The following is a 61,202-nucleotide window of genomic DNA, read 5'->3' on the forward strand; positions in this document are numbered from 1 at the left end:
AGGTACAGGAAGGATAATAGGTAGTCCAAACTGGGGCAAGGCATTCTCATGCACGCTTACAATGCCCTGTGACCATTATGTGGTGAATGCTTTGGGACTGATTTGAAAAAAGGAGCTCGACTATTATATGGCGGTGACCATTAGGCAGTGAAATATGTAGCACACATTTTGAATATCTGCTGCCAGAGTTTCCGTTGGATCCCTCTCTTCATTCCAGTATTGGGTTATTATGCCAACTCACAGATCCTGAAATCTAGCACCAGCAGCTACTGCGATATACAGAGGAGAGAGTGTGTGGGTTTCTTATCATAACCAGCTATGAAGCAGAGGGCCGGTCCACCCACGAGGCAGGCTGTGAGAGCTGCCTTGGGCAGTGGAATGCCAACAGGAGGCATCTCTGGGGATGTGCTGCCTAGCCAGCTGCTAGTGGAGAAGCAAAGGGGGCAGCTTCTGTCAAGATTTCACCAAAATCTTTCAAGATCTCACCTAGTCCCCAGTTGCTGTTGCCACTTTGTGGGCACTGCTGTGCAATCTAGGTAAGGCAGGTGGCAGCGACAGTACAGCGATGGTGGCAACATCTTCTCATTTCACCTCAGGCAGTGTAAGAGGACACCCCACCCCTCATGAAGCATGTGTGGATGGTATGGTAATAAGTGGGGGAAGGAAGATAAAGTGCTGAAGGACAGAATGTAATGCATGTAAATGACATGTCACTTCCCCCATTTTCAACACCAGAGCAAGAATGACCCAGAGTCCACCTATAATGAAGAAAACTTGGCCCAGTGCATTTTTGACCTCTTTGTAGCAGGGACAGAGACAACCACCGGTTCTCTGAAATGGGCACTTCTCCTCCTGGCAAGTCATCCAGATGTCCAAGGTGAGAGAGGAGAGCCAGGACTTCTCTTGATCACTAGGGTGGAGCATAATTCTTTAAAGCTTTCATATTGGAAAGAGTTAAAAGTGAAAATAAAAAAATTCCTTCCAGTAGCACCTTAAAGACCAACTAAGTTAGTTCTTGGTATGAGCTTGGTATGAGCTTTCGTGTGCATGCACACTTCACTTCTTCTTGAAGAAGTGTGCATGCACACGAAAGCTCATACCAAGAACTAACTTAGTTGGTCTTTAAGGTGCTACTGGAAGGAATTTTTTTATTTTGACTATGGCAGACCAACACGGCTACCTATCTACTACAGTTAAAAGTGAGTTTATGATGTAAGTTTTGGAAGCCAAATATTATTGAAATAAGCTAAAAGTTTTTGACTTACATATCTGGAAAGATCATTCTCCCCCACCACTTTTATGGAACCTATAATTGTAGGGTTGGAAAGGACCCCAAGGGTCTCCTGCCTCTCTGTGCTCCATTACATGAGGGACACAGGTGGCGCTGTGGTCTAAAGCAGTGAGCCCCTTGTGCTTGCTGATTACAAGGTTGGCAGTTCAAATCCGTGTGACAGGATGAGCTTCTGTTGCTCTGTCCAAGCTTCTGCCAACCTAGCAGTTCGAAAGCACGTCAAAGTGCAAGTAGATAAATAGGTATTGCTGCAGTGGGAAGGTAAACACCGTTTCCATGCACTCTGGCACTCATCATGGTGTCCAGTTGCACCAGAAGTTTATACACACACACACACACACACACACACATATATAATTTTTATTTAATTCATAGAATTCATAGAAAGGGAACCCAAGAGTCAACTAGTCCTACCCTTTGCAATGTAGGAATAATATATGCACACATATAGACACACTGGGACGCGGGTGGCGCTGTGGTCTAAACCACAGAGCCTAGGCCTTGCCGATCAGAAGGTTGGCAGATCAAATCCCTGCGATGGGGTGAGCTCCCGTTGCTCGGTCCCTGCTCCTGCCAACCTAGCAGTTCGAAAGCACGTCAAAGTGCAAGTAGATAAATAGGTATTGCTGCAGTGGGAAGGTAAACACTGTTTCCATGCACTCTGGCACTCATCATGGTGTCCAGTTGCACCAGAAGTTTATATATATATATATATATATATATATATATATATATATATATGTTTTTGGTGTCTTCGGGTGTCTTCCCGTGTAAGAGTTGGGGTGTCTAGGCGACGTTTCGACGAGGTCTCACTCGTCATCTTCAGGCTGGTGCTTTCGGCTTCTTGTTACTGTTCTAGTAACAAGAAGCCGAAAGCACCAGCCTGAAGATGACGAGTGAGACCTCGTCGAAACGTCGCCTAGACACCCCAACTCTTACACGGGAAGACACCCGAAGACACCAAAACCTACATTCCTGTACCCGTGAAAATCTACGAAAGCATATATATATATATATACACACACACACACACACACACACACACATTATATATATATATATATATATATATATATATATATATATATATATATATATATATTTTATTTATACCCCTCCCCTCCCCAGCCAAGACCGGGCTCAGGGCGGCTAACAACCAATAATAAAAACAAGTTGATTAAAATACAATTTAAAAGATTAAGATACAACATTAAAACAATTAGGGAGCAATCTCTTCATAGGAGGAGAAAGGAAAAAGAAAGAGGGGGAAGGAATCAAATTGATTCTGAGCCAAAGGCCAGGTGGAACAACTCTGTCTTACAGGCCCTGCGAAAAGAGATCAGATCCTGCATGACCCTGGTCTCAAGAGACAGAGCATCCCACCAGGCTGGAGCCAGTGTTGAGAAGGCCCTGGCTCTGGTTGAGGCTAATCTAGCTTCCTTAGGGCCTGGGACCTCCAGGGTGTTGCTATATATGGACCTTAAGGTCCTCCGTGGGGCATACCAGGAGAGGCGGTCCCGTAGGTACAAGGGTTCTAGGCAGTGAAGGGCTTTAAAAGTCAAAACCAGCACCTTAAATCTGATCCTGTACTCCGCTGGGAGCCAATGCAGCTGCAATATATATATATATTATCCAGTAGCACCTTATTGGCCAACTACATTTGTTCTTGGTATGAGCTTTTGTGTGCATGCACACTTCTTCAGATACACACAAAAGCTCATACCAAGAACAAACTTAGTTGGTCTCTAAGGTGCTACTGGACACATAACCCAGAAAACTATCTGTGGACAAAGACTGGCTCCTTCATCTCCTTCCTTTGGCTGAACTTAACCGTCCAGAGGTCCTTTACTTTTACGTTTACATGCATAACATTAGCCAAAGATCAGGTGAGGAAATGAGTATTAATGAAACTAAGTAGGAAATATTGAGAGCCAGGGATGGAGAATATACACACACACAGGCACATGCGTGCGCGCGCACACACACACACATTACAGACAGCCTTTGATCCCAGCCCTTCAGCAAATCCAGGCCCCAGAAACATCTGAGATAAGCTTCACTTTCAAAGAATTCACACCTGGGATCTAGAGTGGGGAAGAACCACGTACACAGACTTGAGCTCTTTGGAGGACCAGGTGAGCTGAAAATGCAAGACACTGGGACTCATTCACAGAGATTTATGGAATATGTTCAAGGGAATTAAATGTCCATCTGAAATAAAATGCAGTATTCAAAATAAACCTTCTGTTTCCATCATTTTCTTCAGATAAAATGCACAAGGAAATAGAAGATGTCATAGGTTCTGCTCACTCAATCTGCTATCAAGATAAGAAGAAACTGCCCTACACCAATGCTGTGATTCATGAAATGCAGCGCTTTAAATATGTCCTTTTCTTTGGGTTACCTAGGCAATGTACAAAGGATTTGAAGCTGCGTGGTTTTCTCATTCCCAAGGTATAACAGTGTGATACAGCTGCACTCCTGTAGCTCAAGAGCAAAGAGCAGCAGAAGGTTGCATATTGAGAGATGCTGCCAGGCATACAGGAACTTCCTGTCTAGTCAAAAATCTGAAGGGCAAGAGCAGGAGCTCCATCTGCAGACATGTTTCACCATCAGCAAGTGCCATTCCATCGGGCAATTGTGGCAGGGGAGGAGCCTGAAGTATCCAGAGGTCTCACCTGGGTTGTGAGCTTTCATTTTAAAAGAGGTGGGGGAAAGTCCTCTTGTGTTCCTGCCTATTCAGAAAGTTTTTCAAGGTGAAGAATACACCCCCCAATACACACACACACACACACACACACACACACACACACACAAATATATATCACATGTATCTGCAATGATTAGTCTTGGAATAGTGTGGGACAATCCAGAAATGTTTTGATCTGAATGCATTCCAAGTCACTTGTTTCTTATTTGCAGGGGACTATTATTGTTCCTGATCTACGCTCTGTTCTTCTTGATCCAACACGATGGGAGACACCTGCAGAGTTCAACCCAAATCATTTCTTGGACAAGGATGGACAATATGTGGCTCGAGAAGAATATCTCCCATTTGGTGCAGGTAAACGCAGAAGACCAAGCTACGTTGTGATCTGTAGATGTGCTTACTGGTCTGCTTCCAGGAAATGACATCAGCAGCAGCACATGAGGGAGTGGGCCGGAGCAGTAGCAGCGTCCTTCTGGCTGGAGGGGCAGCGCTGGTCAGCAGAATGGGGCAGGGCAGTGACAAGTTAAGGGCATCTCTGGATTGGTGGCTTGGGAACCACACATGCACATACACTTATGTGGCCTCCGTCTGGACCTCCCAACATTTGCCACCCCTGCCCTGTCCCTGAGAGAGGCAACACTGCCAGCACCAGGATACTGCTGTTCCCCATCTCACATCACACTGCAAGCCATCCAACTTCTTTTCAGGCAGCAAGGCTAAGGCTATCTTTTCATGGGGTACTATTTAGCCTGGTTTGAAAGCACACTCAGAACTGAGGAAAGCATGCCACTTCCTTACTTCTCCTACTCTGAAATCAAAAGAATATTATTCCTGCAGAAATTCAGCAGACATCATCACTGCTAACTTACAAATTCTCCAAAGGTCAGATTCATGTGCTTTTCCCTACAGCATTCAGAAATCGAGTTCCTACCAATGTGAGGTAAGTCTGACAGGAAAATTACTTTATGCTCTTAACCCCTTTCTGCATTGCTGATTTGGACAGTTGACAAAAGTTTTCCTTTCATTTTTTTAAGTCAAGTTTTATTGAAAGTTTTGTATATGAGACACAATAAACATCATGCCAATCTAAAAAGGGAAATAGAAAAAGATGAGGAAAGGAAGAAAAGAAAGAAAAGAAGAAAAGCAAATTACCTCTATCAAAATTAAATATTCACCCTTATTCTACATACAGAAAAGTGAGCCCTCCCGGCTCCCACTTGGGACCTAGACCCTCTTTCCCCAGTTTCTAGCCCTTCATTTTCAATCCATCCCCTTCCTCAGTGTATCTTCCTTGGTATGAGATAGGGAACTTCGAACAAAACATAAGTATAACAAGAAGAAAGAAAGGTTAGCACGGACCAGGCTTGGAAAATTGACAGCAGCCTTGATGATTTCGCTATCCTATCTATGTCTAGTTTTCCAAAGTATTAAGGAGAATGTTTATAACTACAAAGCAATGAACATGGGAAAGTAAATTCTTGCTCACTTGTTGTCTTTCACTTTTCCCATCCTCAGGGTCTCGCATATGTTTGGGAATGCAGCTGGCAAAGATCGAAATCTTCATCTTCCTGACCAGCCTGCTGAGGGCATTCAGCTTCCAGCTACCAGAAGGAGTCAAAGAACTCAGTAAAGAGGCTACAATAGGGACTACAGCACATCCCCATCCTTATAAACTCTGTGCTGTTCCCCGTTGCAACACATAAGAAGATAGGAAAATATTAGGGGCTGCACCCCTGCTTCCTGCACTTGGTGACCCCTTGGCCACTCCTGACACATGAACCCCCTAGCATTTCCCCTTCCCTTCCCATCTCATCCCATGCAACTACTGAGGTCTCTTTTCACCTTCGCAGCTCCATTTCTGAAGCCACTTCTCTCTTATCTTCTGCAGCTCTGCTTTGCATCCATTTCCCCCTTCACCCCATTTCCTCCTTTTCTTCAGTCCCTTTCATTCCCCTGTTTTCATCTTCATCCCTATCCCCATGCCTCCTTACTCCCTCCTTTTTGAAAACTTTCCTTTGAATCCCCATTCTTACTCTCACACCCTTCCCCCCTCTACTTCAAATCTCCCTTACACACACATTCACACACGTCCTTCTCTCTCCTGCTTCTGTAGCCCCCTTTCAACACACACTCCATGCTATGTTATTGTATCTTTAAGATGAGTAGACCAGTGTTTCCCAACCTTTTTTGGGCAAAGCACACTTGTTTGATGAAAAAAATCTCGAGGCACACCACCATTACAGCCCCGTGACGTCAGCGCGCAGCGTCACGCCGGGAGGGATGCACGAAAGTGTAAGTTTCAATTTTTTCCCCTCCCCCTTGCCGGGGAACCTCCAAGCTTTGGGGGTGGGGGGGGGGGAGGAGGCAGCAAAGCGAGGGACTGAGGGACTCCTCCAACGACAAGGGTTGGGGAAGAAGAGAAAGGGCTATTCCGCTCCAGTCCTTTCTGAAGAAGCTGAGGGTGGGGGTCCTCCGGCGCCTTCGGCGAAACGGCGCCGGCCCAGAGCGCTTCTAGGAGGCTGCCTTTGTGCGCGACGTAAAGCCCTCTTTCCCTCCCTCCAGCCCCGTGTCACCTGTGGAAAAGGGGGCTGGATCCAGTGACGCAACTCGGAAAACTGTTAGGGAAGCCAGAGCAGGAAAGTGAGTGGGGGGCGGCGTCGCCGCTTTAACCCACATTTCCTTTTTGAAAGAGAAACTTAAGACTAGATGACCCTTGGGACCCCTGCCAACTCTACAGTTCTATGGCCCTTTGTGGAGGGGGGGCAGCAGACGGGCTAGGGGATAATTGGGGCGGCCGCCTTAGGCACACCAGAAGCGAAGCACGTCCTGAGCTACAAAAACAAACCCAATTCCTGCCTCGTTTTTTGCAGTTTCTGCAAAGCGAGGGAGTCTCCCCCGCCTCCATTCCTCGGTGCCTCCTCCTCCCCCTGCTCCCCACTACGGGTCTCCCCTGCACTTGGCCAGGCCGCCTCGCCCTCCTTCCTTTCCCAGAGCAGTGGCTCAGAGCGCCTCCTTGCACCGCAGGTACACTCCGTGGGGAGGGGAGGGAGCGGAAGCCCAGACCAGCCCCCAACCCGCTTAGTCCGACCCCTCAAACCTTCCCAAAATAAGAACTCTGCGTTCTACAATGTCACCCCCCAGCGGGGCCCCCTTTATTCCCGGTGAGAGGGGGGCGGCGGAGGGAAAAAGCTGCTTCCCACACTTACCCGCCGCCATCTTGACTTCCCGCAATGAGCCGGATGCGGCGCCTAAGCTCCCTGCCGTCGCTTCTCTGCCTCCTCTACTTTGCACAAGGCTTCAGGGTCGCCGGCCGATTCATCCATCGGCCGCTCTTTCAAGCCCACTCGGAGGAGGAATGAGTCGAAAGAGCCAGAGACGCAGCCGCAGTGGAAGCCCCGCCCCTCCCTTCCAGTCTCGGGGCGGGGCAGAGGCCACCAGGCTGGCAAGCAGAGCGCCGAGAGCGAGGAAGCTGATGCAACGCAGACCCCGGCTGGCGTGTGTTAGAGCAGTGTTTCCCAACCTTTTTTGGACTCGCCCGCCTCCCTCTCGCGGCACACCAGGCAACATCTCACGGCACACTAGTGTGCCGCGGAACACCGGTTGGGAAACACTGGAGTAGACTACTAAGAGCAGGACTGTCAGTTTGTCCAGTTGAAGAAGGTTAAGTTCCTTTGATGGATACTGTACGTGTATGCTTGTTAATAAAATATCTCTTCTAAATCAGTACATTGAACCCAGAACTTCATGTTGAGGACAAGACATGGTATCAGGAGTGAAATAGGTTGTGTGGAGGCACTATAGAATATTTGAAGGCTTCACATCCTTTATCACAGCTAAGAAATGAAAGAGGGAGAAGCTTAAAATAGACGTTCCCCTGACTTTCACTATCCTTTTTTCTTTTTCTTTTAAAATAATTTTATGTGGTTTTACCAATATAAAATTATAGTACCGTATTTTTCGCCCCATAAGACGCACCGGCCCATAAGACGCACCTAGTTTTTTTGGGGGGAAATAAAGGAAAATTTTTTTATTTCCCCCCCCAGGTGTGCTGCGCTACACCAGGAGCTTGGGGCGTGCGGAGCTCAGCGCGCCCCAAGCTTCTGCGTGCAGGCAAGGTCTCCGCTAGCTTGGGAGAGCTGGGCGCCTCTCCCAGGGCTAGCGGACCCCTGCGCTAATCCAGAAGCTTGGGACGAGCTGAGGTCAGCGCGCCCCAAGCTTCTGCGTGCGCGCAAGCAGTCCGCTATCCTTGGGATAGCCGCGGGGCTCTCCCAGGGCTAGCGGATCGCTGCGCTACACCAGGAGCTTGGGGCGTGCTGAGCTCAGCGCGCCCCAAGCTTCTAGGTGCGCGCAAGCAGTCCGCTGCCGCCCCAAGCCTCGCGCACCCGGTGGGACCTCCTGCCGGGTGCGCGAGGCTTGCAGACACTCGCCCGAAGCAGGGAGAGCCCTCCCCAGGGCTCCCCGTGCTTCGGGCGACAGGCTGCCTCCCCAAGCCTCGCGCACCGGGCGGGACCTCCTGCCGGGTGCGCGAGGCTTGCAGACACTCGCCCGAAGCAGGGAGAGCCCTCCGGAGGGCTCCCCGTGCTTCGGGCGACGGGCTGCCGCCCCAAGCCTCGCGCACCGGGCGGGACCTCCTGCCGGGCGCGCGAGGCTTGCAGGCATTCGCCCGAAGCAGGGAGAGCCCTCCCCAGGGCTCCCCGTGCTTCGGGCGACAGGCTGCCTCCCCAAGCCTCGCGCACCGGGCGGGACCTCCTGCCGGGTGCGCGAGGCTTGCAGACACTCGCCCGAAGCAGGGAGAGCCCTCCGGAGGGCTCCCCGTGCTTCGGGCGACGGGCTGCCGCCCCAAGCCTCGCGCACCGGGCGGGACCTCCTGCCGGGTGCGCGAGGCTTGCAGACACTCACCCGAAGCAGGGAGAGCCCTCCCCAGGGCTCCCCGTGCTTCGGGCGACAGGCTGCCGCCCCAAGCCTCGCGCACCGGGCGGGACCTCCTGCCGGGTGCGCGAGGCTTGCAGACACTCGCCCGAAGCAGGGAGAGCCCTCCGGAGGGCTCCCCGTGCTTCGGGCGACAGGCTGCCGCCCCAAGCCTCGCGCACCGGGCGGGACCTCCTGCCGGGCGCGCGAGGCTTGCAGGCATTCGCCCGAAGCAGGGAGAGCCCTCCCCAGGGCTCCCCGTGCTTCGGGCGACAGGCTGCCGCCCCAAGCCTCGCGCACCGGGCGGGACCTCCTGCCGGGCGCGCGAGGCTTGCAGGCATTCGCCCGAAGCAGGGAGAGCCCTCCGGAGGGCTCCCCGTGCTTCGGGCGACGGGCTGCCGCCCCAAGCCTCGCGCACCGGGCGGGACCTCCTGCCGGGTGCGCGAGGCTTGCAGGCATTCGCCCTAAGCAGGGAGAGCCCTCCGGAGGGCTCCCCGTGCTTCGGGCGACAGGCTGCCGCCCCAAGCCTCGCGCACCGGGCGGGACCTCCTGCCGGGCGCGCGAGGCTTGCAGGCATTCGCCCGAAGCAGGGAGAGCCCTCCGGAGGGCTCCCCGTGCTTCGGGCGACGGGCTGCCGCCCCAAGCCTCGCGCACCGGGCGGGACCTCCTGCCGGGTGCGCGAGGCTTGCAGGCATTCGCTCGAAGCAGGGAGAGCCCTCCGGAGGGCTCCCCGTGCTTCGGGCGACAGGCTGCCGCCCCAAGCCTTGCGCACCCGGTGGGACCTCCTGCCGGGCGCGCGAGGATTGCAGGCATTCGCCCCATAAGACGCACCCCGATTTCCCCTTCATTTTTGGAGGGGAAAAAGTGCGTCTTATGGGGCGAAAAATACGGTAATACCGCAACACACATCCACAATTAAGATTCCTCCTAATCTCTGAACTTTCCACCTTCCCCTCCATGGGTTCTGTTATTAAACCTTTTCTACTGCATCTTTATCTGTAATCCATGTTTTTTATAACTCCATTGTCTCCATAGTTCTCGTTACTACATTACAAGTGTTATTGCAATCCTGCTAATGTTTTCGACTGCTTACAGTAGTCTCCAAGATAAATTATACATTCTTCCAATTCCTTATTGAAGTTTTGATCTTCTTGGTTGCTGAGCTTTGCAGTCAATTTTCCCATTTCAGCATAGTCCAACAGTTTAATTTGCCATTCTTCTCTATTAGGAACTTTATCTTCTTTCTAACTCTGGGCTAACAGCATTTGTGCAGCTGTTGTTGCATACATAAAAAAAGTTTTAAATAACTTTTATTTAAAAAAACCAGAGGCTTTTCTATAAAAATCGAGTGTAAAAACAGCTGCATGAGTTTTTTTGGAAGTGGCCAGCTTTTGGGGAGACCGTTCCAAGGGAGACTGTTACATTGTCAAACAGCTCTTGCTGTCAGAAAGTTTTTCTGTGCGTTTATTTCAGAATATTCTTTCTTGTAACATGAAGCCACTGGATTGAGTCCTACCCTGCAAAGCAGGGTTGGGTCAATACACATCAAATAAGTGTTTCAGTTAAACGCGTTGTAAACTTCATACAGGGAAGTTCCATTGGCAAAACAGCTGTGTAAGTTTTTTTTTAGAAGTAGCCAGCATTTTGCCACACCGTTAGCTTTCTCTCCATGAGAAGCATCAAAGATTTGGAGGGAGGGGAGGGAGGTTTCTGAGCCCAGAATTGTGTTTAGGAAAGCTCACAAGATGCCCTAAGCAAGCAGTCAGAACTCCCCCTCCCCTGAAGACATTTGAACTGTAACTATGTACAGTGGTACCTCGGGAACTTAATTCATTCTGGAGGGCCACTCTTAACCTGACACTGTTCTCAACCTGAAGAACCACTTTAGCTAATGGGGTCTCCTGCTGCCGCCGTGCTGCCAGAGCATGATTTCTGTTCTCATCCTGAAGCAAAGTTCTTAACCCGAGGTACTATTTCTGGGTTAGCGGAGTCTGTAACCTGAAGTGTCTGTAACCCAAGATACCACTGCATGTGCATACAGGAGGAGGGGGAAGCCAGAGTTCTGGAGTACTGATCCAGAAACTGAATAGTTAGAGGAGGCCAACAACCTACTCTTGAAAGACTGAATCCTGTGACTAAAGGATAAAAAAGCAGCAGTTACTGCTCTCCGTGCAAAAAGCACTGAGACACCACTTAGTGTGCTTTGGCATGATGTTTTTCCACTTCCCTGTCTTCTGTTATAAGAAGAAAACTGCTCCTTTTCCCTTATGGGGTACCTAAGAGCTTGTTAGTTTCTGTTTCTCACTGAGCTGCTGCTTAGAGTCACAGGACTCTGTTTACATTCCAGGGCTTCCAGACTGTTGGCAGTCTCATGGGAAAGGAGACAGGATGTGACGTTAGTGGTTTCCTGTTTCCTTTGTTCCTTTGTTTGGTTGCTCTCTGCTTTCATAGAGAGAGGATGTGTTTTTTGTCTGCGTAGCTTAGAAATAAAACTCTTTGCAATGTAGCCATAAATCTCATCACTTCCGCATGCTGCTGGAAACTCTGCTTAATGAATGGAATGTGCCTTGGAGCCTCATCAAAGGCTCAAGTTCGTTAATTATTCGCCGGAGGTGATTTCGAAGGCTCAGCCAGAAAATTGAGCTTTATCAGCTTGGCCAAGCGGAGATTCCGACATTTTTGGTCCTGGGCCCAGAGGAATGGAATCCAGACGAATGGCAGAAGAACAGAATGCAGCTTATCTTCTCTGCATGTCAAGAAGATTGATGAGAGGTATGTGCTCGAGCCCCGGGAAGCCTGCCAGTCCCTAATTAATGGCAATAAGCGGTGGACTTTGAACTTCTAGCCAAAGCACTTACCGGCAGCGGCAGGAGGAAGGCCTCAAGAAGTGTGCTTTTGGAATGCAGCTGGCAAAAAGACGCAGCTTGCTTTAAAAGACAAAGACATGGCCAGTCCAAGAGTAACAGAGGCTCTTGAAAATGCGATGAGATTTCCAAAGCTAAAAAAATAAATTATCAAAACTCTGTGCAGTATGCAGAGGCATTGCTAAGAAAAGAGGGTCTGTTTAATGTGATATCAGATGCCGCCCCCCCCCCAGCTCTAGTAACCGAAGAATGGAAGGCTAAGGATTCCAAAGCAAGGGGAACTCTGATGCTTATAGTGTCTCCTGAAGAGTTATGTCTTTTGCATGACAAGGCCTCAGCCAGGCAGATGTGGGACAGTCTGCAAGAGTCACCTTTGAGAACAGAAGCGGGTGCTTCTTCTTTTATGCCAAGTTGCATGATATAGGACTTGTTGAAGGAGCAGACGTACGTGCTCACCTCATGGAAATGCAGAATCTCAGGCATGAGTTGCAACAGCGTGGAATCACCTTCCCAGAGGCTGTGTTTTCCTTCATGATTCTACATTCTTCGGGTTCAAGTTGGGAAGCGATTGCCAGCCAGCTTGCTGTTTGCCTACTGCTCAGCTAACGGTAGCGTATGTTACTGCTGTGGTGTTGAATGAAGCGTATCAGCGCAGTGCTAGCTGCATCACCAAGGGGGAGCCCTCACAGATGTCATCCTAGAATGCCGTGGAACCACTAGATGGCACCAAAGCTTTGAAGGCAGTGAAATGCTACGCGTGTGGCCGTCTAGGCCATGTGAAAAGGGAATGCAAACATCCCACGGCCAAGACAACAGAGCAGCGCAGCCAAAGTTCAATGCATGGAAAAGGCAAAGGCAAAGGTCAGAAGTCCAAGATGACGCAACACAAGGCAACGGTCTCATGCTTCACTCCAAAGGTCCAGAAGATGTCTAGATCTTTCTTCATTGTCGACTCAGGAGCTACCAGGCACATTTGTCGGGACAAACACCTGTTCATGTCCTTTACTCTGCAGGAAGGTGTGATTCACCAAGCAGATGTCCACATGATCTCCAGTCAAGGCTATGCAATGGTTGTTCTTCACAGCTTGGATGCATCGATACGCAACTTTTTTTTGTTCCAGATGCTGCACACAACCTGTTGAGTGTCTCGCAGCTGACTGAACAGGACATAGACGTTTCCTTCAAGAAAAGGAAGTGTACCATCACCAAGAAAGATGACTATGTATTGCATGCTGATTATGTTGATCATTTGTTTGTTTGTATTGCATTATGATGATTCTGTTGATGTTGTGCAGGATGAGACTTGCTGTACTGCAGATACTAACAAGGTTTTGCATGCAGGATGTATTCATGATTATCACAGGAAATTTAGTCATTTAAACTTTGAGGCAATTTCCAAAATGCCTGCCTTAGTTGAAGGTATGACTATTAAACCCTGCAGGTACCACATGAAGTGTAAGGCATGCGCAGCGAACAAGGTCAAAGTGGCTGCAAAAGGTAAGGTATCTAGTAGGCAAGCCACAGAACCATACCAGGTAGTGCATGCTGATCTTGTTGGTCCACTAACACCCTCTTTGGGTGGAGCCAGGTACTTCATGGTCCTCATTGATTCATTTTACAGGTATATTCATGTGTTCAATCTCAAGCAGAAATCAGAAGCGTTTCCTAGGTTCAAGGAATTCTGTGCATGGTTGAAAAATATGCATGGTAAACAGGTGAAATGTTTATTTATTTATTTAGATTGAGGGGGAAAATTCACTTCTCAGCAGTTTGAAGCTTTTCTGACTGAGAAAGGAATTCAACATGACCTGTCAAGTCCACAGTCTCCTTGGATGAATGGACTTTGTGAAAGGGTAATTCAAACATTGCTTCAAGGCTTGAAAACCTTGCTGCATGATGCTAATCTTCCAGAGAGTTATTGGGCAGAATCGCTCAGCTGTTTTGTTTACACTTATAATCGCAGATTATCATCACTGATTGGTTGTACCCCCTATGAAAAGATGTTTGGCAAGAAAGCATACATCAAGCACATGAGAAATTTTGGTTCTGACATGTGGGTTCGCACACCACAAAGCTCCACGTTAGGCAAATGTGGTTTGCATGGTATCTTTCTAGGATATCAGAAAGGTTCTTACAGAGTAATGATGACTGACCCTAAGACAATTAGGCTCAACAGAAGTGTTAAGTACAATGCCAAGTGGGGGGAAAATGTGGGAATTTTCCAATGTTATCCTGATGACAGTGAAGAGACTGAGGATAAACAGCAGCAAAACCCCACAGCCACTGATGAAGGTTCTGATTCTGAATCTGAAACTGAATCAGATGGTTCAGAGGATTACAAGAGTGCTAAGGCCTCTATGCAACCCTCTGAAGGCTCTGATCGAGAATTGGAGGAACCACTGTTCACTATAGGCCACTTTTCTCCTAAGAAAGAAGAGGAGAGTGTTGAAGACTTACGTTTGATTCTCAGGTCTGAAAGAGCCACAAAAGGTAGACCTCCAAAGAGATTTGCTGATGAATTTGCTAAAGCAGCAAAAGCTGTAACTGCTGTTAATAGCTCCAAGAAGGTATTTGAACCTTCAAGCTTCCAAGAGATCCAGGCTTTGGACTCGAAGGATGCTGAGCCATGGTTAACAGCCATGAAGGCTGAGCTTGATTCCTTAGAGAGGAACAAAACATGGGTGCTAGTTCCAGTTGTTCGAGGGATAAAACTGCTTGACAGCAAATGGGTCTTCAAAGCAAAGACAGACCAAAATGGCAAGATAGTCACTACCATTTGGGTCAAAAGAGAGGAGAGGAATGATGGATTCAAAAAACACAGTTGGATATTTCAACTTAATACGAGAGCTTCAGTCCCCCTCACCTCTGCAGCTTCTCACTATGTGCAGTTCTCTTCCTATCATCTCTCCCCTCCTCCCCCTCCCTCCCTCCATTTCAACCCTCACAGAACTCTAGCCCAATGGTTGCCATTAATTAGATTTTGAATTGATTTTAGAATGAATTGATTTTAGAATACTTTTATTGTTGTTAGCCGCTCTGAGCCTGGCTTCAGCTGGGTAGGGCGGGACATAAATACAATTCTATTTATTATGTATTTATTTATTTATTTTACTCTCTGCCGTCTATGTTGCCTTGGCCTAGGATCAGAGCAGCAGAGGCACTTCACAGTGATTAGCCCTCCTGTACCAGAATAGGACCTTGTCACAATTATTTTGTGTGCAGGGATGTGGAAACTGTAGCGCACCAGATGCTTTTGAAGTGCGACTCATCATTGTTGACTGTTGGCCATGGTCGTTGGGGCAGATGGGCATCATAGTCAAAAACATCTGGTGGGTAACAGGTTGCCATAGGCTGGGCTAGAGCACTGGGTCAGGTTTCAGGCAAAATGTCAGGTAGCACCCAGATGTATAGCAACACAATGGAAAAAGTTCCACAATTTTTGTGGTTTCCTAAAATATGGAAACCCTAGTTTACTGCAGAGATCCATTAAGAACGTGGTATTTAAATTGTTTTTTTAAAAGTGCTTCTAGTTGGAGTAAACATGATGAAAATGTCCCCAGGCTTCAGAAATTGAATAGCAAATGCAGGTTAGTACCTGTTGAGAGGCTGTCATGAATGAATGCTGAGGACATATGTGGTCAGTCTTTTTTTTGTAATAATATTTTATTCTTTTTTTCCATATAGAAAGTTACATTTGTTACTCAACAATTATATTCCAATTCAACAAAACAGGTGACTTCCCACTCACTCAATATCAATGTTTATAACTTGAATTACATACAATTGCATTTTAAAGTTCCATCTTATCTAATTTCATCCTCTCTAACATGTTTCTTAATATATTCTGCTGTTTTCTTACACTTCAAACCCCGCTGTGGTCTTTGCATATGGGAAATAACTTTTTATATAGACCGTTAAGGTTTTCCAATCTTCTTTAAAAGATTCTAAATTTGTATCTTTTATCAATTTTTGCCATCTCTGCATATTCCAAGATTTTCATAAAGCATTCTTCCTTTGAGGGTGTTCTCTCCTCCTTTCAACTTTTATCATTTTAACCCATTCTATTATTTAAGTTTAAATATCACAATTGTTGAGGGAAATAGATAATTGCTGACATCAGACTGAGTTATTACTAAACAATAAGTACCTGAACGAGAGTATTTTCATCAATCTTGAATCCAAACCTCCATATGGCTCCAATGAGAGGAAGCTGAATCAGAAGAGCCACCAGCAGAGCAATCAAAAGTGTCCGTATCTCCATCCTTCTCTTGCTGTCTCTTTCTCCTTAATTCTTTCTAGGTTGCCTGGTCAGGTTCAACTCTCTTTCTCTAAGAAGTTTTTGCTTTCTTCAAAGACATCAGCAGTACTCTCTGTTTTTATGTGCTCAGTTTTTGAAAACAAATAAGCAAAAAGGGGTGTGACACCATTTGCAAGTAGCCTTGGAACGTGACTACAAGTCATGTAATACAACTGAACACTATAATCAGTCTTATATGAGTCACGTAAATGAGAGGGTGTTTGATCAATATAAATTGTAATTAGAATCCAAGCTATCTTAAGACTGATTTTGTGACACAAATATTTGGGAAAGAATTTTAAACCAAATGTTCATTAAATAAAAAATGAATATGAAACCCAGACCCTTAGGAAAAGCAAAGTGTGCATGTGGACATTCTCTCTTTCTGATTCCTTTTTGCTTCTCTCCCTCTCCCTCAGAGGGGGCTCATCTGGGAGAGTGGGGACCAACTCAAATGCATGGTTCCCACCACACTCAATTCCCACCACACTAAATTAACTAATTCATATATTCCCTCCCTATTCAAAATTCCAAATGTGCTCATTGGCTTTAAAAAGTTGGTGATTCACTGCTTGAAGTGGAAGAGTAACACCCCTGAATAATTTCACTCCTTATACATATTCGTTCTCCCTTTATTCCTGATTTACACAAAGATTCTGAATCTTCTTTATTTGTCAAGGTTTCTATCTCTAAACAGGGAAGAAAATGCTTAGAGATAGAAGCCTAGAGAAGCAATGGGTAAGAGCATAAGTGCCAACTTCTATTCGATCCCCCTTCTCTACCCATGTTGACAACAATTGGGTGTGTAGAAGGCTGAGAGGCTCTTCCTCCTCCTGCAGTGGAGGGGAAGGGTAGAGGAAGCCATCTTGATTACCTAGAAAGTCAAGGAGTGGTCAAGGAGAATTAACAGAGACACATTTCTGTGATTCTTAGATACTGACTTAGAGCAGAAATATTCGTACTGTAATCACTCTGTGAAAACAATGTATCATCCGAACTGCCTACATGCTGTGCTGACCCCAGTGGGTCTCTACTTTTGGTTCTAGGCATTCAACTGGGTCCCAGTGAATTGTACAATTGTAGAACTGGAGGGGACCCTGAGGGCCACCACGTCCCACCCCATGCAATGCAGAAATCTCAGCTAAAGCATCCATGACACATGGCCATCCAACTTCTGCTTAAATACCTCCAAGGAAGGAGAGTCCACAATCTTCCAAGGGAGACCATTCCACTGTCAAACAGCTCTTACTGTCAGAAAGTTTTTCATATGTTTATTTCTGAATCTTCTTTTTTGCAACATGAAACCGCTGATTTGAGTCCTACCCTCCAAAGCAGTGCTGGATCTAAACACATCAAAGACGCAATTCAGATAATAATAATAATAATAATAATAATAATAATAATAATAATAATAATAATAATAATAATAATAATAATAATAATAATATCTTTATTGTCATTGCCCCCTCTCGGGGACAACGAAATTACTTGGCTGCTCCATCCACCCAGGTAGGGCACTCCACACAAAATCAAAACAACTATAAAAACACTAATTAAAACAATACAGTCTAACACAGCAAGGAAGATTAGATGACTTTCAAAGTCCAGGCTTCCCATTCAGGGCCGAGATCGCTCTGGAGAAGAAGCTGTTCTTAAGACGACTCGTTCTTGTCTTCATCGTCCTGTATCTCCGTCCCGACGGCAAGAGCTCGAAGAGACAGTGACCAGGATGCGATGGATCTTTTACTATGTCCAGTGCCTTCCTATGGCACCTTGTGGCATAAATCTGCTCTAAGGTGGAGAGTGGGCAGCCAACAATGCTCTCTGCTGCCTTAACAACTCTGCACAACCCCAACCTGTCCTGGGTAGTACAGCTTCCGTACCACACACATAAGCCATAAGTGAGCACACTCTCAATGGCACAGTGATAGAAGGCAAGCAGCAGTTTCTGCGGAAGATGGTTTTTCCTTAGAATTCTCAAAAAGTACAGTCTCTGCTGCGCCTTCTTCACAAGCCCCCTTGTGTTGACACTCCAGGACAGATCCTCTCGTAATTCAATGCCCAAAAATCTGAACGTTGTTACCCTCTCCACACAGACCCCATCAATCAAAAGTGGCTGGACATTGCTCTTCTGTCTCCTGAAGTCCACCACAAGCTCCTTAGTCTTCCTTGTATTTATGAGCAAGTTGTTAGCTCTGCACCACTCTGTCAGCCGCTCCACCTCATCTCTATAGTCCGTTTCACCCTCCCTTTCAGAGATTAGCCCAATCATGGTTGTGTCATCTGCAAATTTGACAACCCTATTACTAGGGTGAGCAGCGACACAATCGTACGTGTAGAGAATATAAAGGAGCGGACTGAGTACGCATCCCTGTGGTGTTCCTATGTTAGTCTTAAGCATACTGGAGGTATAAGGGCCCAACCGAACCCTCTGGGGGCGGTCTGACAAAAAGTCCAATATCCACCCACAAAGTGATAACGAAAGCCCCAGATCTTCCAGTTTAGACATCAGACGTTGTGGTAGAATGGTATTGAATGCCGAGCTGAAAACAGTCTTGTAGTTGTTGGGATGCTTCAGCTGGCCATATTGTAATATCCCTCTTTATAGCTGGAGTCCGTTTCCTCAATGGAATATATTCAGGAGTCAGGAGCAGGGACACATGATCAGATTGGCCTAGATGTGCCAGTGGTTCGGCCTTATAGGCCTGTTTGACATTTGTATACAGCCTGTCCAGAGTCCTTTCTCCCCTGGTTGCACACTTTATGTGTTGATAGAATTTAGGTAGAACCACTTTCAAATCTGCCTGGTTGAAATCCCCGCATACAAGAAATGCAGCCTCGGGATACTTGCCTTGTTGTCTGCTGATGGCATCATGCAGAAGACCCATTGCCTCATTGATGTTCGCATCAGGTGCAATGTATACTATAGTTATCAGTACTGCTGTAAATTCTCGGGGGATATATATATCAGTACTGCTGTAAATTCTCGGGGGATATATACACATTTTTATTATCATTCAATTTTACAATTAACATTTACATTCAAATAAAAGTCATAATCATAAACATATAGGATTCTCTGAATCCTTGGACTTCCCTCCACCTGTAATGATTGGGTCTCTCCCACTGAAGCGAGACAACTCCGGCAGCAATTAACTCAGGTTTATTGCTCAAAACACACAAATCACTCTGGAGCTCAGTCATTCAGTGTCTGCTTCCAAATTAGCTGTTGCTGAGTCTGAGTTCTGCCCCTTCCTCTTCCTCCATTTACAAAGATTTGTTGGTTTCTTCTCGCTATTTACAAGAGTCAGTCTCCATAATGGTGAGTCACTTGCCTCGACTGAAGGAGCTTTCTGTTCCCCCCAGCATATCCACTTCCTGAGCCCAACCCCCTTCCTTCCTCTGTTATGAGAGTGGCTGGGCCCCGGAGGTGGCTCCCCCCCTCTCAGATTCATTAACATTCTGCACTTGCTCCTCAGGCTTCCTGCCATGCCTCCTTGCACTTTGAAGTTACACAGAATGATTGGTGCTGATATTAAAGCAGAAACATCTGCTTTGGATCCATTCCAGTCCGGCTTCCGCGCTGGTCATGGGACCGAGACGGCTCTGGTTGCCCTAACAGATGATCTCCACAGGCAGCTGGATCGAAGTGGGTCGGGGCTGCTGATTCTTCTAGATCTGTCAACAGCCTTTGACATGGTTGATCACGAACTCCTGGACCACCGCCTTGCCGACGTGGGGATCCAGGGCACAGTCCTTCAATGGCTGCGCTCGTTTCTCTCTGGTCGGGGACAGAGGGTGGCGCTTGGGGGGGAATTGTCATCGCACCACTCCTTGGTGTGTGGAGTGCCTCAGGGTGCGATTCTCTCCTCGATGCTTTTTAACATCTTTATGCGCCCCCTCACCCAGCTTGTCCGGAGTTTTGGTCTGGGTTGCCATCAGTATGCTGATGACACCCAACTCTATCTGTTGATGGATGGCCATCCTGACTCGGCCCCAGACACAATGACCAGATGTCTGGAAGCTGTGGCTGGATGGTTACGTGGGAGCCGGTTGAAGTTAAATCCTTCGAAGACAGAGGTCCTCTGGCTGGGGCAGGATGATATGGGATTGAGGGGGCAACTCCCATCTCTTGCGGGGGTGTAATTAGTGCCAGCACCGTCCGTTAAGAGTTTGGGTGTAATCTTTGATACCTCTCTCTCTATGGAGGCGCAGATTACAGCTATAACAAAGGCGGCATTTTTTCATCTCCGCCAAGCTAAGCAGTTGGCCCCTTATCTCTCTTGCCCTGACCTAGCCACTGTGATCCATGCGACGGTCACCTCCAGACTGGATTATTGTAACTCGCTCTACGTGGGGCTGCCCTTGAGACTGACCCAGAAACTCCAGCAGGTGCAGAATGCCGCGGCGAGACTCCTTATGGGGTCTTCGCTGCGAGATCACATTCATCCGTTACTATACCAGCTGCGCTGGCTCACGGTGGAGTACAGGATCAGGTTTAAGGTGCTGGTTTTAACCTTTAAAGCCCTATACGGCCTAGGACCCTCGTACCTACGGGACCGCCTCTCCTGGTATGCCCCACAGAGAAACCTACGGTCTGCAAATAATAACATCCTCAAGGTCCCAGGCCTCAGAGAGGTTAGGCTGACCTCAACTAGAGCCAGGGCCTTCTCGGCTGCGGCTCCAATCTGGTGGAATGCTCTGTCACAAGAGACTAGGGCCCTGCGGGACCTGACATCTTTCCGCAGGGCCTGCAAGACAGAGTTGACTCCCTCCTCTGGCAACCTGCACAGAATTTTGCTTAATTGATTGCCATCAATTTGATTTAATTAATTTTTATAATGAAATATTTTTAGATTGTGTGACTATTTGACTGTTTGATTATTTGATTGTTGTTAGCCGCCCTGAGCCCGGCTTCGGCTGGGGAGGGCGGGATATAAATAAATTTTATTTTTATTATTATTATTATTATTATTATTATTATTATTATTATTATTATTATTATTTTAATTCCTGGCAATTGAGTTGTAACATATGTCTATGATTAAATCATAATTTCAAAATGGTTTCTACACGCTTCTGCTGATGAGGAATAGACATCCTGATCCACTTGGGGGATTCTGAACCTATTGTGATTCATTCACACGAGTGACAGAAGCAGCAAGTCCTGCAACAAAATTTGGGATCTTTGGGGCTTATTTATGTAAGATCATGCTCACAGTACACTCATTGGAATTAATGAAACTAAATTAGTCATGTCAGGCAATTTCATCATGTCTGTTCTTAAGCAGGATTATGCTGTCTATAATCCTCCCACATGTACTTTCTACATGATGCAATATGGTTAGCTGTTACTATGCTGTACACAAACACATACGTGCCTCGTTTCTACTCCTCTCAGTTTACTTGTTCTGGCCTTCCATTAGTTTACAAATTCTGCTCCCCTGTTGATTTCAACCAGTGAGAGTTACTCTTGAAACCCATCATCACAATAAATGTAATTACCAATTACTGTATATTGTCCTGTATAGTGTCTCCCTGCTTATATAATTTATATGCAGAATTCATCATGCGAAACGCTGGGCTGGATGAATCCCAAGCCGGAATTAAGATTGCCAGAAGAAATATCAACAACCTCAGATAGGCAGATGACACAACCTTGATGGCAAAAAGTGAAGCTCAACATCAAAAAAATGAAGATCATGGCCACTGCACCCATCACCTCCTCGCAAATATGTTAGTATTTTGGCTCACAGGCAGAGGTACCTGGCCTCCCCCGAGGCAATTGAGCGAGATACTGTGTTTACCTTCCGTCTGCGACCCCCGGCAGGCTAGGTAAACAAACCCGGCGATTCTTCTCATCAGACGTGAAATAGAACACACCCTCTGCTTCTCTGCTTCTCTCTCCCTCCCTGCATTCTCCCAGGGAGGAGAAATGAGACAGACAGGAGTCCTTTTTCATGTTTTATTCCTGTCACTCAACAGTACATAGAAATGTGACTGTTCCCTTCAGACTCCATCAGAAGAGACACTACTCCTCCCCTGTACTTCCAGCACAGGTCACATGACACTCTGAGCTAACATCCGGTGCTCAGTACAGAGAATAGGCTCCACCTCTTCTCCAACAGTACATCTGCAAAACACAACATCCTGTTTTGCATTCCAGCCATCTGGAGCTGGCTTTTGCCTTGGTGCTTTTTCCCAACATCCTCCCCCAAAAGCATCAATTTTCAAAACATGATCCAGAGAAGAAAACAAACAGTTGTTATACATATAACAGTCCCCTGTTGTTTCAGTTCCACCCTTGGAACTCCCCACCACTGGTTTCACCAGTGTACCTCTTTGGTTGTCTGGCTTCCAAGGAATGAGTGCTTCTGCATTACCTTGGCTTGCTACTCTCTGTTGTGTCTTTGTCTCTGACTCAGACACTACTTGAACCTGCTTTGAGTTGTTAACAATAGCAACACATGCAACAGCTAAGTTAGCAAACTCTTTTGAGTACCTCTTTGGTGGTACACCCTTTGTAACTCTCTCAGATCTGCGTATGAGGTTCTGATCCTCTGTGCTCACTGGTTCAACCTCTGGACTTTGTTGAGAACCAGTAGCAATCAGTGGTTCTTCCTTCATCTGTGAAGGTCTTTTCATTGTGTGAGATTTTCTCTCAATGACTGTTACAACTGAACTCTCTGAGCTATCACTGTCATCTTCATCAGTACCACTGTAATCTGTGACATCAGAAAAATCATCATCATCATCATCTGAATCGCCACCTGTGGGAAATGTTTGTTCTACAACCCGCTCTTGCTCTGGAGCACTCTCTAAGAACTTTGTGAGAATCACCTGACCAGATTCAGACAAAATTACTCTGTAGAGACCCTTTTCATAACCCACAAAAATGCCTTTGGCATTCTTTACTCCACCTGGAGCTTCTGTTCTCACATGAGACCCGAAAACCTTGAAGTAGGCAACAGAAGGTTTTCTATTGAACAGCTTCTCAAAAGGAGAACATCCCAACTCTGTTGAGACTTTTCTCAGCCACACATGAAGATAGGACGCTAGAGATTCGGCCCAATAATCATGTGGCAAATGTGAACTCAGCAATTGCGCATTCATCCCCTTTTGCAATTCTTTGTTCACTCTAACACAGACCCCCCTGTTCCACGCTTCGGTCGAAACAGCAACTTTGTGGTCTATCCCTCTTCCATCCAGGAACTTCTGAAACTTCTGTAACAGAAAAATTTGCTTCTCATCTGTGAAAAGACAATCAATGTTAGCATCATGCATATTTTTAACCTTGTCACAAAACTCCTGAAACTTTTCTAAAGTTTCTTGCGGTTTCTCCATCATATAAACCCAAGAATAATTAGTGAAACAATCCACACACAAAAGGTAATATTTTGCACCGCCTCTAGATGGTTCTAGAGGACCAATCACATCAGCATACACCCGCTGAAACGCTCTGTCGACCTTCGGCACCTTCCGGGCGCTCTTGGTCACACCTGCAAGAGAGATTACGTTAGAATCAGAAGAATTACATTTCATGTAATCACTTTGATCAAAAGTCAACAAATACAGTCCATCTTTCTCTCTGGCAGTAAGAAACAGTTCTCCATCTTTGTAGATCTTGCAGCTTTTAGCATCATAGGACAGTTTCAGTCCTTTCTTTGCAATTTGCGACACACTCAGCAGATTAAATTTCAGTTCTGGAACCAGGTAAACATCGCTTATAGTCAAGTTCAGACTTTCAAGATACACAGTCCCAATTCCGGTTGCTTCCAGCTCTTGACTGTTGGCCTGTTTCACAGTGAAGCTTTGCTTCCTCAACGTCGAAAACAGTCCTCGGTGCGGGCACAAATGTTTTGTACATCCAGTGTCGATTACGAAAGCGTTCCCAACATCTGGCGTGGTTCCTTTCGCCATCATAGCCTTTGCAGGTTTCACCTGGCACTTGGTACGGCTTTTGCCTGATGCCTCAGGCTTCGTAGAGCTGTTCTTTGCTCCTTTTGACTGGCGTGGCTTCCTACAGTTTCGCTGTAGATGCCCAGTCTGTCCACAATTGTAGCATCGGACAGCACTCAATGCTACTCCATGCTCTCCAGTTGATTCAGCAGTGGGAAGATTCGAACTCTGTTCTACCCTCCCCCTGTCCTTCACTTCCAGTGCAGCAAGTCTGTCGTGTTCGTTCAGGACCACAGCACACACTCTCTCCGCGGTTAGCTGCGCGGCAGGTAGGGAACCAAGCTGACTGGCAACAACCTTGTAGGTGCAATTAAGGCTGTTTATCATCATGAAGCAAAACACTTCCTCCTGAAGACGGAAACTGCGTTCCACCATCTGTTGACACAGAAACTTCATCTCTGTCAGGTGTGCTTGAACATCTCCATCAGGCGCAAGTCTCAGATTGGTCAACTTCTCAAAATACAGCAACGCTGAAGAACCAGCATCTCTCTGATGCGTTGTACGCAGCGTGTCCCAAACCTCTTTCGCATTTTCTAAATGCTGGATATGCACCAATTGCACATCTGAGACACACAGAATTATAGCAGTCCTGGCCCTCACGTTCTGTGATTCCCAACCTCCAGTTGGTGCTGCAGGGATGGGGTTTTCAATTACATCAAAAAGCCTCTGATTCTGCAGCAGGGCCTTCATCTTTACAGACCAAGATGAATAATTGTCATTGGTTAAGGGAGGTGGGTAAGGCAAACCTCCCCCTTTCTTGGCATCCATCTTGAAGCCAAGCCTCTAGCTCACACTCTCAATCAAGCTGTAAAATCCAACAGTCGTTTCCTGCCTTCTCTAGCAGGCAAACTGCAAGTTGTTTACGCTCTTTGCACCTGGCAGCTAAACACTGGCTGCTATGGAAAGTCCCTCCAAGAGCTCTTAAACGTATAGCCAAAACATTCTATGGCTTTGTTTCGCTTTCCCAGGCTCACAATCCAGCCTTCTATGCCAGTAACTTTCCACTATCGTTACTTAGCAAGAGTGCATTCAGGACTTCTTATCTTAAACCACAGGAATTTGTGGAATGCAGGCTTCAGCCTCTGAGCTGCAGGCCTTTCCGTCCGGAGCTTTTGTTTTTCAAACGCAGAGCTCCCGTGAACCAGGGAATTAATCAACCTGCGTTCACACTTTTAGCCCGAAAATGCAGCATACCTTGATCTCCGTTGCTTGGAAAACACCTTCCTCTGGGTCTCTCCATCTGTTCAGCCTCTGGCTTCTCTCAGACGCTTGCCTTCTCCCTTGGAGCAGAGGAGGACTTTCCACCAGCCTCTAATGCAGATGTCCGATGTATCGAAACTATCCGAAGGCTGCCATATGTTAGTATCTTGGCTCACAGGCAGAGGTACCTGGCCTCCCCCGAGGCAATTGAGCGAGATACTGTGTTTAACTTCCGTCTGCGACCCCCGGCAGGCTACGTAAACAAACCCGGCGATTCTTCTCATCAGACGTGAAATAGAACACACCCTCTGCTTCTCTGCTTCTCTCTCCCTCCCTGCATTCTCCCAGGGAGGAGAAATGAGACAGACAGGAGTCCTTTTTCATGTTTTATTCCTGTCACTCAACAGTACATAGAAATGTGACTGTTCCCTTCAGACTCCATCAGAAGAGACACTACTCCTCCCCTGTACTTCCAGCACAGGTCACATGACACTCTGAGCTAACATCCGGTGCTCAGTACACAGAATAGGCTCCACCTCTTCTCCAACAGTACATCTGCAAAACACAACATCCTGTTTTGCATTCCAGCCATCTGGAGCTGGCTTTTGCCTTGGTGCTTTTTCCCAACCTCAAATAGTAGTAGGGGAAGAAATGGAGGCAGTGAGAGATTTTACATTCTTGGGCCCCATGATCACTGCAGATGGTGACAGCAGTCACGAAATTAAAAGACGCCTGCTTCTTGGGAGAAAATCAATGACAAACCTAGACAGCATCTTAAACAGCAAAGACATCACCTTGCCAACAAAGGCAGTATACCTAAAGCTATGGTTTTCCCAGTAGTGATGTATGGAAGTGAGAGCTGGACCATCAAGAAAGCTGATCGCTGAAGAATTGATGCTTTTGAGTTATGGTGCTGGAGGAGGCTCTTGAGAGTCCCATAGACTGCAAGAAGATCGAATCAATCCATTCTTAAGGAAACCAGCCCTGAGTGCTCACTGGAAGGACAGAGCCTGAAGCTGAGGCTCCAATACTTTGGACACCTCCTGAGAAGAGAAGACTCCCTGGAAAAGACCATGATGTTGGGAAAGATGGAGGGCACAAGGAGAGGGGGCTGACAGAGGGCGAGATGGTTGGACAGTGTTCTCAAAGCTACCAGCATGAGTTTGACCAAACTGTGGGAGGCAGTGGAAGACAGGAGTGCCTGGCGTGCTCTGGTCCATGAGGTCATGAAGAGTTGGACACAACTAAATGACTAAACAACAACAAGAAGAAGATAACTCTTATTAGAATAATTAGAGTATTAGAAGAAGCAAGGCCTGCTCACAGGTGCCAGGCCACAACAACTCTTTTCAGTAGATCTTGCCCCCATGAGGCAGTTGTGGAGGGTGAACATCCCCTCCTTCCCACAGCTGTTTAGCTCTCCTCCTTCCCCAGGTCCTTTCCATGCTATCTAAGACTCCACTGATGCACCCTTCTCTGCTCCTCCCTTTTCATCCTTCTTCTGGTCCTGGGAAACACCGGGAGAGGGGAGCTTGTTGTTGCAGCAGGAGGGGGGACACCCTGGCTCCTTCACTAGCCTGACTCATCTCTGCCTCTTGGCCTCTCCTATCTCCTACTTCTGCCTCTGCTTCTGCTTCTGGACTTTTCTCTGCCACACACTGTCCCTGTCTGATCACCAATCCCTGGGCTCACATTCTTCATCCCTTGGAAATTCCCCAGGTCATACCTCCCACCATTCCTTGGTGTTCAGCCAGTGCATGCCATCATGCCTCAAAACCCTCAATGATCCCTGGCATATGGACTTGTGGCCATAACATATGTGCTTGACTCATGGTTCATTATGTTCCAATGAGAAACAGAGATTGTACTAATTATGGCTATGTTTACTACTTCATTGTGGGGCGGTACATCCGCGTTTGAAAGATATTTTGATTATTATTATTGCACCTCCTCCATTTTGGCCTTGCATCTTATAGATCAGATTCTATGTAATTTGCCATGTTGATTTGGTAGTGTGGGCCAGCTACAGGCTTTCTTGAATGGCACAGGTCTTCTTAATCCTTGTAAATCTGGTTTCTGGGATGGGTTGTGGGTGGAAAGTGAGGATGTTTCACCCCTCCCATTGCAAGAATCTGCTGACAATGTTTCAGGAAGGAGGGGGCGGATTTTGCTCATCGCTTCTTCCGATCCAGCCTATGGGAGTCTGAGTGTTATCTGTATATAGATAAGGTGACTGTTTAAGCAGCTGTAACACTCATGCAGTCCAGCGTCTCCGATTAGTCTTTAGTTAGTTTATGCAGTAGCTGTAGAGAATAAAAGAAGTTATACTTCAGAGCTGTCATTCATGTGGTTCATACTCTGCTGTGCTCCGCTGACTTTTGAAACTGAGTTTGGTGCTCACAGCTCTAAGTTGTGAGTCCATTGCACTTAGACCTGCTCCCTGCAGTGGAAGATCTCTGGGAGTGCTTTTCCAGCTTGCCTGGCCCAGTCGGGGCTGAAGAGGATGAGCCCAGTCGTTGGCACTGGCTCAAAGGCGAAGCTGACATCTACACCCTCAATTGTCAACATCATCATCATCATCATCATCATCATCATCATCATCATTATTATTATTATTATTATTATTATTATTATTATTATTATTATTATTATTATATTTCTATACCACCCTATACCCAAAGGTCTCAGGGCAGTTCACATAAAATATTAAATACATTAAATGAAAACAAAACCAACAACCCAATAACCCCCCCCCAAAAAAAAGATACAGCATTTTTCAAAAGGGTATAAGATGTAGATCAAGTCAGGCAAAGGCCAGGTTGAAAAGGAACATTTTTACCTGGCGCCTAAAGGTGTATACTGAACATGGGTGGGGAAGGTCCCCCAAAATATTTTATTGGGGGTCCAAAAGAAGTTGGCACCTACACTTCTTACCTATTGTTTCCCTAAACTATTTTAATACTAGCAAACATTTTCTTCTATTTTGAGACAGAAGCCTTGACAGATAATGAATATTCAGAATCTTGGTGTAGATCATGAATTTTTATAAGGAGTTAAATTATTCAGGGGTGTTACTCTTTCACTTACAAGCAGTCCTCACTCTCCCAGATAAGCCCCCTGAGAGGGGGGAATGGAGGGAGGGAGGGAGAGAGAGAATGTACACATGCACACTTGGCTTTTTCCTAAGAGTCTGGGTAAAAGTTGGATCCAGTACATATAGATCATAAAGAGGAAGCAGGAAAGACTATCACTCTTTCAAATTCCTCCTCCAGCTCTATGCACTCTTCAAGGGAGAAAAGAGGTTATCCCTCTATTTGCACAAGAGAGGATTTCGGTGTGATCCAGTGGGGCTTTTCTCATATTCATTTTTTATTTTATGAATATTTGGTACAAAATTCTTTCCAAAATATCTGTGTCACAAAATCAGTCTTAAGATAGCTGGGATTCTAAATACAATTCATCAAACACACTCTCATTTGTGTGAGCCATATAAGAATGATTACAGTGTTCAATTGTATTACATGACTTGCAATCACATTCCAAGGCTATTAGCACATGGTATCACACCCATTGTTGCTTATTTGTTTTCAATAACTGAGCATATAAAAACAGAGAGCACTGCTGATGTCTCTGAGGAAAGCAAAAAGCCCTTAGAGAAAGAGAGTTGAACCTGACCAGGCAACCTAGAAAGAATTAAGGAGAAAGAGACAGCAAGAGAAGGATGGAGATATGGGCAATTTTGATTGCTCTGCTGGTGGTTCTTCTGATTCTGAACTCCAAGAAACTGCTCTGGTCAAACAGGCATGACCCTCCAGGCCCTCTTAAGATTCCTCTCATTGTAACCTTGTGGAACTTTGGATTTAAGATTCATGAAGATACTTTCATTAAGGTACTTACATCTTAGTTATAATTCAGTCTGATTTCAGCAATTGCTTTATCTATTTCCCTCAACAATTGTGATATTTCAGCTTAAAGAATAGCATCTAATAGTAAATGGTAAATGCCATAAGCCTCTTTTGTAAGAAACTGCAATATATACAAATAATAGGGATAATACAAATAATATTATTATTAAAACTGAAAAGCACAAAACCATAAAAAAGTTTAAAATGTGCATTAAAAACTACTGATCAAAAATATTTATTGTATACTGTTAAACTGAGGAAGGAGGAGAGAACACCCTCAAAGAAAGAATGGTTTATGAAAATCTTGGAATATGCAGAGATGGCAAAAATTGATAAAAGATACTAATTTAGAATCTTTTAAAGAAGATTGGAAAACATTTGCAGCCTATATAAAAAGTTATTTCCCATATGTAAAGACCACAGCGTGGTTTGAAGTGTAAGAAAACAGCAGAATATATTAAGAAACATGTTGGAGCTGTAATGCTTTAGGAGACATGAAAAAAGGTTTACAAATGGGTAAAAGCTTAATGGTAAGGATTTGCTGAACTAACAAATTGAAGTGGAATACAAAGAAGGGAGGTATGAGGAGGTCCGGGGAAATAAGTGTAAGGAAGATATGTTATGGAAAATTATTTGTTTTTTAACTTTTTTATGTTGTGTTTTGTATTTTGTCTATTTTTATTTTTATTTTCACTGTTATACTTTAAAAACCTTAATAAATATCTTCTTTTTTTTAAAAAAAAGAAACATGTTGGAGAGGATGAAATTAGATAAGATGGAACTTTAAAATGCACTTGTATGTAATTCAAGTTATAAACAAGATGTTGGGTGAGTGGGAAGTCACTTGTTTTGTTGAATTGGAATATAATTGTTGTGCAACAAATATAACTTTCTAAATGGAAAAAAGAATAAAATATTATTATATTTTTAAAAAGACTGACCACGTAGGTCCTCAGCATTCATTCATGGCAGCCTCTCAACATGGAATTAACCTGCAGGTGCTATTCAATTTCTTAAGCCTGGTGTCAGCGATGTTGCTTCACTGACAGAGAATGAGAATGCAGGCATAGAGAGCAAACATATAAGAGTGGTATGCAGAGGGAAGGGAGAAGCAGCAGGGAGCAGCCATAACTTGAGCTCTGGACATATGGAAGAAGCTACAGAGGTGAGGGAGACTGAAGCTCTTGTATTAAGTTGAAATATCCAACTGCAGTTTTTGAACACATCATTCCTCTCCTCTCTTTTGACCCTAATGGCAGCTGGCAAAGCAACATGGAAATATTTTCACCCTATGGACAATACATCTACCCACTGTAGTACTGTCTGGATTCCAAGCAGTGAAAGAAGCGCTCACTGACCACTCTGAAGAATTAGACGAGCGACCAGAGACTCCTTTCCTTAGGACTATGATAAAAGGAAAAGGTAAGTAGTGAAGAATAAGAGTTTCTCCTGGTATTTTCCCAAGAGAAAACGTTTCAAGGGCTGTCCAGAGCAAAGGTTCTCTATTATTGTTGCACTCAAGAGGAAATGGGTTACCTAGGAGTGAACAACTAGGGGCTGAGGTCCTTTCAGTGCCCCCCTAAAATATTTGAGGGGACCACCAGGCTCCCTCTAAGTTCAAGACAATTGCCATTCTAATGGTGGGCGTGAGCCGCATAATAATAATAATAAATTTTATTTATACCCCACCCTCCCCAGCCAAAACCAGATATAAAATAATTGATTGAAATACAACTTAAAAAACAAGATTAAAATACAACATTAAAATGCAGCCTCGTTTCAGCAGAAACTCAAAAACGTTTTTGGGGATGAAAATGTCAAGTCTGGTTGAGAAAAAAGAAATACAGACTGGTCCCATGTGGGCCAGAAAAAAGCCAGGGAAGTCCCCAAGTAGGAGTTCCATCACAGAAGGAAAAAGGGGAAAAGAAAGAGGGGGAGGGGATCAAGTTAATTCCAAGCCAAAAGCCAGGCGGAACAACTCTGTCTTACAGGCCCTGCAAAAAGAAATCAGATCCTGCAGGGCCCTGGTCTCATGAGACAGTGTGTTCCACCAGGCCAGAGCCAGTGTTGAAAAGGCCCTGGCTCTGGTTGAGGCTAGTCTGACTTCCTTAGGGCCCAGGACCACTAGGATGTTGCTATTTACGGACCTTAAGGTTCTCCGTGGGGCATACTGGGAGAGGTGGTTCCGTAGGTATGAAGGTTCAAGCATCTGGTCAGTGTGTCCGGGGCCGAGTCAGTGTGGCCATCCATCAGCAGATAGCGCTGAGTGTCATCAGCATATTGGTGACAACCCAGCCCAAAGCTCCAGACAATCTGGGCAAGGGGGCGAATAAAGATGTTAAAAAGCATTGGGGAGAGGATTGTGCCCTGTGGCACTCCACACCAAGGAGTGGCATGACAAAATCTCCCTCCCTGGCACCACCCTCTGTCCCTGACCACAGATAAAAGATCACAGCCATTTACGGGTTATGCCCTGTATCCCCACGTCGGTGAGGCAGTGGTCCAGAAAATCATGTTGATCAGAAGATGATGTTTCCTCCAGAAACCTACCAAGCTGTTCAGCAACCGCTCTCTCAATTACCTTACTCAGATATGGAAGATTTGAAACTGGGCGGTAATTGGATAAATCTAAAGGATCTAGTGAAGTTTTCTTTAAGAGCGGACACACCACTGCTTCCTTCAGCTCTCCTGGGAATGTCCCCATGCCAAGGGACAAATTGATAATTTCAACCAGGGGGATCCGTGCAACATCTGGGCACACCCTAATCAGCCAAGACGGGCATGGATCAAGGAGGCAAGTGGTGGGCCTACTAGCTCAGAGGAATCTATCCACAACAGCAGGGAGTATCTGATCGAAATGATCCAACACTGGACCCGAAGACTGTCGAGGGGCCTCCAGTTCTGTCACTGTATCTAAATTGGCAGGGAGGTCACGGCGGAGCAACAGGACTTTCTCGGCAAAAAAGTTTGTGAATGCCTCACAGCTGTGAATCGAATTTATGCTTAAATTTGGTTGTCCTCCTAAGGACGTTATTGACCTAATTATTCGAAAAGGTTGTGCCGGGTGAGAGCTAGCGGATGCAATGGAAGCTGCAAAGTAAGATTTCTTAGCAGCTTTCATAGCCATCTCATAGGCTTTCATAAGCATCCTATAAGATGTTCTTGAAGCTCCATCACGAGTCTGTCGCCATACTCGCTCTAGCCATCTGAGGTCCTGCTTCATTTTCCGGAGCTCCTAGATAAACCAAGGGGCCTGGTTTCGGCAGGGTTGCAGAGGGCGCTTAGGCACGATCTTATTGATGACCGCCAAGAACCGGTTATTCCAGTCCTCGACAAGGTCATGTAATGAGTCATCAGGAGGAGCAGAGTCCCACAAGGCCTGACGGAATCTATTAGGATCCATCAGCCTTCGCGGGCAAGCCCAAATAGTCTTGCCACCTGAGCAGGGGAGGAGCGAGAAGTCAATCTTGGCTTTCAGAGTGCAGTGATCAGACCATGTCACTTCCACAGGGGGGAGTATGATCACATCTATGCCAGCACCAAAGATCAAATCCAGCATGTGGCCTGCTTGATGAGTGGAGCCCAAAACAAACTGGGAGAGCCCTAGTGTTGCCATGGAAGTCATTTGGTCCAGAGCCTGTGAGGAGGGGGCAGCATTGGCATGGACGTTGAAGTCTCCCAAAACCAATAAGCTTGGGAACTCCAAAGCCCAGCCCGCCGCCACCTCCAGCAGGTCTTGTAGCACCCTGCTTGTGGTTAACGCTTAGCTGGAATGAAATATTCAACGCAGCAATAGCAATTATTAAAATAATAATTTATTTGTCAGACAAATAAATGATAGGCACAGTGGTATATGGTTACCAAAGCTCTGCCCACTCCAGCCCTGATGGCCAGCACTTATATTTCCTCAGCCCAGCCCCCTTGCTCCTCCTTTGGCTGCCTCTGTCCAATCAGCCTGGTTGAAATTCCTATTGGCTGTTTGCTAGAACCAATCATAAAAGATACACCCATTTCCTATTACCTTTTATGGGAGACAAAGATCTATATTTCCTTCTATCCATAAATGGCAGACAAGTAGCCATATATCTTACATTTGCCTCGACAAGGCACCTTAATTACCAGATCACCTTTTGCCCCTGTTGCCCCTTCATTCCAAAATAAATGGCTAAAACAGATGGCTCATGGTATTAAATTCTGTCTAAACAGAGATCTTGGGTTCACCTTCTCACACACCATCAATGAAATAAGAATCTAACATAAGAATCTAACATTTCTTACTTTCTAAATCCTTTGCATAATTACATTAAGCCAACAAATTTCATACATAACATAGATAGCTTTTTAGAAGAAAAGGCCTTTGCAAAGTAAAAAAGGAACTCAGTAGAAAACAGCTTCAAAAAAGCCTCTTCAGTTTACACCCCCCTTTCCCAGCAAGCTGCTTTTCCCATTAGCTCTTGCCCTTTAACCTTAGGAAAATATGACTAGAGTCTGATGGGAGGCACATAGTATTATTTTCTGTTAAACAATAAATCTTACTATTTACCAACTCTTAATTAGTGTTTTTGCAGCTTGATTGTATTCTGTAATATGTAGGGTCAGTATAACTTGTATTTCCCTTTTACAACTTTGAGAAACGTGTCTCCTGCTACTGCTATAAATCAGGGGGGCCCTGTTCAGGAGGATTAACAACTGCCAAAGTACTTAGCCAGCTGCTTTCTGCCTGGCATGAAACATACAAACATTTGCAAATATATTTTTAAGCTCATTTTAAAATACAGGCCTTGATCAGATGCCTCAGTCTGACAGGGTGGCTGCTGGTGTGCTGGGTGGTCAGTACACCAGCCAGACAGCCAAGATCTCCCTGGTGCCCCACACGAGACCAACACATTCAATGCCAGAGATCGCCAGTGCTGGCAGAGCTCTGAAAGAGCAATCCTCATCATGTGATTGATTATGTGAGGTTGGGCTTACTTGCCCCCTTCCTCATATTTTACTCAAGTGGCACCCCTGATGGATTGCAACTAGCAAGTGCTTTGTGGAATTAGCAATTGTACCGCACTGTGGTTAGTTTCAACTGCAAGTAGAAGTATGTTGCATGCTGCAATTGTAATGCATTTACTATCCTGGCCCTCAGTTCTAGATGTAGAGCTTGAACTCAGAGTTCTTTCTGCTGAAGGCTTTGATGCCTACATCAGTCTGAATCCTGGTAAGATGGGGGCATGGTGGTTGGAGTCTAGTCAATTGTTCAGTTTATTGCTACGAATGGGGTTCAACTCCCCATGAGAGAACAGGTTCATAGACTAGAGGTGCTCCTGGATCCATCTTAGCTGCTAGAGGCCCAGGTGACATTAGTGCCTTCTACCAGCTTCAGCTAGCAAGGCAGCTGTCAGGGGTTCAGGGACAGAGGCACAGGTGAGGGGGGAGACGGAGAGCGATGGGGAAGAATCCCAGGACTGTGAGGAAGAGGATGACAATGACTTGAGGTCTTCCATGAGTCTCTCAAGTGAATCGGAGGATTCCCAGAAGGGGGCGCCCCTAGTCAGGCCAAGGGGGGTCACAGGGGGGACCTGCCAGGAGCAGGGAAGCAGCAGGGAAACCCCGAGTGGGAGTGGGAGATCGGGGCCGGCTGCCCAGCAGGAACGAAGTGAGGAGAGTGGAGTTCCCAGTGTGACACTCAGAGGGGAGCAGGAAGGAGACAGGGGAAGGAGATCGGGGCAGGACGTCCTGTCGGAAGAGGTGGAGAGTAGTACAGGGAGTAGTGTAAGTGTCAAGAGGAAGGTCAGGGGTAGCGAACGCGCGCCAAGTTCAAATGTGGAGGCGCGCGGAAATGGAGAGAGCCCGGAGGAGGAGCCTGGCCCCAAAGCACGAAGGAGGGGGGAACAGGCATCTGAGGAATCCGCTTCAGGAGAGAGCAGGAGGGAAGGAACCCAGGGGGGCAGAAAGACCCTGCGGAAAAGGAAAGACAGGAAGAGGTGGACTAGCACAAGCCTCTTAAGCTGGTGTAGGGGCGGGACCGATTCAGAGGGGACTTAAAACGTCTAGGCTAAGAGACGCGGGGCTGCGCGCCTCGGTTGTGAAAGCAATAATGAACTGCAATAAACATCCTTGTATATAAGAAGAACCTGGCGTTGGTCTTTTGTGAGCTGAGACCTGAGGCAGCCCTGACAGCAGCTTTGGCTAATAAGACAGCTTAAGTAGTTTCTGGATCAGGATAGCTTAACTACTGTCATCCATGTGCTGGTTACCTCCAGGCTGATTATAGCAATGTGCTGCATTTGGGGCTGCCCTTGAAACAGTGTCTGGCAAAAGGAGACAGGACTAACATTGGTTAAGAAAGTGAAATACTTAGGGGTTAACATGACTGCCAAAAATGTGAATTTATTTAAGGATAATTATGAAAAATGTTGGATTGAAGTGAAAAAGGATTTAGAAATATGGACAAATTTGAAGTTATCATTGTTAGGTCGAATTGCTGTGATAAAAATGAATGTATTGCCAAGGATGTTGTTTTTATTTCAAACGCTGCAAATTTTGGTTAAGATGGATTGTTTCAAGAAGTGGCAGAAAGATATTTCCAGATTTGTTTGGCAGGGCAAGAAGCCTAGAATAAAATTTAAGATATTAACTGATGCTAAAGAAAGAGGTGGATTTGCCCTGCCAGACCTTAAACTTTATTATGAATCAGCTGCTTTTTGCTGGCTGAGAGAATGGCTGCATCTTGAAAACACTGACATGTTGGATCTAGAAGGCTTCAATAATGCATTTGGCTGGCATGCATATTTGTGGTACGATAAGGTAAAAGCACATAAAGCGTTTAAAAATCATATTGTTAGAGGGGACTTCCGGGTCAGCGCCATCGGTGAATGGCGGAGTTCCTCTGTTCGGAGGAACGGGCTCCGTGGAAACTGGGTCTTCCTGCCGCGGCGAAGGTGGGGACCCGCTAGAAATCCCAGGCGGAGGAAACCTGGGAACGTGGGGTTCGGCAGGGCACCAAGAGCGCCCCCCTACTTGCAGGGAATCCCATTTAGGAGCTCCGGAGCGAAGTGGGGTGAGAAGCACGGTGCTGCGAACTGACTGCTACTTTCACGGAGTGAAGCTGCACAGCCATTGCTGGAGAGAGCTGACTTTTTCCTGTGGACAATTGGATTTAAAACAAGTACCCGTGAGTAGAAACGGAAAATTGGATCAAGAAATTTCTTAATTTGGTAACGAAGCGGGAAGGTTCAAAACAGGAAGTCTGCCTTCCGCTTTTTGTATATAGACTAAAGCAAAAACTTTGTAAGCTAAAGCCTGGAAAGCTGTCAAAAAAGTCTAAATTTCCTTCATTTAGAATTACTGAAACCCCCTTGGAAGCAGGAGAAAAGGGGGGGGGACTTTGTTCAACCCTAGCAGGAGAGGAGTGAAGAAGGATAAGTTTCCACCGTCTCTAACCTGGGAACAGGGTGTCAGAGACAGAAATTGTTGGAGAGGTTCATTGACTGTCAATGGAATATTTTGACAGATAGCTAAAGAAGAGAAACAAGCTGATTCCAATGTTGCCTTTTGCATTTTAAAGAAACAAAATATCTGAAAAATATCTGAAAAACGAAAGTAATTTTCCTTTGTTGGACTTGCCTAAAAAAATGGATACAAATAGAAATTGCCTCCTCTAGAGGGAACTTGTCAAATTGTTGCTGCAGTACATTTGAGGGCTCAACAGATGTGAGATTAAGACCGTGGGAACAGGTTTTTCTGACCTTGACTAAAGATGAGTTGGAAAGAAGAATGGGTGCTTGCCTTATGCAAGACAAGTGCCCTGCTAGAACAGATGCATGAGAAGATGGACTTGATGAATGAGAAAATGGATTTGACTGTTGCAGTTAATAACTGTGGGCAAATAGGGAATATTGATACAGAAATTATCCAGGGACCAACTCATGAATCTGTACTGACTGGGCAAGTGCAGAAGATAATGGAGGAGGATGCAGTTGCACCCCAAATAATTCAAATGGAGAGTCTCGAGGCCCTACAGGAGTATGAGCCGTTGTCATTGAAGATTGAAGTTGGAGTGGGCCAGGGGGCGTCTGGAGTTGAGGAGGTTCCCAATGATGGAGAGACCTTGGAATATGCTTTTAAATGCTTTTTGGACTATATTGAGGATTGTGGGGAGTGGGACTGTGGGGAATGGGCGGGTTTGATGAAGGGAGATGGAGACAATTTTGGCTTGGAATCCCCCAGAGGCCTACCCCTCAATGAGAAAGGAAAGAAACTAAGAAAGAGACCAACAAAAGACAAGGAAAAGGGCAAGTATAAACAACAAGAAGAAGAATTGCAGAAGGGACATGGAAGAGACTTAAGGGCCTCGGACATAAGGCTTCCAGGTTGATGGACTAGATGGAATAGACAGTAAGAACTGACACGATCCGAGACCAGGAAGAAGGGACGTTGGATGAAGATTGGAAGAAAATTTATAAAGAAAAATTTTCTATTTGGGGAATTGGCTAAAAATTAATGAATATTAGGGGAAATGTTGAAATGAAACTATATGACTTTAGCAGAAATGATATCAGGAGTAATGTATATTTGATAACTAAGATTCAAGCTTTAAGGTGTTTTAGGGTAAGATAAGGTTAAATTAATTAAGGTAATGTGAATAATAGAATATGGGGAAAGATGGAAAGAATTGGTTGAGTTAATTATTAGATTAAATTCGGTTAGGATAAATTTTTTAACAAAAATTGAGAAAGATGGAAAGAATTTGCTGAAATAACTAATTAAACTAGAATACAAAAAGGGAGGTGTGAGGAAGTCAATGAAACAAGCAAATGGAAGTTTTAGATATGTAATCTGGGATTTGTGTTGTTTTCTTTTTTCTTTTTTTCTTTTTCTTTTTTTCTTTTTCTTTTTATCTTTTTGTTGTATTGTTGTATTGGTTTTTGTGTTTTTTCCTTTTTTGTCTATTATAGTGTTGTTTTTTAATGTTTTTTTTCTTCTTCTTATAATTCTGAAAACTACTAATAAATATTATTTAAAAAATAAATAAAAATCATATTGTTAGAAAAGCATTGTTTAATGTTTGGATAAGATATAAGGATTTGTTAGAAAAGAAAACCCCAAGATGGTTGTCACCAATGGAAGCGAAGGCACGGAAAAAACTCAATATGGAGGCCAAACGGCCGAAATATTGGGAAATTCTGGAACAAGATGGAGACTGACTAAAATTGCAGAGCTTTGAAAAATTGAAAAACAAAGTGCGAGATTGGCTCCATTATTACCAAATAATGGAGGCATACAATTTGGACAAAAAAGTTGGTTTCCAGGTGGAAAAATCAAAATTGGAAACAGAATTGTTAGATCCAAAAATCAAGAATTTGTCAAGAATGTATAACTTGCTGTTGAAATGGAATACTCAGGATGAAATGGTGAAATCAGCTATGACTAAATGGGCACAAGATGTTGGACATAACATAATGATGGCTGACTGGGAACAGTTATGTACCACAGGTATGAAATTCATGGCATGTAATGCCCTAAGAGAAAATTTAATGAAAATGATTTATAGGTGGTACATGACACCAGTCAAGCTTGCAAAAATTTACCATTTGCCCGATAATAAATGTTGGAAATGTAATGAGACTGAAGGTACATTCTTTCACCTTTGGTGGACATGCCCAAGGATTAAGGCATTCTGGGAGATGATTTATAACGAAATGAAAAAGGTATTCAAATATAACTTCCTGAAGAAACCAGAGGCCTTTCTCCTGGGCATGGTCGGCCAATTGGTGCCAAAGAAGGATAAAACCTTTTTTATGTATGCAACAACAGCAGCAAGAATACTCATCGTGAAGTATTGGAAGACGCAAGATTTACCCACCCAGGAAGAATGGCAGATGAAATTGATGGACTATATGGAACTGGTGGAAATGACTGGCAGAATCCGAGACCAGGGAGAAGAGTCGGTGGAAGAAGACTGGAAAAAGTTTAAAGACTATTTACAGAAATACTGTAAAATTAATGAATGTTAGAAGAATGTTGGAATGAAGTTATATGGCTTTAGTAGAAAGGTTATAAGGAATTAAGTATAAATAGATTAATAGAATATTAAAGGAAAAAATAAGGTTAGAATGTGTTAAGATAATTATAGGATAGAAAACAGAGGAAGATGGAAAGGAATTGCTGAAACAATTAACAGAAGTGGAATGAGGAGGTCGTTGAAATAAGTGAATGAAAGATAAGATATTGAAATGATTTGATGTATTTTAAACTGTTTTTTGTTTTGTTTTGTTTTGTTCGTTTAATGTGTTAGTGTTATGTGTTAGTGTTAGTGTTATGTAGTGTTTTTGCATTGTATTGTATTGTCCATTTTTTTTTGTTTAAACTGTTGAAAAAGCAATAAATATTATTATTATTTTTTAAAAAAGAAACAGTGTCTGGCAAAAAATGCAGTGGCTTGACTGCTCATGGGGGCAAGACATAGCCAGCATGTTATGCCACTGGCTGACAATTAGCTAAGTTCAATGTGCTGGTTGAACAAACAGCCTATACAACTTGAGATTAATATATCCCCTTCCAATAAGCTTTTCAGTTTAGATCTTTCTCAGTTTTGCTTCTTTTCAGCCCTCGGTTCTTTTGGGAGGATGAGTGGAATATAAATGTAATAATAAATACAGTCAAACCTCAGATCTTGAACGCCTCCATTTTGGAATGTTTTGGCTCCCAAATGCTAAAAAACACAGAAGTAAATGCTCTGGTTTTTTAATGTTTTTTGGAAGCAAACGTCCATCTGCATCTGCAACCAATCGGAAGCCGTACCTCAGTTGAACAGATTATGTTCTACAACCAACATTTGACATAACAACAACAACAACAACAACAACAACAACAACAACACCATCCCCCTTCATGGATCACTGCCTTGCCATGGCGAAGGGGCTTGAATAACTCAGAGAAGCTATGGGCTACGCTATGCAGGGCCACCCAAGATGGACAGGTCATAGTGGAGAGTTTTGACCAATTGTAATCCACTTGGAGCAGGAACCAGCAAGCCACTCCAGTATCCCTGCCAAGAAAACTCCATGGACAAAGACAACAGGCACATAAAAGTTATGATGCTGGAAGATGAGCCCCTCAGGTCAGAAGGCGTCCAACATGCTACTGAGGAAGAGCGGAGGACAAGTACAAGCCAAAAGGTCACTCAGTTGCGGATATGCCTGGAAGCAAAAGGAAAGTCCAATGCTTTAAAAAATTTTTTTGCATAGGAACCTGGAATGTAAGAACCATGAACCTGAGTAAGTTGGATGTGGTCAAAAATGAGATGGCAAGAATAAATATTGACATCCTGAGCATCAGTGAACTAAAATGGACAGGAATCGGCGAATTCAGTTTGGATGACCATCATATCTACTACTGTCGACAATAATCCCGTAAAAGAAATGGAGTGCTCATCATAGTCAACAAAAGAGTGGCGAAAGCTGTACTGGGATGCAATCTCAAAAATGATAGAATGGTCTTGATACGAATCCAAGGCAGACCTTTTAACATCACAGTGATCCAAGTTTATGTTGGAATTCTGCCTGGGTCAGAGGAATGTGCCACAGCGTAGGCACCGGCAGATATTCCTGTCGACCTCCCCGCGTCTCCACTCTGCTGATAAGCAGGCGAGGTCCCGGCGATTCTTCTCAGATGTGTGAGAGGAACACACCGTTCTTCCTCTCTCCCCTTTGGTGTCCCCAGGGAGGGGAAAGAAGCAGACAGAAAACTATTTACATCTTTTATTTCTGTCTCTCATATCAGTACAGAGAAACACGTCTGCACTCGACAACAGCAAGAAGAAACTCCACCCATGTACTTCCAGTACGGGTCATATGACACACACACTGAGCTAACATCCGGTGCTCAGTACAGAATGGACTGCCCCTTTGTTTCCATGGCAACAGTCACAAACATCCTGTCTGGCTTTCCAGCCACAAGCAGCTGACTGAGCTGCTGGAGCCTTTGCTTGCTGCAGCATTGGTGCTTTATGGTAACATACTCCCCCTAAAGTATCAATGCGTGCTGCGAGCAAAGCGTCATCCAGAGAAGAAAACAAACAGTTGTTATACTTATAACATTCCCCTGTTGTTTTAGTTCCACCCTTGGAACTACCCGCCACTGGTTTTACCAATGTACCTCTCTGGTTGTGTGACTTCACATTACCTTGGTTAACAACTCTCTGTTGTGCCTTTGTCTCTGACTCAGACACAGCTTCAATTTGTCCTTGGTCATTTACAACAGCAACATATGCAAGGTTAGCAAACTCCTTTGAATACCTCTTGGGTGGTACACCCTTCGTTGCTCTCTCGGACCTTCGTAAGAGCTGCTGCTCTTCTCTGCTTTCTGGTTCAGCCTCTGAACTCTCTGGAGAACCAGTACTAAGCTTAATCAGTGGTTTATCCTCCTCTTCTGAGGGTCTAGTCATTATTTGAGGTTTCCTCTCAATGACTGTGACAACTGAGCTGTCTGAGCTATCAGTGTCATCATCATCAGTACCACTGAACTCAATAAGATCAAACTCATCATCATCATCATCAGAATCTTCTGTAGAAAAAGTGTGAACAATCACTCTCTCCTGTTCAGGAGCACTCTCTAGAAATTTTGTGAGAATCACCTGACCAGATTCAGACAAAATTACTCTGTAGAGACCTTTTTCATAACCCACAAAGATGCCTCTGGCATTCTTTACCCCACTTGGAGCTTCTGTTCTCACATGAGACCCGAAAACCTTAAAATGGGCAACAGAAGGTTTTCTATTAAACAGCTTCTCAAAAGGAGAACATCCCAACTCTGTTGAGACTTTTCTCAACCACACGTGAAGATAGGACGCTAGCGATTCGGCCCAATATTTATGTGGTAAATGTGAACTTAGCAATTGCGCATTCATCCCTTTTTGCAATTCTTTGTTCACCCTAACACAGACACATTTCTTCCATGCTTCTTCGGAACTAGCAAGTTTGTGTCTCATCCCTTTCTCATCCAGGAACCTCTGGAAATCCTGTAAAAGAAAAACTGGCTTGTCATCTGTGAAAAGACAATCAATGTTAGCATCATGCATACTTTTAACCTTGTCACAAAACTCTTGAAACTTTTCTAAAGTTTCCTGCGGTTTCTTCATCATATAAACCCAAGAATAATTAGTGTAACAATCAACACACACAAGGTAATATTTTGCACCGCCTCTAGATGGTTCTAGAGGACCAATCACATCAGCATACACCCGCTGAAAAGCTCTGTGGACCTTCTTGGCCACCTTCTTGGTGTTCACACTGGTCACACCTGCAAGAGAAATATCGTTAGAATCAGAAGTATTACATTTCATGTAATCACTTTGATCAAAAGTCAACAAATACAGTCCATCTTTCTCTTTGGCAGTAAGAAACAGTTCTCCATCTTTGTAGATCTTGCATCTTTTAGCATCATAGTACAGTTTTAGTCCTTTCTTTGCAATCTGTGAAGCACTCAGCAGACTAAATTTCAGTTCTGGAACCAGGTAAACATCGTTTATAGTCAAGTTCAGACTCTCAAGATACACAGTCCCAATTCCGGTAGCTTCCATTTCTTGACCGTTGGCTTGTTTCACAGTGAAGCTTTGCTTCTTCAACGTCGAAAACAGTCCTCTGTGTGGGCAGAGATGCTTCGTGGCGCCCGTGTCGATTATGAATGCGTTCCCAACATCTGGCGTGGTTCCTTTCGCCATCATCACCTTTGCAGGTTTCACCTGGCACTTGGTACGGCTTTTGCTTGACGCCTCAGGCTTCGTAGAGCTGTTCTTGGCTCCTTTTGACTGTCGCGGCTTCTTACAGTTTCGCTGTAGATGCCCAGTCTGTCCACAATTATAGCATCGGACGGCACTCAATGCTACGGCATGCTCTCCAGTAGATTCAGCAGTGGGAAGATTTGAACCCTGTTCTTGCCTCCCTCTGTCTTTCACTTCCAGTGCAGCAAGTCTGTCGTGTTCGTTCAGGACGACGGCACACACCCTTTCCGCGGTCAGATCCTGAGCAGGTAGCGAACCAAGCTGACTGGCAACAACCTTGTAAGTCCGGTTCAGGCTGTTTATCATCATGAAGCAAAACACTTCCTCCTGTAGACGGAAATTGCGTTCCACCATCTGTTGACGCAGGAACTTCATTTCTGTCAGGTGCGCTTGAACATCACCATCAGGCGCTAATCTCAGATTGGTCAACTTCTCAAAATACAGCAATGCTGAAGAACCAGCATCTCTCTGATGCGTTGTACGCAGCGTGTCCTAAACCTCTTGCGCATGTTCTAAATGCCGAATATGCACCAATTGATCATCTGAGACGCACAGAATTATAGCAGTCCTAGCCTTCACATTCTGTGACTTCCAAGCACGCGTTGGTGCTGCAGGGATGGGATTCTCAATCACCCCAAACAGTCTCTGATTCTGCAGCAGGGCCTTCATCTTTACAGACCAAGATGAATAATTGTCATTGGTCAGGAGGGGTGGAGAAGGCAAGCCTCCCCCCTTCTTGGCATCCATTTTGAGTCCTTGCATGGACTCTGAAACACAAGCCTCTAAAATCCAATAGCTGGCTTGTTTACACTCTTGACACCTGGCAACTCTGACACTGGCTGCGTTGGAAAGTCCCTTCCAGCAGTTCGTGAGGACCTAGTCATAACAAAACTTTGTTTTCGCCTCTCTGAGGCATAGTCTGACTGTCCAGCCCTCTCGAGTAACTTTCCATTTCTCCTCTCTGAGGCACAGCCTTCACTGAAGGACGTTGCTTAGCAACAGCACATAGTTCTCCTCGGACAGGAAACCGCAAGAATGCCTGGAATGCAGGCCTCTTCTAAGTTGGAGCTGCTTTCCCACACACGCTCTCCGTGAAGCAGAGAATGAATCAATCTGCATTCACACTTCTAAGCCCTTAAAAGTTTCATACCTTGAGCATCGGCTTGGCTGTCAGCTTCTTCTGGTCAGCTTCTGGCTGCAGAGAATCAGCCTCTCAAATCAGGCTTCCATGGAGCAGAGGAGGACAATTCACCAGCCTCTCATGCAGATGTCCGATGGATCAAAGAAAACAGCAACCATCCGAAGGCTGCCACTGTTGGAATTCTGCCTGGGTCAGAGGAATGTGCCACAGCGTAGGCACCGGCAGATATTCCTGTCGACCTCCCCGCGTCTCCACTCTGCTGATAAGCAGGCGAGGTCCCGGCGATTCTTCTCAGATGTGTGAGAGGAACACACCGTTCTTCCTCTCTCCCCTTTGGTGTCCCCAGGGAGGGGAAAGAAGCAGACAGAAAACTATTTACATCTTTTATTTCTGTCTCTCATATCAGTACAGAGAAACACGTCTGCACTCGACAACAGCAAGAAGAAACTCCACCCATGTACTTCCAGTACGGGTCATATGACACACACACTGAGCTAACATCCGGTGCTCAGTACAGAATGGACTGCCCCTTTGTTTCCATGGCAACAGTCACAAACATCCTGTCTGGCTTTCCAGCCACAAGCAGCTGACTGAGCTGCTGGAGCCTTTGCTTGCTGCAGCATTGGTGCTTTATGGTAACAGTTTATGCACCAACTACTGGTTCTGAAGAAACTGAAATTGACCAATTCTATGAAGACTTACAACACCTCATAGAAGTGACACCAAAGAAGGATGCTCTTCTTATTATAGGGGATTGGAATGCTAAAGGAGGAATCAAGAGAAAAAAGGAACAACTGGCAAGTTTGGACTTGGAGATCAAAACGAAGCAGGGCAAAGGCTAATAGAATTCTGTCAAGAGAACAAGCTGGTCATCACAAAAACGCTTTTCCAACAACACAAAAGATGACTCTACACGTGGACATCACCAGATGGGCAGCATCAAAATCAGATTGATTATATTCTCGGCAGCCAAAGATGGAGAAACTCTATACAGTCAGCAAAAACAAGACCTGGAGCTGACTGTGGCTCAGATCATCAGCTTCATATAGCAAAGTTCAAGCTTAAACTGAAGAAAGTAGGAAACCACTGGGCTGGTAAAATACAATCTAAACCAAATCCCTTATGAATACACAGTGGAAGTGAGGAACAGGTTTAAGGACTTAGATTTGGTGGACAGAGTGCCTGAAGAACTATGGATGGAGGCTCGCAACATTATACAGGAGGCAGCAACGAAAACCATCCCAATGAAAAGGAAATGCAAGAAAGCAAACTGGCTGTCCAACGAGGCCTTACAAATAGCGGGGGAGAGAAGGCAAGCAAAATGCGAGGGAGATAGTGAAAGATACAGGAAATTGAATGCAGATTTCAAAAAACCAGCAAGAAGAGACAAGAAGGCCTTCTTAAACAAGCAATGCAAAGAAATAGAGGAAAACAACAGAATGGGAAGAACCAGAGATCTGTTTAAGAAAATTGGAGATAAGAAAGGGAATATTTCGTACAAAGATTACCATAATAAAGGACAAAAGTGGTAAGGACCTAACAGAAGCAGAAGACATCAAGAAGAGGTGGCAGGAATACACAGAGGAATTATACCAGAAGGATATGGATGGCTCGTACACCCCAGGTAGTGTGGTTGCTGGCCTTGAGCCAGACATCCTGGAGAGTGAAGTCAAATGGGCCTTAGAAAGCACTGCAAATAACAAGGCCAGTGGAAGTGATGGTATTCCAGCTGAACTATTCAAAATTTTAAAAGGTGATGCTGTTAAGGTGCTACACTCAATATGCTAGCAAGTTTGGAAAACTCAGCAGTGGCCAGAGGATTGGAGAAGATCAGTCTACATCCCAATCCCAAAGAAGGGCAGAATGCTCCAACTACCGCACAATTGCACTCATTTCACACTCCAGCAAGGTTATGCTTAAAATTCTACAAGGAAGGCTCAAGCAGTATGTGGACCAAGAACTCCCAGAAGTGCAAGCTGGATTTAGAAGAGGCAGAGGAACCAGAGACCAAATTGCAAACATGCGCTGGATTATGGAGAAAGCTAAAGAATCCCAGAAAGACATCTACTTCTGCTACATTGACTATGCAAAAGCCTTTGACTGTGTCGACCACAGCAAACTATGGCAAGTTCTTGAAGAAATAGGAGTGCCTGATCACCTCATCTGTCTCCTGAGAAATCTCTATGTGGGACAAGAAGCTACAGTTAGAATTGGATATGCAACAACTGATTGGTTCAAAATTGGAAAAGGAGTATGACAAGGCTGTGTATTGTCTCCCTGCTTATTTAACTTATATGCGGAATTCATCATGCGAAAGGCTGGGCTGGATGAATCCCAAGCCGGAATTAAGATTGCCGGAAGAAATATCAGCAACCCCAGATATGCAGATGACACAACCTAGATGGCAGAAAGTGAGGAGGAATTAAAGAACCTTTTAATGAGGGTTAAAAAGAGGAGAGCACAAAATATGGTCTGAAGCTCAACATCAAAAAAATGAAGATCATGGCCACTGGGCCCATCACCTCCTGGCAAATAGAAGGGGAAGAAATGGAGTTCAGTGAGAGACTTTACTTTCTCGGGCTCCATGATCACTGCAGATGGTGACAGCAGCCACAAAATTAAAAGACTCTTGCTTCTTGGGAGAAACACAATGACAAACCTAGACAGCATCTTAAAAAGCAAAGACATCACCTTGCCAACAAAGGTCCGTATAGTAAAAGCTATGGTTTTCCCAGTAGAATCATAGAATCATAGAATCATAGAGTTGGAATAGACCACAAGGGCCATCGAGTCCAACCCCCTGCCAAGCAGGAAACACCATCAGAGCACTCCTGACATATGGTTGTCAAGCCTCTGCTTAAAGACCTCCAAAGTAGGAGACTCCACCACACTCCTTGGCATCAAATTCCCCTGTCAAACAGCTCTTACTGTCAGGAAGTTCTTCCTAATGTTTAGGTGGAATCTTCTTTCTTGTAGTTTGGATCCATTGCTCCGTGTCCGCTTCTCTGGAGCAGCAGAAAACAACCTTGCTCCCTCCTCTATATGACATCCTTTTATATATTTGAACATGGCTATCATATCACCCCTTAACCTCCTCTTCTCCAGGCTAAACATGCCCAGATCCTTTAGCCGTTCCTCATAAGGCATCGTTTCCAGGCCTTTGACCATTTTGGTTGCCCTCCTCTGGACACGTTCCAGTTTGTCAGTGTCCTTCTTGAACTGTGGTGCCCAGAACTGGACACAGTACTCCAGGTGAGGTCTGACCAGAGCAGAATACAGTGGCACTATTACTTCCCTTGATCTAGATGCTATACTCCTATTGATGCAGCCCAGAATTGCATTGGCTTTTTTAGCTGCAGCGTCACACTGTTGGCTCATGTCAAGTTTGTGGTCAACCAAGACTCCTAGATCCTTTTCACATGTACTGCTCTCAAGCCAGGTGTCCCCCATCTTGTATTTGTGCCTCTCATTCCCCCCCCCCAAGTGCAATACTTTACATTTCTCCCTGTTAAAATTCATCTTGTTTGTTTTCGCCCAGTTCTCTAATCTGTCAAGGTCATTTTGAAGTGTGATCCTGTCCTCTGGGGTGTTAGCCACCCCTCCCAGTTTGGTGTCATCTGCAAATTTGATCAGGATGCTCTTGAATCCATCATCCAAGTCGTTGATAAAGATGTTGAATAAGACCGGGCCCAAGACAGAACCCTGTGGCACCCCACTAGTCACTCTTCTCCAGGATGAAGAGGAACCATGGATGAGCACCCTTTGGGTTTGGTCAGTCAGCCAGTTACAAATCCGCTGAGTGGTAGCTCGTCAAGACCACATTTTACCAGCTTCTTTATAAGAATATCATGGGGCACCTTGTCGAATGCCTTGCTGAAATCAAGGTAGGCTACATCCACTGCGTTCCCTTCATCTACCAGGCTTGTAATTCTGTCAAAAAATGAGATCAGGTTAGTCTGACATGACTTATTTTTCATAAATCCATGCTGACTATTGGTGATCACAGCATTCCTTTCTAGGTGCTCACAGACAGTTTGCTTAATGATCTGCTCCAGAATCTTCTCTGGTATTGATGTCAGACTGACTGGGCGATAATTATTTGGGTCCTCTCTTTCCCCCTTTTTGAAAATAGGGACAACATTTGCCCTCCTCCAGTCTGCCGGGACTTCGCCTGTTCTCCCGGAATTCTCAAAGATGACTGCCAGTGGTTCTGAGATCACATCTGCCAGTTCGTTTAATACTCTTGCATGCAGTTCTTCTGGCCCTGGAGACTTGAATACATCTAAACTAGCCAAGTATTCTTGTACTATCTCCTTAGTTATTCTGGGCTGTCTTTCCTCTGCTGAATCATTTGCTCCAAATTCTTCAGGTCGGGCATTGTTTTCTTTATCAGAGAAGACTGAGGCAAAGAAGGCATTGAGGAGTTCAGCCCTTTCTGTGTCCGCTGTTTGCATTTCACCATCTTCTCCTCTGAGTGACCCCACTGTTTCTTTGTTCTTCCTTTTGCTACGGACATACTCATAAAAGCCTTTTTTGTTGCTTTTAACCTCTCTAGCAAGCCTGAATTCATTCTGTGCTTTAGCTTTTCTGACTTTGTGTCTACATGTGCTGGCTATTTGTTTGAATTCCTCTTTGGTGGTTTTCCTCCTTTTCCATTTTTTGTACACATCCTTTTTAAATCTTAACTCAGTTAAAAGTTCTTTAGATAGCCACCCTGGCTTCTTTAGGCACCTTCCATGTTTGCGTCTCATTGGTATTGCCTGAAGTTGTGCTTTTACTATCTCCCTCTTAACAAACTCCCAGCCATCATGAACTCCGTTTCCTTTTAGTATTACTGTCCATGGGATCTCACCCAGCACATCCCTAAGTTTTATGAAGTCGGCTTTCTTAAAGTCAAGAAATTGAGTCCTAGTATGCTTGGCTGCTCCTTTCCGCTGTATAGTAAACTTCAGAAGAGCATGATCACTCGCGCCTAATGATCCTTCCACTTCTACCCCACTAACCAGGTCATCAACATAGGTTAGGACCAGATCTAAAATGGCTGTTCCTCTTGTTGCTTCTCCCACTTTCTGGACAATGAAGTTGTCTGCAAGGCCAGTGAGGAATCTGTTTGACCTTAAGCTCTTGGCTGAGTTTGACATCCAACAAATATCCGGGTAATTGAAGTCCCCCATTACTGCTATCTCCCTTCCTTTTGCATGCTTGGCCATCTGTTCCAGGAAGGCATCATCTATGTCCTTCGTTTGGCTTGGGGATCTCTTGTAAACTCCCACAATGAGGTCTCTGTTATTCTTCTCTCCCTTAATTTTGACCCAAATGCTCTCACTTTGGCTTTGAGGTTCTAAATTTTGGATCTCTTCACAGGTATACACATCCCTGACATATAACGCCACTCCTCCTCCTTTCTTGTCTGGTCTGTTTCTCTGAAATAGATTGTATCCCTCCATTATTACATTCCAGTCGTGGGACTTATCCCACCAGGTTTCAGTGATGCCTATTATGTCATATTTAGTTTGCTGTACCAAGAGCTCAAGCTCATCTTGTTTATTGATTTAAACATAAGTAGTGATTTATGGAAGTAGTGATTTATGGAAGTAGTGATTTATGGAAGTGAGAGCTGGACCATAAAGAAGGCTGATCGCCAAAGAATTGATGCTTTGAATTCTGGTGCTGGAGGAGACTCTTGAGAGTCCAATGGACTGCAAGAAGAACAAACCTATCCATTCTGAAGGAAATCAGCCCTGAGTGCTCACTGGAAGGACAGATCGTGAAGCTGAGGCTCCAATACTTTGGCCACCTCATGAGAAGAGAAGACTCCCTGGAAAAGACCCTGGTGTTGCGAAAGATGGAGGGCACAAGGAGAAGGGGACGACAGAGGATGAGATGGTTGGATAGTGTTCTCGAAGGTACCAGCATGAGTTTGTCCAAACTGCGGGAGGCAGTGGAAGACAGGAGTGCCCGACATGCTCTGGTTCATGGGGTCACGAAGAGTCGGACACGACTAAACGACTAAACAACAACAACAACAAAACTGTCAGAGACTGCATCTTGTGTGGGAGAGCCTACCAACCTGACAGCTTGCCAAATCTCTCTTCTCTCACACACCGAGGGATGATAGAGAGCAGAATGCAAGGGCAAGTACCAGAGGGTGTGGACTCAATGGGGGCTGGAGCAGCGGGAGTGGGGGCAGGAGAGCCCAGGGATGCCATAAACGAACTGCAGCAGTACAGCTGGCAGCTGAAATCACAGCTAGATACCCTCACCGGGCCCTGGGCGAACAAAGACTGCATTTAGAGGCAGAAAGGACTCTCAGAGCCAGTAAAATCCCTCTAAATATGTAAGTTACCTGGTGGACTATCTTGGCTTTAAAACGAAGCTCTCTATTTTCTAGACGAGAGAGCAGTGGATTACAAGTCTGATAAGGAGAGAGTGGCATATTTAATTAGTATGTTAGAAGGCAATGCTAAAGGATGGACAATTCCTCTAATGGCAGCCAAGCACAGCACTCTCTCAAACCTGGGGGAGTATTGGGAAACTATGGATGGAATCTTTAATGATCCGCTGCAGAATACTACCTCTGCACAACAAATGTTAAACCTCCGCCAGGGGAGTGATTATGTCTCCACGTTATGGACTGCATTCAACTTGTTAGTTCAAAAGCTTGGGTGGCAAGCAAACAGTCAGCCTTTGGCAGCCATGTTCTGGGTGGGGTTGAATGAATTGATATTAGATGAACTGGCAAGAATGCTGCCCATGGACTCTTTGGATGATGTGGTGCGAGCTTCACTGAAGCTTGGACTGAGGCAGCAACAGTGGAAGTTGGAGAAGCCACATTCCCAACATGCCTGAGCAGAGAGTTGGCAGCATGCCCAGACAAGGAGACCTTCCAGAGCAGATGCAACTGGGCTCAGCAGGGAGGGGGAACCCTGGAACAGCTTGAATGGCGGGGGGCCAACGTCACAAAAGTTGCTGTGCATGTGGGCAATCTGGACATTTGGCAAGACAGTGTCCAAGCAAGAAGACTGGGGGTTTTCTGTCTGGGGCTTGTGTAGAGGGACGTCCAAGATCTAAGGAAGCACTGGCAGGAAGCGGGAAGCCCCAGTCCATGAAGGAGGCCGGCAGCTGGGAAGGAAGTCAGTAATTGAGCCCTCAGATTGAAACGGTGGTTCCTGGGATCACGGTGCCAGTGACACTACAACTCCCAGGCAGCTGCAGGGTGCAGGTCCAGGGACTCATAGACTCAGGGGCTTCCGTGCACTTTTTAGACTCAGACTTTGTGGAGCAGCAGAAGCTGGGCACGCGGAGACAAGACGCCCCATTGGAAGTGCTACCAATTTATGGCAGCCCGTTGGGGGGAGGGAGGCAAGTTGCCTATGCCACATGGCCCATGGGAGTGGAGTTGTCAGGCCACAAGGAGACAATGATGTTTCACATCACCACGTTAGCTCACAATGCATGATCCAGTAATAGCATGGAGGCAGCGTTCTTTAACGTTTGATTCAGCTTACTGCCAAGCACACTGCCTAGGGTTCGAAGTGCCAATAGAGGTAGGAGCCAAGGGGGCAGAGGTAGGGGGAAAAACTCATGGGGGAGGAGAGCTCCATACCCCCACAGTATAAGGCCTATAGGGATGTGTTCTGTGAAAAGGAGGCAGAAGGTTACCCACCCCACAGACCTTATGATTGCAAACTAGACTTGGTGCCTGGTGCCAACCAGTCATCTATATTCCTAGTCAGAAGCAGAATTAGCCAACTTGCGGGAGTTTCTGAAGAAGAACTTGGAACGTGAGTTTATTAGGCTGTCATGAGCACCTGGTGGGTCACCAGTGTTCTTTGTGAACAAGAAAGACACCCCAGAAAGACGTCTCGTGGTGGACTACAGAAAAACCAACAACCTCATGATTCCTAGTCAATACCCCTTGCCACATATTGGTGACCTGCTGGAGAGGTTACAGTCGGTGAAATTTTTTGCTCAGCTGGACCTGAGGGGGGCATCTGAACCAGAGGCAAACTAGATTGGCAAAGGTTTTTTTTTTGCTCTTTTCGACTTCAGAATCTGATACATGCCAGGGCACCAGAACCAGAGGGCGGACGTCCTGTCCCGGAAGCTGGAGTATCTGGAGCGGGAGTCAGACACCGGGCTGAGGCATATTCTGAAACCGGAACAGTTACAGCTGGTGGCTGCACTCGTAGTTGAAACCACAGACTTCAAGAGACAGATGGAAGTGGATTGAATAGTACTCTTCCAATCCTGTATGGTGACCTTATCTCCCCCCCAAAAATTCCAACCATTCTTCCATGTTTAAAAACAACAAATCCTTCATTTCTATTTTAACAGGAAACTCTCCTCTGTAGTGTTTTATTTTAAAATAATCCATAGTTATTTACTTGTATATTCATTATTTTACACCCAGTTGTATATCTTGCGATCACATTTCCTGTAGGGAAATTTATCAAGAGAAAAAGAAAAGAACTTCCATTTCTACCACTTCCATTCTTTCCCCAATAGCATTACCAGAAGCTTGATAGATTTTCCCTCTAAATTCTCTCCAATTTGTACCCAGAATCCTTTCTGCATCATCTTGTAATTCTTTGCTTTAGAGAGACTAAGCAGCTCTTACAAGCAAGGATATGAACTTCAGTAAACAATGTTCTGAGATGGCAACTTTTTACATTGATTTCTGTAAGTAATAATTTCTCATTGATTTTCCATAGGTATTGTATTATCAAATGGTCACACCTGGCAGCAACAGAGACGCTTTGGTGTAGTTACTATGCGGAAGCTGGGGCTGGGGAAGAAAGGCATGGAGCACCAAATAACAGAGGAGGCTCATCAGCTTGTGGAGGTTTTTGCACGTTCAAAGGGTATGTGATGCTAAGTGATGGTGCTGAGCTGGCGTATGAAGATTTATTTGTGTACTACCTCTGTCCATTTTAGAAAGGAATGTGATATGTTTTTCTTGGTTCCTAAAGGAGATCCCAGCAGTTTCTCTTGGCCACCATGAAATCCCACTCTCAGCATGAACAGGAGCAGCTGAGCTAACATTAGTATAACTTTATTTTGCAGGACAGCCACTTGATCCCTCCATGCCCATCACTAATTCAGTCTCCAACGTGATATGTGCTGTGGCTTTTGGGCACCGGTTTGCTCTTGAAGATGAACGGTTCCAGAAGCTGATAGAAGCCATTGATTTTATCCTAAAATTTTTATCTAGCGTTGTTCATTGTGTGAGTAGTCATTTTCATTTCTACTATGCCAAAGAGGTCTCACTAAATACCACAAATCAGTATTTTGAAATTGATCTGAGATAAGGGCCACTTACTGTCTCACAGCCTGATCAATTTCTCATGATTACCATTGAGATTTTTTTAAAAAAGGAGTAGGAAGAATTTGTCCACCACAGAAGACTCTTTGGAGGAAAGATGGGATAAAAATGGAACAATGGCCTTCAGAACAGGTCATCTAGAGCCCACCAAAGGGGACAGAGGTAAACAAAATAATCTTCTCAAGAAGGGAATTACATAGTTTTGTTGCCATCATTGAAAACTAAATGTATATGCTCTCTAGCCACTTAGGAATGACAATGATGAGGTCCACGGTGAGTCCATGGTGAGGCCCCTGCAGCCAGCCTTGGCTGGAATTTTTTAAACGTAAGAGAGACCTCCAACTCAAGCACTGTCCCTACTGCTAAGGAAAGCAGCTCCCTTCTGTATGACCCAACTAAACCCTTTTTGCCAAACTTAAGTTCGGTTCCCCACATTTCTACATACATTCTGGATCTTTTTTAAAAAAGGACTCATGAAACTTCATCAGCATTTTTCTGTTAATTTATCCTAATGCACACATTTGTTTGCAATTTTATCCGATATACACATTTCTGCAAAGCAGTATATTATAGGACTGTATATCATTTGCATTTCCATTTCTGTAAGCATCACTTGACTGGCAAACTACAGGCAAATTTATATCAGCATTCAAGGCGCATTTTGCAAAAAGGAATTTTATTACTGTGCACTGGGCACAGTACTAAGCCTAAAATTTCAGATTAAAACTGCAGAATGGAAGGAAAGGAGGACCTTTTTCTGCCTCTTCACTTCCAGCTTTCATATCTCAGTTTTTAACATTGCTTTATATTAGTCCAATTTTTATTTTCTACCTCCATATGTATTCATAAAATATATGTAATTGATCTTTAATGAGAAAACAAGGAACGAGAAAAAACATCCTTCTTCAAGGTTTAGTTTTTTGTGATGAAATATCAGATCAGAATTACTTGACTGGCAAACTGGAAGATTTAGTAAATACAACTAAAAATTTATAAAATGGAGAAGTGTACATTTTGAATGATGGCTGTCTTTCCATTTGTGTATTAGGCAAATTTGCTTTTAAATGTGAACTTACTTGAATTCCCCCCACCCCCACCTACCATAAAAGGCCACTAACTTGTTCCAGGAGGGGTCCTCTGATTGTGCCCAGTTTTGGAATGATGCCTGGGAGCTGGGAAAATATTGTGAGCCATAGTTTTCTTTCACATTTTCAGCTAGTGATAATTCACAGAATCCAATCATTGTGAGATTCCAGAAAATTGATAGACACCTTCTTTCTTCTTAGTGAGAAACTAATATGGTAGCCCTGAAGAAGAATGCAGATCATATTTTTTAAAGTGCTAATCCAAAGCACAAACGGTGTGACCAAGCTTCCTCATGGTAATGGCAGCATTTCTGCTATCTTTCCTTTAGCTTTGTGAAATTCTCCCATGGCTCATGAAACATCTCCCAGGGCCCCACAAGAAGGCCTTGTCCTGCTCAGAGATGGTGCTTTCATTTGCAAAGGAGGAGATAGAGAAGCATAAGGAGAATCAGTCTCTGCATGATCCACAAGATCTCATTGATTTCTATCTGCTTCAGATGGAGAAAGTAAGTATCAGCTTTGAAGCTGAATACTGCTCATCCAAGGAATCATTATATTCCCTGTTATAAGTGAATAATAATCTCTTGCCTGGAAACCAGCATATCTTTTTTCCTGAATTTCAGTTGAAAATGGCATTGAGGTCCCACCAAATATTTCTCATAGTCAATTTAGTTGCTAAAGTGAGTTGACATCCATCCATTAGCATTGTTAAAAATGTGAGTGGAAAGAAGTGGAAACCTAAGTGTGTTAAGGGGTCTTGCCTATGGAGCATTCCCTCTGTACATAAATTTCTTTGGAATGATGTTCATCTGACATTCAAATGTGGACTGAGAAAACAGAAAATCCTAAATAAAATGCTCTTAAACTAGAGTATGACTCCAAATTCCTGTCTCATCTATCTTCATATACTAGAAAGGACAAATGTAAATTCATCTTTCACTCTCTGAACAATGCTTATCATGATGACAAACAAATGGTGAAATATGTTTAGTGTTAAATACCATATTTCACCATAATTGTCACATTTTTATGCCTATTATTCCTTTCAAAAAAAGGGGGGGGTGCGACGATTATTTGGTGAAAAACCAAGGCACGACCCTTATGTGAGGAAAGTGTTTTTATTAACAAACATAATTATGTTTATATTGCTTATTACTTGTTACTAACTCTTTTTGGTGTGATTAGGATTCATGGAATACGCATGAACAGGCAAAGGTGAAAGGTAATTCAAATTGGGGCAAGGCAAATTCATGCACACTTCGAATGCCCGGTGACTATTATGTGGTGAATTCTTTGGAACTGATTTTAGGGCTTGAAAAAAAGGAGCTTGACTATTATGTGGTGGTGACCATTAGGCAGTGAAATATGTAGCACACATTTTGAATATCTGCTGCCAGAGTTTCCCTTTGATCCCTCTCTTCATGTCAGTATTAGATTACTATGCCCACCCACAGATCCTGAAATCTAGCACCAGCAGCTACTGCTATATACAGAGGAGTGTGTGTGTGGGTTTCTTATCATAACCAGCTATGAAGCAGAGGGCCGGCCCATCCATGAGGCAGGCTGTGACAGCTGCCTTGGGCAGTGGAATGCCAACAGGAGGCATCTCTGGGGATGTGCTGCCTAGCCAGCCGCTAGTGTAGAAGCAAAAGGGGCAGCTTCTGGCAAGATTTCACCAAAATCTTTCAAGATCTCACCTAGTCGCCAGTTGCTGTTGCCACTTTGTGGGCACTGCTGTGCAACCCAGGTAAGCAGGCAGCAGCAACAGTACAGCGGTGGTGACAACATCTTCTCATTTCACCTCAGGCAGTGTAAGAGGACACCCCTCATGATGCCTGTGTGGGTGGTATGGTAATAAGTGTGTGTGTGGGGGGGGGAAATAAAGTAAGCGCTGAAGAACAAATTGTAACACATGTAAATGACATGTCACTTTCCCCATTTTCAACACCAGAGCAAGAATGACCCAGAGTCCACCTATGATGAAGAAAACTTGGCCCAGTGCATTTTTGACCTCTTTGCAGCAGGGACAGAGACAACCACCGGTTCACTGAAATGGGCACTTCTCCTCCTGGCAAGTCATCCAGATATCCAAGGTGAGAGAGGAGAGCCAGGAATTCTCTTGATCACTAGGGTGGAGCATAATTCTTTAAAGCTTTCATATTGGAAAGAGTTAAAAGTGAGTTTATGATGTAAGTTTTGGAAGCCAAATGTTATTGAAATAAGCTAAAAGTTTTTGACTTACATGTCTGGAAAGTTCATTCTCCCCCACCACAGAGCATTCCACCAGGCTGGAGCCAGTGTTGAGAAGGCCCTGGCTCTGGTTGACCTCTAGGGTGTTGCTATATATGGACCTTAAGGTCCTCCGTGGGGCATACCAGGAGAGGCGGTCCCGTAGGTACAAGGGTTCTAGGCGGTGAAGGGCTTTAAAAGTCAAAACCAGCACCTTAAATCTGACCCTGTACTCCGCTGGGAGCCAATGCAGTTGCAATTTATATATATATTGTCCATTAGCACCTTATAGGCCAACTAAGTTTGCACACTTCTTCAGATACACACAAAAGCTCATACCAAGAACAAACTTAGTTGGTCTCTAAGGTGCTACTGGACACATGACCCAGAAAACTATCTGTGGACAAACACTGGCTCCTTCATCTCCTTCCTTTGACTGGACTTAACCGTCCAGAGGTCCTTTACTTTTACCTTTACATGCATAACATTAGCCAAAGATCAGGTGAGGAAATGAGGATTAATGAAACTAAGTAGGAAATATTGAGAGCCAGGGATGGAGAATACACACACACAAACATTACAGACAGCCTTTGATCCCAGCCCTTCAGCAAATCCAGCCACCACAAACATCTGAGATAAGCTTCACTTTAAAGGTTTCACACCTGGGATCTAGAGTGGGGAAGAACCACGTACACAGACTTGAGCTCTTTGGAGGACCAGGTGAGCTGAAAATGCAAGAAACTGGGACTCATTCACAGAGATTTATGTAATGTGTTCAAGGGAATTAGATGTCCATCTGAAATAAAATGCAGTATTCACAATAAACCTTTTGTTTCCATCATTCTCTTCAGATAAAATGCACAAGGAAATAGAAGATGTCATAGGTTCTGCTCACTCAATCTGCTATCAAGATAAGAAGAAACTGCCCTACACAAATGCTGTGATTCATGAAATGCAGCGCTTTAAATATGCCCTTTTTTATGGGTTGCCTAGGCAATGTACAAAGGATTTCAAGCTGCGTGGTTTTCTCATTCCCAAGGTATAACAGTGTGATACAGCTGCACTCCTGTAGCCCAAGAGCAAAGAGCAGCAGAAGGTTTCATATTGAGAGAGGCTGCCAGGCATACAGGAACTTCCTGTCTAGTCAAAAATCTGAAGGGCAAGAGCAGGAGCTCCATCTGCAGACATGTTTCACCATTGGCAAGTGTCATTCCATGGGGCAATTGTGGCAGGGGAGGAGCATGTAGTGGCCAGAAGTCTCCGCCTGGTTGTGAGCTTTCATTTTAAAAGAGGTGGGGGAAATTCCTCTTGTGGTCCTGCCTATTCAGAAAGTTTTTCAAGGTGAAGAATACACCCCCCAATATGATTAGTCTTGGAATAGTGTGGAACAATCCAGAAATGTTTTGATCTGAATGCATTCCAAGTTGCTTGTTTCTTATTTGCAGGGGACTATTATTGTTCCCGATCTACGCTCTGTTCTTCTTGATCCCACACAATGGGAGACACCTGAGGAGTTCAACCCAAATCATTTCTTGGACAAGGATGGACAATTCATGAACAGAGAAGAATATCTGCCATTTGGTGCAGGTAAACGCAGAAGTCCAAGCTATGTTGTGATCGATCTGTCAATGTGCTTACTGGTCTGCTTACAGGAAATGACATCAGCAGCAGCACATGAGGGAGTGGGCCAGAGCAGAAGGAGCATCTTTCTGGCTGGAATGGCACTGCTGGTCAGCAGAATGGGGCAGGGCAGTGGCAAGTTAAGGGCATCTCTGGGTTGGTGGCTTGGGATCCACACATGCACATACACTTATGTGGCCTCCGTCTGGACCTCCCAACATTTGCCACCCCTGCCCTGTCCCTGAGAGAGGCAACACTGCCAGCACCAGGATACTGCTGTTCCCCATCTCACATCACACTGCAAGCCATCCAACTTCTTTTCAGGCAGCAAGGCTAAGGCTATCTTTTCATGGGGTACTATTTAGCCTGGTTTGAAAGCACACTCAGAACTGAGGAAAGCATGCCACTTCCTTACTTCTCCTACTCTGAAATCAAAAGAATATTATTCCTGCAGAAATTCAGCAGACATCATCACTGCTAACTTACAAATTCTCCAAAGGTCAGATTCATGTGCTTTTCCCTACAGCATGCAGAAATCTAGTTCCTACCAATGTGAGGTAAGTCTGACAGGAAAATTACTTTATGCTCTTAACCCCTTTCTGCATTGCTGATTTGGACAGTTGACAAAAGTTTTCCTTTCATTTTTTTAAGTCAAGTTTTATTGAAAGTTTTATATATGAGACACAATAAACATCTTGCCAATCTAAAAAGGGAAATAGAAAAAAGATGAGGAAAGGAAGAAAAGAAAGAAAAGAAGAAAAGCAAATTACCTCTATCAAAATTAAATATTCACCCTTATTCTACATACAGAAAAGTGAGCCCTCCCGGCTCCCCCTTGGGACCTAGACCCTCTTTCCCCAGTTTCTAGCCCTTCATTTTCAGTCCATCCCCTTCCTCAGTGTATCTTCCTTGATATGAGATAGGGAACTTCAAACAAAACATACCGTATTTTTCGCTCTATAGGACGCACCGGACAATAGGACGCACCTTGTTTTAGAGGGGGGAAAACAAGGGAAAAAAATTCTCCCCCTCTCTGCCCAGCACCCCTTCAGCGAAGCGGCAGGAGACGCTGCGCAGAGAGGGGGAGAATTTTCCCCCTCTTGTTTTCCCCCCCTAAAACAAGGTGCTGTTTAAGGTGCGTTCAGTCGCCTTCAAGCGGCTACCTTGGAAGCCTGGAGAGCTCTCCAGGCTTCAGGTTCCTTTCGACCTGCTCTTTGGGGCTGGCAGGGGGAAGCCCACCACCAGCCCCAAAGAGCAGGTCGGGGAGCGGGGAAAGGCGCGCAGCAGAGAGGCTCCTGCCATAGCCCCCCGCGCGCTCCCCAGGCTGGAGAGGTGACACACAGCTATAGAGGCTCCTGCCGTAGTCGCGCGTCACCTCTCCAGCTGGGAGAGGGTCGTGGGGGGCTGCTTTAGCCGCGCGCGAGCTCTCCCCGCCGGAGAGGTGGTGCACGGCTAAAGAGACATCTGCCATAGTCGCGCGTCACCTCTCCAGCTGGGAGAGCACGTGCGCGGCTAAAGCAGCCCCCCGCGACCCTCTCCCAGCTGGAGAGGTGACGCGCGACTACCGCAGGAGCCTCTTTAGCCGCGCGCTCTCCCGGCTGGAGAGGTGGTGCGCGGCTAAAGAGACTTCTGCCATAGTCGCGCGTCACCTCTCCAGCTGGGAGAGGGTCTCGGGGGGCTTGTTTAGCTAAAGAAGCCCCCCGCGACCCTCTCCCAGCTGGAGAAGTGGTGTGCGTCTAAAGAGGCTCCTGCCATAGCCGCGCGCCACCTCTCCAGCCGGGAGACGGTCACGGGGCTATGGCTTCTTCGCTCCATAGGACGCACACACATTTCCCCTTCATTTTTGAAGGGGAAAAAGTGCGTCCTATAGAGCGAAAAATACGGTAAGTATAACAAGAAGAAAGAAAGGTTAGCACGGACCAGGCTTGGAAAATTGACAGCAGCCTTGATGATTTCGCTATCCTATCTATGTCTAGTTTTCCAAAGTATTAAGGATAATGTTTATAACTACAAAGCAATGAACATGGGAAAGTAAATTCTTGCTCACTTGTTGTCTTTCACTTTTCCCATCCTCAGGGTCTCGCATGTGTTTGGGAATGCAGCTGGCAAAGATCGAAATCTTCATCTTCCTGACCAGCCTGCTGAGGGCATTCAGTTTTCAGCTGCCAGAAGGAGTCAAAGAGCTCAATCAAGAGTCTACAATAGGGACCTCAACACATCCCCATCCTTATAAAATCTGTGCTGTTCCCCGATGCAACACATAAGAAAATAGGAAAATATTAGGGGCTGCACCCCTGCTTCCTGCACTCGGTGACCCCTTGGCCACTCCTGACACATGAACCCCCTAGCATTTCCCCTTCCCTTCTGCGGCCCCCTTCTAACACTCCCCATGCTATGCCTCTTTCCTTGTGTCCCGCTCCCAATCAGTGTATCATTTCGAACATATGGGTGGGTGGGTGGGAGGGAAGAGTGAATTTAGAGTATAAGCTGTCGTGCCAGAACCCTCTCTTGGGCTCAGGGGAGAGGAACATTTTGCATTCATGAATTTATATGTAAATAATGCTTGTTGTTTAACTGTTGCCATCCTGAGAAGTAAAGATTTATCTTCAACTATTTGAGTAAGGCTTTTTTATTATCACAAATAGGTAACAAAGGTTATGGGCTCAGTCATGCCCCACAAGTGGTGCTAGAAAATGGCAAGGAAATTTTGAAGTCAATCCCAAAACCAGCAACTTAAACTCAGCACTGTACAGGATGTTTATACAGATTTACCCCTTGATCCATGTCTGTTGAACTTCCTGGCACAACTTTGTTTCAAAGTTCAGTTCATTAAATTTTACTACTTCTTTTTTTACATTTCATTAAATGTTTACTTTTTTCCAAAAAGGACTTTCATT

At 45.1% G+C, this 61,202-nt stretch overlaps 2 protein-coding genes across 5 annotated transcripts in view; both read left to right on the forward strand.

Annotated features, from left to right (window-relative positions):
• LOC308584982 (cytochrome P450 2J2-like) overlaps positions 1-6,031 on the forward strand; it is a 16,323-nt gene extending 10,292 nt beyond the window's left edge. Inside the window, exons 6-9 of one of the 3 annotated variants that reach the window (XM_081190397.1) lie at positions 736-877; positions 3,558-3,745; positions 4,214-4,355; positions 5,517-6,030. In XM_081190397.1, the coding sequence (XP_081046523.1) occupies positions 736-877; positions 3,558-3,745; positions 4,214-4,355; positions 5,517-5,704 (660 nt within the window). In that variant the 3' untranslated portion in view covers positions 5,705-6,030. Of the gene's footprint in view, positions 1-735; positions 961-3,557; positions 3,746-4,213; positions 4,356-5,516 lie in introns of all 3 variants that reach the window. The other 2 variants (XM_081190399.1, XM_081190398.1) reach the window with 2 other exon arrangements.
• A 22,814-nt stretch (positions 6,032-28,845) lies between these two features.
• Positions 28,846-60,672, forward strand: LOC308584986 (cytochrome P450 2J2-like). 2 transcript variants are annotated; one of them, XM_081190407.1, is made up of 9 exons: positions 28,848-29,118; positions 30,394-30,556; positions 52,761-52,910; positions 53,113-53,273; positions 54,786-54,962; positions 56,408-56,549; positions 57,537-57,724; positions 58,131-58,272; positions 60,382-60,665. In XM_081190407.1, exons 1-9 carry the CDS (start codon positions 28,951-28,953, stop codon positions 60,567-60,569), a joined length of 1,479 nt encoding a protein of 492 aa, XP_081046533.1. In that variant the 5' UTR covers positions 28,848-28,950; the 3' UTR covers positions 60,570-60,665. The 2 variants fall into 2 exon arrangements, with proteins under 2 accessions (XP_081046534.1, XP_081046533.1); XM_081190408.1 differs by lacking the exon at positions 52,761-52,910 and having other exon boundaries at positions 28,846-29,118; positions 60,382-60,672.
• The last annotated feature ends 530 nt before the right edge of the window (positions 60,673-61,202 follow it).

Source organism: Podarcis bocagei (assembly GCF_964188305.1).
Source record: "Podarcis bocagei genome assembly, chromosome: 4".
NCBI classification, from domain to species: Eukaryota; Metazoa; Chordata; class Lepidosauria; order Squamata; family Lacertidae; genus Podarcis; species Podarcis bocagei.

Bases quoted from the DNA above. Each gene is read 5' to 3' on its own strand.
- LOC308584986 (XM_081190407.1), top strand. From the start codon at position 28,951: ATGGAGATATGGGCAATTTTGATTGCTCTGCTGGTGGTTCTTCTGATT. The intron at 52,911-53,112 runs GTATGTGATGCT...TTTATTTTGCAG, and splicing joins GGTTTTTGCACGTTCAAAGG to GACAGCCACTTGATCCCTCC. The intron at 56,550-57,536 runs GTGAGAGAGGAG...CATTCTCTTCAG, and splicing joins AAGTCATCCAGATATCCAAG to ATAAAATGCACAAGGAAATA.